Raw genomic sequence first — 72,089 nt, 5'->3', positions numbered from 1 at the left:
AAGCTTCGTGCAACACAGCGTGCCCACACACTCCCGGTCACTTACACACACGGCCAGGTGGACACCAGAACATGCGTGCCTTGTCGCGTACAGACACACACACACACACACACACACACACACACACACACACACACAGTGAGAGGGAGTCACAGTCTCTGGGTCACACATCCAGGACCATCCTGACAGTCCACACACATGTATCCAGTTACACACACGTTATGGTTATGGATGCGCTGCCCGTGCTACCTTTCTCTCTCTCTCTCTCTCTCTCTCTGTTTCTCATACACACACGCACACTCACACCTAGACAGTCAGTGGGCAAACAAGCAGTTTCACAAGTACTTACGCACACACACGCGCAGGGCACCAGCCCCGACCCCACGGCGGTCCCACGCCGGAGACGCGTCCTGCACCACCGGCCACCCACCCGCACGCACCCCCCTCCCCCGGCCGCCACGCAGCCCACCCCCCTGCGGCCGGGCGCGCTCTCCGGAGGTCCCCCTCCCCCGCCGCGCCCCCACCCGCACCCCGGGGGCCCCCCCGGGGTCCCGGCCCCGCGCGCCCGCCCCACCTACCCGCCGCCCTAGGCGAGGCAGCCAGGCGCCCGGCGCGGCGGAGCGGCCACCCCCAGCCGCGGAGCCGAGCTTCTGCCGCCGCCGCCGCCGCCGCGCTCCCAGCCGCTTCCTGCGCCCTCCCCGCCGCCCCCTCGGGTGCCGGCTCCAGCCCGCGCGCAGGAAGGCCGGCGGGCGGGCTCGCGGCGCGGGCGCGGGCGCGGGGCTGCGGCGGCGGGGACCCCGACCCGGCTCACCTGGGCGCGCCGCGCATCGTCCTCCTCCCGGGCCGGTGGGGCCGCACCGCGCGGGCTCCACGCCCCCCGCCCCGGCGGTGGCGCCCCCGCCCCTCCTCCCCCACGGCGCGGCGACGGCGACTGCGGCGGGGCGCACGGGAGAGTGGGCGCCGGGGCGGCCGCCGGGACCCCGCCCCTCCGTGCCGGCTGCAGGGGCCTCCCCCGCAGGAGCACTGCCCCGGGCCCGCGCCGGCTCCTGCGTGACCTTGGGCAAGTTGGTTAACCTCTCTGAGCGCCCGTTTCTCCGCTGGGAAGATGATAACTACAACCACTGAAGGCGCTGGTGGTGCCCCGTGCCAGGGGAAATCCTGCCCCTGTAAAGCTTACTTCCTTCTCATGCCTCTGACTCTGCCCGGGGCACGGTTAGTTTGGGAGCAGGGCTCCGAGCGAGCTCCCTCGTCCCTGAGACAGAGGGCTCCCAAGTTTTCCGGAGGCAGCGTTTCGGTAGCCTGAAATCTTCGTAAGGCATCCTGCCAATGTTTGTCAGTCGGCCCTTTGGCTCTTCGCTTCCCTGAGCTGGAGGTAGCCTGTTCTAGCTCCATCCACTGGTGACCTCGAGCACGTGATCAGACAGGGGCCAAACCTCTGTGCTCCCATCTGTAAAATGGGCACCAGAAATTCACGAGCTGGGTTGAGACTTACCAAAGTTCCTGTCTGAGTGCACCTTGGCTGTTGTCATGATCTGTGAGGAACCGGGATGGAAGGCAAAACGTTCTTCTTCAGCTTATCTGACAAAGGCCTCAGATCCCAGGGACAAAACAATCCAAGAGTTAAACAAGTCATGAGGAGAAGGCGAAAAGAGGGTCTACCTTTGGCGAGACAGGTGAGGGGACGTCCCGGGGGGCGTAATTCACCCACAGAAGGACCACTGTGGCTGCAGCCTGACCAGAGAAGCTGTGACAGTAATTAACCTCCTCCAGCAAATAAATCTTCCAAGATGCTCTTAAAAATTACTACCTTACAATGGTGAGCCCAACCCAAGTGAACTGGAAATTTAAATTAACCAACCCATTCATGCCAGAAACTCTGAGCTTTCTCGGCCTGTCTCTCTGTGGTTACTCCTCTCATTTCTCCCTTCTCTTCCAGGCCCTGTCTGGCTTCCTCATGGTCCAAATCTCTTGCCCATCTTAACTCAAATACTTTCTCTCTCTTCCTTCTCCCTTTTTCCATCTCAGTCTGTACATCTCTTCTTTATCCTCTTTGTGCCCTGTCTCTGTCTCCACACCTCTTGCTCTCAGCCCTTCCCACCCATTCCTTCTCTCCCTCGCGTGTATATGTCTTGAATCCTAATTCATCTTATGTCACAATTGGAAAGTGGCAAAGCTGTAAGTTATTTGTCTAATGATAATAAGATCCAAGCTTCAATGTATCACTATGCCACTTCCCTAAACCAAATACTCTTGATAAATGACACCATGATCCTGATACTCATGAGAGCACGGAGCCTGAGTCACCTCGGACACCTCTACCTTTGTTCCCCTTCTCCCCACTCTCCACTCAACCATTTGCCAGTTCCCAGAGAGTCTGTCCCCACTCTGCCACAGACATCTGTCCTTTCCTGCCTGTTCCCACTGGACTGAGCCGTGTTTTTTTTCTGGAATCATGAAAGGGGTCTTCTGCCTGGTCTCTGCCCTCCAGCCCACCCTCCTTCTTCAGGCAGGTCCCAACGATGTCACTCTCCAGCACTAAAACCTAATGCCCATGGAAGACAGATATCCCAAAGACAAGTTATCCCAAAGATAACCACATCCTAATCCCCAGGACAGGTCATATTTACCCCATATAGCAGAAGGGGCTTTACAGTTATGGTTAAGGTAAAGGCCTTGAGATGGGAGTTTATCCCTGACTGTACAGGTGGGCCCTTTTTTTTTTTTTAAGCGTTTATTTATTTTTGAGACAGAGAGAGACAGAGCATGAATGGGGGAGGGGCAGAGAGAGAGGGAGACACAGAATCGGAAGCAGGCTCCAGGCTCTGAGCCATCAGCCCAGAGCCCGACGCAGGGCTCGAACTCACGGACCGCGAGATCATGACCTGAGCTGAAGTCGGACGCTCAACCGACTGAGCCACCCAGGCGCCCCCAGGGGGGCCCTTAAAAGTGTCCATAAAAGTAGAAGCGAGAAGCACAAGAGAGGCACACATCCCAGTGACGCGGTGTGAGAAGGACTTGCCCAGCCCTTACCAGCCTTGAAGGTAGAAGGAAGCATCATCCCAAGACCAGGAACGCGGATGGCCTCTAGACGCTGGGAAAGGCAAGGAAACAGATTCATCCCCTTTAAGTGTCCAGAAAGGAAGGCGGTCCTGCAGCCACCTTGATTTTAGCGCAACGAGATTCGTGTCAGACTTCAGAGCTAGAGACCTGTACAATGATAATAAATTCCTGTTGTTTTCAGCCACTGAGTTGTCTGTTGCATTAGCAATGGCTAACGAATTACAGTGCATCTCTTTTATTTATGAAGGTACGCGCCAATGCCTTGTCTTGTTATTAACAGCAATCCTCCTTTCGGCCACCTTGTCCACCCAAAACCCTGTACGCCAAGGGGTCTGTTCCCCGCACACCTTCTTTTCTTCTCTCATCAGTACTGGTGCTCACGACGTGCTCTCCGGAGCGTCCTCCTCCCGACACTGCCAGCCCTAACACTTTTCAGGGCGCGTGGGTTCCGTGGCGCTGTTCCTGATCTCTCCCTTCTTGGGTTCTCCGGAACTTCGTCTTTTACCAGAAGTATCCCACCTCACGTGGTGCTTCATGATGAGAGAGACGGGAACACGCGGAGGAGAGGACTGCAAGCACGCAGGTCGAAACTGCTCCTGGCTGTCTATTCAGCACTGTGCAAACCGTTTTCATCTCTCGGCTGTAGCAGTTACCACCACACTGTGCTGTTTGCAAGTTTTCTGTGGGTCTCCACGGCACCTTGGGCGGTGTGTGCCTCCAGTGTGGCAACCAGGTCCTACCTCCCTTTCTTTGTCCCAGCCCCTAGCCCCATGCCAGACACACAGCAGGGACTCAATAACTGCTTCTGAATGAATGGATAAAGAAAGCAAGTGCAGTGTCTGGTTATGTTGAGCGGACAGAGCTATTCTCTACTTAGTTGGGGTGATCGATAGAAACACCTGTTAGCAGTCTTAAATATGGTGCATTGATGCATAGCCTGTAACATAGACTTTTCTTTCCTTCGTTTTATGTTTACTTGTTTCTGTTTTGCTTTTGCTCTTGCTGAAGAAGTTCTCATAATAAAAGGGCTACTCTTTTTTTTTTTTTTTTTTTTAATCGGCTCCATTTAAAGAGGGCTACTATTTCAGGTAAAATCATTATAAACCCAGGAACTCTTTTTTTTTTTAATTTTTTAAAGTTTATGTATTTATTCTGAGAGAGAGTGAGAGAGCACGCATGAGCAGGGGAGGGACAGAGAGAGGGAGAGAATCCCAGGAGGCTCCTCATGGACAGTGCATAGCCCGATGCAAGGCTCGAACTCATGAACCACAAGATCATGACCTGAGCCAAGATCAAGAGTTGAATCCTTAACTGACTGAGCCACCTGGGTGTCCTTAAAGTCTTTGGCACAACAATTCTGCTTCTTAAAATGTGTCCTAAGGGTAATAAGCCTCTGTACACAGAGATTTACCTAAGAGGATGTTCACTGCAAGATCTTTCAGAAGAGTAAAAAAATTGAAAATAGCCCAAATGTCTAGCAATAGGGGATTAGCTAAATGTATTATCTCTACCATGAGATACCATCCAAGTATGAAACATGATTTTGTCAATTGATATTTATTATACAGAAAGATTTTTACAAATATTTTTATATTCTACATTATGCTTATCTGTATTTTCTAACTACCATACCGTAAGCATATATTTAAAAGTTAGGCTCAATTATTTATTTTTAGTTTTTTTTAATGTTTATTTATTTTTGAGAGAGAAAGACAGAGAGAGACAGAGTGTGAGGGGGGTGGGGCAGAGAGAGAGGCAGACACAGAATCCGAAGCAGGCTCCAGGCTCTGAGCTGCCAGCACAGAGCCTGACGTGGGGCTTGAACTCACGACCCATGAGATCATGACATGAGCCACCCAGGTGCCCCTAGGCTCAATTATTTTTAACACTAGCTTTACCTCCAAAAAGAAAGTTACATAAAACTTCAGTATTTTTCCAAGTTCCAAGAAAACCTATCCAGAGATGAGACTCAATTCTCTGATTACAACAAAAGAAAAGTCACAAAAGACTTGAAACGTAATCTGGGCCTGTCTTCATTCCATTCATTCATTCATTCTAGAAACATTTATTGTACCATCTCAATTGCCTTCGGTAGCAATCAACAGAAAAAGACTCTCACTAACTTAAGCAAAAGGGAAATTATTGGACTACTATTCAAAGACTCACAGAATCTCTGCAATGCTAGGAGACAGGCTTGGAGAAGCAGTTACCCAGAGAGCTCCAGAAGACCACACAGCAGAAAATAAAGCATCTGGTTCACTGAGAAACTCCATCGGGATCGGGCACCATTCCTCCCGACACAATGAATGGCCTCCGTCAGTTCTTCATCCTTGGGCCACTCACCCAAGTTCAGAGTCACTGGAATATACACCAGACTGGCCAAGCCTAACTTTGCGTGTCCTCATTCACCTATTCTGAATCAGACATTAAAAAGAGGGAGAGCACTGGGTCCCTGGACCAAGACTACACGCGATGGGAGAGATTTTATTTCCCCATTAAATTTGGGGTGCCATTAGGAAGGTAAAGTGGAGACCGGTGGCATGAAAATAATAAATGGCCGCCACAAGCCCCTGTAATGTGCCAGACGTCGGGCAGTTCCAGCTTCCAGGCCCGACTCCTCTGCCAGGAACCCTCCCGTGTGAATAGCTGGGAGGAGCTGCCAGGCCACAAACAAAAAACGCAACTCAGAGGAGATGAAGAAGTCTTTGATTCCATTATTATATTTATGAACTTGAAACATGTTATGTTTTTCTTTTGTTAATTTCTTCTAGTGCACGGAAACAAATATGTACTATTTTTCTCTTCTGGTTGTCCACACTTTGCTTGTCTGGTACAAATGTTCTATTACGTACTTACCACAAAACAGCCTGCCATGGAATGAATACCTTATCAGCACCACACTCTGGGGGTTCTCTTAAAAGTCCCAAAGCTTGTTTCAGGTCTGTTTTACTTTGAGTGTCTTCTACACAGAATGAAGCTGTGTGTGTGTGACAGAGAGAGAGACAGAGACAGAGAGGAAAAGACAGAGAAATCTCCTTTGTTCAGAGAAGATGGAAATGAAATTCCAAACCCAAATTGCTGAAATAAATCAGTGCTTCCCTTGCTCTCGCAAACTTGAAGCCGGCATACCTTCCATCCACTTAATTGCTGCTAAAAATTTAAACAGTTGAACAAAGGGTTTCAACACAGCTGCAAAGGAACGGAAACCAAACTGTGAATACCTTTCCTATAATGAAGCCAGGGTGGCTGGCTTCATTTTCACAAACTCCGCGGAATAAATTAGACCCTAGAACAAGACACTGTGGCATCCACGGGCACGTGGAGTCCTCAGTTTACCTTATAGACAACCACTCTGTGTTGGGAAGCAACTTCTAACAAAACCTCCTCCAAATGAAGCTGCCAACAGAGAAACTTCTGCAATTTGTTGTTTGTTAAAGGTCAAGTCTCCCAGTGAGGCCATGTTTCTTCTTATTTTGGACCACGCCCTGGAGGGCATGGTCATCTCCCACTCCCCAGTCCTAGACCTGACCAGCCGTCTAGTAGCTCAGACTCCCCCTTCCTGAACTCTGCAGCCCCAGCTCACCACACCCTCCTTTCCTGATGTGCTCTCATCACGCTGGGCTTCAGAATTTCCATCACACACAGCTCCTTCTGGCCCAGGACTCGTGCTTACTGTTTCATAGAGCTGAAATGCTTCTCCTCTGGTTCAGCCTAAATATCTCTCTTACAGAGTGGTTTCCTTTTGACCACTTATCCCCATTCCCACCATTTTCTGTCTTAGCCCTGTTTATGTCACTTACAGCCCTATCTCCCTCTGTAACTGATGCATTGATGCTATTTTTTTTTTACCTACTTACTTTCTGCCTCCCCAGTAAAGCATTATCTGCTAGAGACAAGAGACTCCGCACTTCAGAAAGAACCTGGCTTAGAGTGGACCCTCACTCTGTAAGAGATGAAAGAATGGAACTGTGAACCCGGCAGCTGGATTTGCGTTCAGAGCTCCCGTGCTTTCCAAGGGGTGGGAGTTGCCTAGGAACGAAGGGCCCTTGGGGGCCAAAGGAACCCACATCCTGGAGGGTGAAAGGATGATCGCTCACTTCTATGGGGAGGATGTGGCTTCGGGAGAAACAAACCCGGGTGCAGGAGGCATCCTGGATCAGAACAGGTGGTTCAGATGCAGTGACATCATATGTCTGCAGCCAAAAGCTGGATGAGGAGTCACAGAAGGAGGAGAAAAGCGTCAGGCTGCCTCTGACTGGGAAGGAGGTGCCCGGAAGTCACTCTTTTCTAAAGGGAATTAACAGGATTAGGCAAGAGAATATGAGACCACGTAAATTCAAGATACGGTGTACTTAATAACTTGCTATGTGGCAAAGTCTTTATGAACCAGCTGTTTGAACACTGAAAAGCCAACTGCCTGGAGCAGCAGAGAATAGAGGGTGATAAGGGGTGACCCAAGCAGAGTTATCGCGTCCTGATAAGAGGCTGTGGCCCTTTTTTGTGTTTAGCTGTTCTTTGTCCTCTAGTCTTCCTGATATTGTTGGGGTTAACCTGTTTACATTTGAAAAAGCCATTAACTAATTCATGTCTCATTATCAATAAGAATCAAGTAAATGAATAGTCTATCGGGAAGGCAAAACTAGAAAATACAGCCTTCCAAGAAGAGCCAAATCAATGAGACAGATATCACGAACGTGACCTGCCAGGCAAAACTCTGGCACGGTTGAAATTTTACAATTTATTTTGGAATGTATATGTAGTAAGATTTGCTGGGGTGTTTTTTTGTTTGTTTGTTTTTTTGGGTTTTTTTGGTGTGGAGTTCTGCATGTTTGGGCAATGGTATAGAATTATACGACCACCACCATATTCAGGATATGGCAAAACTAAGTTTTCACATAGGCAAAGGTTTTGGGGGGAGGGGTAGGTTTTAAATATTCTATTTAATGGGACATGTTTTACTAGTTTTGACTAACTTGGACAAGTCTCTTCCTCCTCCCCAATGCCCATCCTCCCCCACCCTATACCGGTTTGTCCCATGCATAAACCTGGAACCTTCTGTCCGGTAACTATAAGAAGATGAAGCTCTAAAGAGGGCAGAAGCTTGCAGCAAGAAGAAAAATGGGCAGATTTGGAATGGCCTCTCACCCCACCAGATTCCTGGGACTGGTTTGAGCTGTAGACAAAAGGAGTCAGAAGCAGAAACTAGCAGAAATTCAGAAAGGATTCGGGAGAGGCTGAGCATAAGTCGAGGCTCTGTGTTCAGCACCCAACGAAGAAAGCTGGGCTCAGACCCAGGGAGGAGGCCATGTCCTTGTACCCGGAGAGGCAGGTCGTTCAGAGCCCCACCCCCAGCACAGGCTCTAGTGGTTTCATGAGGGTTAGTGGCAGCAAGGACCCATCACCAAGCAGCATCATGGGCAATGCAGATGATCAGAGCAGACAGGGACACGCTAAGTATGGCTGCCCTGTTTGGGTTGGGGGTTGCATGTGTGTATCCCCTAGGAGGCTCCCGCAGATAATAAGAGGCACTTACAATAGGATGATTAGCGGACGATTTGCACCATCATTTCACCTTTAGAGAAGGCCATCTGGGTAGCCAAGGGGTTGGCAAATATCTGTCCCACCAGCGTTTTACCAGTTTTCTTTGTGGCAGGCCCTGTGCTCCACCATGGGGGATATGAAAAATAAGAAGATAGATCCCTTTTTTAAAGCGCTCAGAGCCAACTAGAGGAGATAGGGCTAGACAGAGATTATTCCAATATATCGCGAAAGTTCATAAAGCAAGCATACACGGCAAATGGAGCTCATGGCTTTTGTTATTGTTGTCACAGTTTTACTATTACATAACAAATATTTATTGAGGGCATACTATTTGCTAGTCACTGGGCTGACAAAGGTTCAGGAACTTAGTACTGATATGACATGACATGGCTAAAAAAGGGCCAGAGTTGGGGCGCCTGGGTGGCTCAGTCGGCTAAGCGTCCGACTTCAGCTCAGGTCACGATCTCACAGTCCGTGGGTTCGAGCCCCGCGTCGGGCTCTGTGCACACAGCTCAGAGCCTGGAGCCTGTTTCAGATTCTGTGGCTCCCTCTCTCTCTGACCCTCCCCCGTTCATGCTCTATCTCTCTCTGTCTCAAAAATAAATAAACGTTAAAAAAAAAAAAAATTTTAAAAAAAGGGCCAGAGCCGAGATTAGAACTCGGGCTGACTTTAAAGGCTTTGCTGTGAGCAACCATGAAATAAAAATCATAACGATAACAACAATAATGTCTAAACAGCATTCATGGTTGATGACATTACATGTATTGGGCACTTCACTATCTCAGGCTATTTCAAGAGCTACCATGCAGAGGAAAACAATAAAACAGGCCAGATTTCTGATGCACGAGAAACCAGAACAGGGGCCAGGATATTAGAGAGAAACAATTCAGCATGGCGTAAGACTGTCTTAACATTCGGAGCCGTCTAGCACTGGAGGTACCAAGGCACAGGCTGGGGGCCAACCGCCAGGAATGCTGAAGCAAGAACCCCTGTCCCAGGTGCGAGGTTCAACATCACCTCTGCTACTCTCCCAACTCGCTGATTCCCTGATGCCGAGATTTGAAAGTTCAGTCTCTTTTGCCAGCTCCTTCTCTGGCTAACACTTAAATGTCAAAGCCCTTCCTCTTCTTTCACTTTCTACGGGCCCCCAGACTGTTTCATCCACAATACTTGCTTTAATTATCATTTGTAAGCTGACAAGTCCCAAGTTTTGCACGTCAGCCCAGAATTCTTTTCCGAGCTCCAGACCTACCGCTTGGACGTAGGACGGTTGACCTTGGGAGGACTTGGTCTAACTTGGTTTGGCTGACCGCGGGAGAAACCTCTGTACACGAAGAAAGAAAAAGAGCTAAATTAGGTCAAGTAAGATCTGAGTAAACTTACAGAAATGGTAACGGTGTTTGATGGTGTTTAAACACAGAAAGATTTGAACTTGAGTGACACAGGCTTGTTTCCTTGACCACCTGGAAAAGAAGTGTAACCACGAATATCATTCGGACCTTCCGGGACAATATTTATAATGTCATGATGATTTAAGTGTTGTTTTCATAATGATTGATCCAGGCATGAGCAGGTGGTCCAATCTGGGCCAAGGGTACACAGAGAGACTTTGCTAGGAGTTTGGGAAGAAAGTATTTTTGCTCTCCTGTGTCAGGTCTCAGAAAGTACATCTCTCTCCCTCTCCGGGCAGTGAGATATAAGGATACACTAGCATGAAATACTACAGCCATCTCTGCCATCACAGGAAGACCCAGTCTGGTGGCAAAACAGCGCATGAGAAGGATGAGCGAGAATCTCTGAGAAATAGGACGAAAGTCCAGCTGGATCAAACTGTACCTGAAGCCATAGATAACCCTTGAGCTATTTAGTTATGTAAAGCAATATATATTTTGTTCGCCTGCCCAATTCATCTACTTCTATGAATAGTAAAACCCTAATTTTATTCAGTGGTGCACCGATTCCAAATAAATAACTACATTCCAGCCTCCCAGCACATAGAGCTCTGGCCAATGAAATTTAAACAGATGTGCTATAGGGAGCTTTCAGGAAAACTCCTTCAAGTTTCTTGACATGCCTAGGGCATGACCCATTTCTTTTGCTCCGACTCCTTCATGCTGTGTGGTCAGAGGGGCTGCAGCAGCAGGCGTTTTGAAACCTTGAAAATAGAAGCCAAGAGGAAGGAGAAATCTAGCAAAGCCTGAGTCCCTAACGAACGTGGAGCTCACACAGCAAAGATTGACTGTGTATCCTTAGGCTTCTTGTACCTGAGAAAATAAGTGATAAAAGTGTGTGAGCTACCATTAATTTGTCTTTTCCATTATATTTAGTAAACCGATCCCTAACCAATACAGCTGGTTTTGCTGCGATGTGCAAAATTAAACAGTCCTGAAAGAGGAACGTTAACAAAAAATTCTCTTCTCTGGAGACAACCGGTTCTTGGGTGGTAAAAAGATAGATGGGTGACTATCACGTTTCCTGTAAGCACTTCATTCTTTCATTTTTTAAAACTTTGATGTAAAAAGTGCCTCATGAAGACAATGCGATTACGCACGGAGAAGCCCAGAATAAGGAGTAAAACATCAAACTATAGAGGATTGATGTTATACAAGAATCCCAATGGTTCTGTCTCTAAGAGAAATTTTAAATTATGGAAGAAATCACTAGAAAGCATTGTGTATATGTGTATACACACACACATACACACACACACACACACATATCCAAACATGGTCTCATAGACTATTAAATGATATGAGAAAATATTCACAAAATATTGTTAAGAGAAAAAATGGGGTGCCTGGGTGGCTCAGTCTGTTGAGGATCCGACTCTTGATTTTGGCTCAGGTCGTGATCCCAGGGTCACGAGATCGAGCCCGGCCATGGGCTCTGCACTGAACATGAGCCTGTTTGGGTTATCTCTCTCTCCTTCCCTCTGCCCTTCTTCCTGCTCACTCAGGAGCTCTGGAGCTCTCTCTCTGTCTCTAAACAGCAACAATAACACAAACAACAACAGTGACAACAAAAACAAAAACCTGGAATGCCTAGCAGCACGTTTTATAGCTTTCCAATTGTAGGAACGCCCGTGGCACAGGATGAAAAATCTATGAAGAATTTCCCAAAATAACAGTGGTCTTCTCCCAGTAGCAGAATCGTAGTTCTTACTTGCTTTTTTGATTTATACCCCTCAGTATCTGTCCAATTTTCTATACGCGGTATGTGTTCCTTGCTAATCAGAAAAAAGCAACGTACTTCCTTTCAAATGTTTTAAAGATATTTTTTAATTGAAAAGAGTGCTGGACACTGATACTATAGCTCTTTGGGAACACCAGCTGGCATCTGCCGTGTTGAGGGAGACGAGAGCAAGAGACGTGACCACAAGTGGGCTCGGAACCATGGGAAATGAATGGGGCAGCCTGGCTCCAGAGGCAAACTGAATTGTCCTCACAGTCGTGCTGAGGGCTGCACTCTCAGGGCTTAGAGCAGCAGATGTGGCCTGAGACAAACTTGCTGAAGCAGAGAGCACACTCTAAATATATGTGCCCGCAGGGACACCGTAACTTGCCTCCACGGAGGGGCAGGTCCCCCCAGGCAGGCAGGTTTGACTCTGCCTTCCTCCATCCTCTACCCAGAGACGGACTGGGTAAGTAGAGTCAGAGACTAGAGGAGCACGTGATGCGCACCCGCTCAGGGCGAGTGTCCTTCTGAACACGCAGGTGGTAACAAAGCCTGGCTTTGTGTGTTTTATAGCTTCAGTATCTTTCTGATCCAAAAGGCGGCCTGGGTCATAAAGTACCTGGAGGAGAGAAAACAGAAGAAGGGTACAAAGTTGATGTAGATAGTCTCTCATTTGGCACCAGGAAATATTATAAACTCTAGATTAAGAGCACAAAGTCAAAGGGGCCCCTTTGAAGTGAGTTAGTCAATTAGCTTTCTAAAACAAAGCAAACTTATGATCTTCCGGGAAAAACGAAGCAAATGATTTTTTTTTTTTTTAAGGGAAACACTGATTTCACGAATAACCTGGAAATTCGATGGCCCTTCTCTAAGCTTCATTCTACGGCCTAAAAAACGGGATAATTGGACAAGATCAATGTCCTCAAGCTTTTGGAAAGTTACACAGTACAATTACGAAAACAGCAGGATTCCCATAGAAGAGTGACACTAGTTCATTGAGAAATTGGTTCTCCTGTTGGCATTTGTTCCACGTAGTTTAAAACAGAAACGCTTGACAAGGCAGAGAGCTGCAGTTTGCAGGGTCTCCAAGCCGCTTTCGCTCGGGTCCTCACAGTATCTGTGCCACACCTTCTCCAAAGCTCACACAGCTTGCCACTCTGCCACACTGCCCTTTGCTTTGCCCTGGGACCCATCAGGTGCTAACATTCCTCCACCTCCTATCCTCTGCCTCCTCCTTTTTCTAATGATAATGGAAATGATAACAATGACAATATGAGAAAACTTAAGCTACTCATCTGACAAGCTAGGGACCATACCCATAATGTTCCTGGGCATTAAAAAAAAAATAAGTAAACCCTTTTAAATTTCTGAGCAGGTTAGAGTAGGATGGGCTCTTCATTCATCTCTGACTCCTCAGTACCTGGGACAGCATCGGGCACGTAGAACATTCTAAGAATAGTGAATGAACTCATGAATTCTTCCAGTGCCCCAAAGGTAAAGATACGTCACACCCTGCTATACCAAAAATCTCCTCCTTGAGGACCCTCATTCGTGGGTCCAATAAATACATAAAAACGCTTCTGTCCTCCATTTCATAAAATGACTGTATGTCCTAGAGTTAGCATGAGATGATAACAGTGAATTTCATTGCCCTCATTTGCTCTCAGTTTTCATGTACCATTCCTGAAATGAACATCTCACTGTGCTACATGTGATTCTAGTGTCTAAAGTGATGCACTTTTCATATAACATGCTGTCTAAATACAAACAAGCAACACCATCTGACATTCAACTAAAGAAGCAACAATCCATTCTAAGCTAGAGAAGAAATCAGCTGAGTTGGGTTTGTTCTGAGATGACAGTCTGCTTTCCAATGTTGTCCTTTATAAGGAAATTTATTGACACTGCAGTGTTGGCCGTTAGGTTATTTTCACCTTTATACTAACTTGGGGACCAAGTCTAAGATGCCACTACACTGTGAAAACCAACAGATTCCCAAGCAGTCTTAAAATTTGTCTGGAACCACAAAAGACCCCAAATAGCCAAAGCAATCTTGAAAAAGGAAAGTTAAGATGAAGGCATCACAATTCTGGACTTCAAGGTATATTACAAAGTTGTAGCAATCAAAACAGTATGGTACGGGCACGAAAATAAACACATAGATCAATGTTACAGAATAGAAAATCCAGAAATAAACCCAGAATTATATGGTCAACTAATCTTCGACAAAGCAAGAAAAAATATCCAGTGGGAAAAAGATAGTCTCTTCAACAAATGGTATTGGGAAAACTGGACAGCTACATGCAGAAGAATCAAAGTGGACCCCTTTCTTACACCATACACAAAGATAAATTCGAAATGGATTAAAGACCTAGATGTGAGACCTGAAACCATAAAGCCCTAGAAGAGAACACAGGTAATAACTTCTTTGACATTGGCCATAGCAACTTCTTTCTAGATAAGTCTCCTGAGGCAAGGGAAATAAAAGTAAAAATAAACTGTTGGGACTTCATCAAAATGAAAAGCTTCCGTGCAGTGAAGGAAGCAACCAACAAAATTCAATGGCAACCTACAAAATGGGAGAAGATATTTGTGAATGACCTATCGGATAAAAGAACATATCCACAGATTCTGGAAAGAAGGACGTCAGTGTGTGAGCGTACGTGTGCATATGTGTGTTGCCATAACAAGATGCAGCTTTAAGCACAATGGAAACTCACCTTCCATCACAGAGCTTCCCGTTTGCCGCTCCCCTTTGCCTTACTTAGTTGAGGAAATAGATTGTGTAGTAAGTACTTGTAGAGGTCCCTGCTCCAGGGGAATGACTTTTTCTCTTAAATCAGGTATATGTTCTTTTCAAAGAGAAAATGAGATCAGAAACTGGAGGCAAAGATAGTTGAGGAGAAGTACAATGGCTACCATCGTACTACCATTGAGTGAGAGACAGCCATGGAGATATATACATGGCGTCTATATCTTGGGAAGTACTTGTGTATTTTAGTATTCACAGGAATTAAAGCAATGCAGAGCATCCAAATCATAAGCTATATGACCCTGGACAAGCTATTTTCTCTGCACGGGCTTCATCTCAAAAATGGGCATAACCCATTTTACCTAATGCGTAGGATTGCAGTAAAGACTGGATGAGATGACACATGTAGGTGCCAGGCCCCGTTATCAGGTATGCAAAACTGACTCCATAATGAGCTATTATCCTCACTCTTCGCTCATTAAAGAAGGAAGAAAATTACACAGTCTCTCCCAGGTTTGATCTTTCAGCACAGAACCATCCAATAGAAATATCCAAGTCACATACGTAATTTTAAATTTTCTAAGAGCCACATTTTAAAAATTAAAAACAGGTGAAATCCATTTTAATCATATGTTTTATTTAATTATTGCATACAACATATTATCACTCTAGCACGGAATCAATATAAAAATCATTAATGAGCTATTTTTCCCTCTTCTACTCACTCTTCGAAGTTGAAGTGTTATACTTACAGTATACGTCAATTCAAACTGGCTGCATTTCGTGTACTCAGTGTAGCTGTTGACCGCCATGTTGAGCCAGTGTTGACCATGTTGACACATGTTGACCAGTGTAGCCATGTGGAGCAAAGTCCTAGAATAACAATGAGTTTAGTTTTAAACTTCATTTGCTTTGACTGAAGGCCATCGAAAAAGTAATGTCTCCAAAGCACTTAAAAGTTAAGCATTGAGACCTTGGGTGAGAAACTGGGCTAAAAATGGAAATGAAAGACCTATTGTCATCATTAATACCATGAGCATGGATGGCCACCACCAAGCCTGCAGTTTTTCCTAGGGGACCATCCGCTGGCTTAAGCCAGTATATCCACAAAGGAATTATAGGAAAATACATTCCCTTAAATGAATGATTGCTATGATTACATGGATTTTCCCATGGGCTTATGAGAGAGCAAGAGAAATTACGCAATGCTTAGGATCCTGACTAAAGCCCGGTGACTTAATGGTTATTGTTACTATTTATCATAACAATAATTAAAAGTTAATGAACAAGCAAAATGGTAATAATCATTAAATGTATGTAAACATAGTTTTATGTTAGTACTTGAACCAGAGAGCCACTGACAATGAATTGTGAAGCAAAAGAGGAAGATCATGGTGTGTGTGTGTGTGTGTGTGTGTGTGTGTGTGTGTGTCTGTCTGTCTACTTGTCTGTGTTTGACCAGAGGGGCCATGAGACCTGATAAGGAAAGACTGACTTAGCTATTGACCCAAGAATCCAAAAAGAAGGGTGCCTGGGTGGTTCAGTCGGTTAAGCATCCGACTTCGGCTCAGGTCCTGATCTCACGGTTCCTGGGTTCAAGCCCCGCGTCAAGGTCTGTGATGACAGCTCAGAGCCTGGAACCTGCTTTGGATTTTGTGTCTCCCTCTCTCTCTGCCCCTCCCCCACTTGCGCTCTGTGACGGCAGCTAGAATTGCAGGGCAGGAATTGTTAAAGTATCGGAACTGTCCCCTGTGATGCTTCGGTTGATCTATCCCAGCCAGCCCGTCGAATGAGCTTTCTCACAGCCCATAGGAAGGAGTCCACTGAAATTAAATCCTCTGCAGGGCTGCTCTGCAGTGGCAGCTGCCTCTTCTCGTGGCATCCATCCATGACGTCTAGATAGCGAGAATGAGGATGTAAAATGGTTCCACCTTTGAATCGATGTATTTAGTCTTTTGATGAGTAAAATGGCAAGATGAAGAGCTCAGACCTGAATTATCCCAGACCTGGGCTTCGATGCTGGTTCTACCACCTGACCTGGAACCGAACCTCTCCAAATCTTCACTCCCCTGTAAAATGAAAACGTCGAGGTACCTCACTCACAGGAGTGTTGCTGGCTTGAGTGAGGAGGGACACTCAAGCCTCTAGCCTCACTGCCAGGGTCTCGTTATTATTGTTGTTTGTTCTAAACTCTCTCCCGGCAGATTTTACTTTGCTCAAGGCACGTTTTTAATTTGGCGGATCATAACCAAGAATAAGCATTTGGGTGATTCTATACGTCTTGCTTTATGTTATGCATTTAATTATTCTGGGTAGCTGGGGGAAAAATTAATAAAAATGCCATCAAGGAAGGCAATTTTTTTGAAATGTTGTTACCATATTCAAACATAAAAATAGAAATGAGAAAAACCATATTCTGGCTTCATGAGGAGAATCTTTAAGGTAGCACTGTGATCCCACCGAGCCACAATAGAATCTTCTGGGGACGGGAATTTAGTGGAAGGAATATAAGTTTTGAGCCTCATTCAAGGGAGTTTAGCTATTAAAATATGAACGCATGGCCTCAACTGTCTCAGGGTTTCTGGCCCTGAGAACTTCTCCAGCCTCCACTCTATGAACCTCAGAATTCTCATCTGTAAAGTAAGAGCGTTGTACTAAGATCCCCGCTTTCCTTCACACATTTTAGGATTCTGCGTCTATAGTAGAATTGAATTTTTGCAGATCCTATTAATGAGCGTGTGACAAAATGAAAATTTCGAGCTTTTGAGGGTCCTCTCCCTGGAAGAGAGATCAACGTTATCACTCTCGGGATCACAGGGTGCAGGATCAAGAGGAAATGACTTGGGTGAGGGTAACAAAAAGCACACAAAGATTTAGGCAGAGAGAGGTCGGGGCGGGGGCACCTGCAGTTTGAGAAGTGGCAGGGAGAAAGCAAGAAAAGAGGGAATTGGAAGGTCCCTAGGGATTACGTTTCTCGTTCATGTTGTTGAGACACATCTACAAAGGATTTGGTTTATTTTTAGATGGTTGTAGATGGCTGGTCCTGTTTTGATGAAACACCAGTCCTAGACCAACCAGGTGGGCAGAGACATTCTCAGCACTCCCATTGGTTACAATCTAACCATCACGTGGTCAGGCTTACGCCTTTTCAGATTGATACACCTGCTCTGATGCCATGCATACTCTAAGGTAGTGTCTCATACGAGATGATTGAATATATCCCAACGGTGGCAATTTGACCCCTTTCACCTGGGAAAATCCAAGACCACAAATGTTTAGGAATTTCCTTTTCTTAGGTAGTTCAGAATTTTCTTTGCCTAGACCCACACCCATCCTTTGTACATGGACATCGGTGATGGGAAGACTGTCGTTTTTACTTTTCTGAGGTTTTAATGTCTTTCTCATCTTTTCCTCGTGCATTCCAACCATTCTTCATGCTTTCGAATTGAACCAGGAAAATAATTGGCCATTGATGAGAGATTTCCTCCCACTCTTTCCTCTCATCCTTTGTTGGGCTAACTCCAGGACAATTTTCGAACACAATTTAGGCATTGTCTCTCCGAAAGCTTCCTTGACCTCTCTCTTTAAACACAAAACCCCTTGCACAAAAGTATCACATCACTCACCACGCCGTATTGAAAGGATTCATTTAGCGGCCCCTTCTCCTCCCTGGTAAGCACTAGATCTCGTTCTCTTCCTTTCCCTCACTGCCTGGCACAGCTTCTGGTCCTGAGCAAGTTCCAACAAGGGTGTGTCACCCTCAGCCACCTGATGAACCAGGAATTTTGGAGCAGCTCTTGAAAACTCCCTCCTGGTCCATTTTTCTTTGCTGAAGACCAAAGAGGAGGGGAAAATAGGGAAGTCCCTCTCTAGGTTCCCATGGAAACTGAAATAAATGCAGCAGCAATTAGAGGAGAAATGAATACACTAAAAATATCATTTGACAAAGTAAAAGGATGTCACTTCTTCAAGTATTCACATTATACCTGCTGCCCTTTCTTTCCTTTAGGAGAATGTTTAGCACAGTTTATAAAACGATGGCTCTTTTGTTGCTCACAAAGCTTACTTCCTCTGTCCTAATAGTACAATTCATGTGTATATCATTACGGACTGAATGTTCATGGCCCCCTAACATGCACATGTGGAAATCCTAACCCCCGATGTGATGGCATCGGGAAATGGGGCCTTTGGGGAGATAGGTCGTGAGGGTGAAGCCGTTATGAAGGGGACTTGCGGCCTTATAAGAAGACATGAGAAAGATGATTTCTCTTTCAGCAGCATGAGGATCAATGAGACGATGGTAGTCTGAAACCTAGGAAGAAGACGCTCACCAGATACGAGATCTGCCAGCACCTTGACCTTTGATGCCCCAGCCTCCAGAATCGTGAGAAACCAATGGTTGCTGTTGAAGAATACTAGTCTATAGTATTCTGTCACAGCAGCCCGGACTGACTAAGAAATGAACACGTGTCATTCCACAGTCTGGATGTGTCTATGGCCCTCTCCCTTCCTTTTATTCACTCAGTCATTTCTCACTGAGTGCCAACAGCAACATGCCAGACGACCATGACTGAGAGACGCAGAGAAGTCCTTCCCTCACAGAGTTCACAGTCTAGCAGAAGAAACAGATGACTTAAAAAGTAAGCAAACGAATAAATACAGCCTCACCAACTGTGCAGGTGACCTTCAGGAATGAACAAGGTACTCCGATAGAGAGTAATGGAGGGACAGTTGGGATGAGCAGGTGCAAAGAGCCTGAGGCAGAGAGAGTTGGGGGTTTGAGGGACGGAGAGAAGGCTTGTGTGGCTGTAGCAGAGTTGGACAGGTTGAGAGGAATTTAGGTTTTGTTCAAAGCACAATGAGAAGTCATCAAAGCCTGAACAAGGGCGTGTTGGTGATACGTTTTATTGATCATGGTGGTTGCTGCCTACAGAACAGTTTTGAGAGGGTAAGTACAAAACTGTGGAAGCCAGGTCTGAGGGTTCCCAGAAGTTGGCAAGAAATGCTGGTGTTTTAATTTTTTTTTAATGTTTATTTATTTATTTTGAGAGGCAGTACAGGCGGGGGAGGGCCAGAGAGAATCCTACAGGCCCTGCACTGACAGCAAGGAGCCGGATGCGGGGCTCGAACCCACGAACCATGAGGTCGTGACCTGAGCCGAAACCAAGAGCTGGACACTTAACCGACTGAGCCACCCAGGCACCCCGGTGGTGTTTTAGACAAGGATGATGGAAGTGAGACAGGAAGAAGTTGGATGCCCTTGACGAATATCTTGCAAGTAGGCACTTTAGGACTTCTTGTGTCCTTTCTCTGCTCAAAACCCTTTGATGGCTCTTCTTATCCCTCGGAGTGTCAGCAAAGCTCTTGCGGAATCTGCCCCTTCCCCCACAGCTCTGTTCTCATGTCCTGCCTGTCCACGCTGACCTCTTTGCTGTTCCTTGAAAATACAAGCCATGCATTCGGCTCTTCTGCCTGAAATGATTTCCCCCAGGATGTTCAGACGTCCTCACAGTTCACCCTCTCAGCTTTTCTTCTCTTTGCTCAACTGTCTCAACAAAGCCCTCCATGACCATATTCTTTAAAATTGCATGCCCCCTGCCACCTGCAGCTTCCCTTATTACCCTTCCTGCCTTATTGCGTCTCTTGGCACTTTCCACCTTCTATCATGTTGTGTCATTTCATTTTTTATTTTGTTCATTATCTGACCCCCTTATGCTAGAACGGCATGGAGCTCCCATGAGATTCGCCACAGTATGGAACAAAGTCTACACATGGTAAGGACTCAATACATTTTGTTTTGTGGGAAGTCAGGGAAAGAATCAAGGATAGGCAGCCATGAACAACTGGGTTCTGCTTTTCTTTTAATTAAAAAAATTTTTTTTTAATGCTTATTCATTTTTGAGAGACAGAGAGAGACAGAGCATGAGCAGGAAATGGGCAGAGAGGGGGAGACACAGAATCTGAAGCAGGCTCCAGGCTCTGAGCTGTCAGCACAGAGCCCGATGTGGGGCTCAAACTCACGGACTATGAGACCATGACCTGAGCTGAAGTCGGACGCTCAAACGACTCAGCCATGCAGGAGCCCCTGATTTTTTTTTTTTAATGTTTATTTATTTTTGAGAGAGAGAAAGAGAGCAAGAGCAGGAGTGGGGGAGGGGGGGAGGGACAGAGAGAGAGGGAGACACAGAATCCAAAGCAGACTCTAGGCTCCGAGCTGTCGGCACAGAGCCCAACGCGGGGCTCGAACTCACAGACCTCGAGATCATGACTGGAGCCAAAGTCAGATGCTTAACCCACAGAGCCACCCAGGTGCCCCCAATTGGGTGCTGCTTTTTAACAGAGTGGAAAAACCTGGAGGGAAGCTATTTTGATTCTACGGTAGAATTAAAACAGCTCAGGTCCATTTTATTCTAGGACAAAGTCAGTGTTAATAAAATGGGAACGAACTTTGTTTGTTTGTTTGTTTGTTTGTTTTTGAGATGAGAAACATTGATCTTGAGGAAACGGTGAAAGCCCAGAGTAGAACAGCTAAAGGGAGTGTGGATGCTCCCTCTGTGTCCCTGTCTCCCTCCCCCGCCTGCTCCCTTCCTCACCCTGAAGCGACCTCCTTCTCCCTCCCGGTGAGTCCTACCTCCCCTGCTTTGTTGTCTCTGGCACTTCCTGCATTGGCTTCCAGTTGGCGCCTCCAACCACTCATAATCTGGCTCCTGAGTCCCTTGCAAACAAAAACAGTGTCTTCATCACGGAATAAAATCCTTCCATTAATTTTCCTGAACTCACCCTTCCAAGCCGCTCACCGTCTTACAACTATACGCACCATCCCCTGGGCTAATAAATCTAGACCACACACAAATCCCTTTCTACCTACCTGTTCAGGCCTTTCTCTCTTTTACAGGCCCACTTCCTTCCTCTCCATTATCTTTTGTAATCAACCATGGGATTCAGGCTGCAGTGACAGGCAGGGAATAATAGTTAGTGGCTTTCCTAGGGACCAGGAAGGCTGCTTAGAAAGTCTTTGGTGAATGACATAAACACCAGCATTTCACTGCAGAGCTACGCGCTCATAAAAATGCATTCTTAATTGCTCCCTTAACACTTTCATCCTGATGCTAAGCATCCTGCTCCTTGTTGGCCTTTTGGAAGAGAACTCTTTTAATTTTTTGTTTGAATGACATCCTGTTGCAGAGAGGATTAAATGGGGTAATACGTGCAAAGCAATTAGGACATTGCCTGCCATCTAACAGATGCGCCATAAATGTTAACTATTCTGAGCTATCAAAGCCCTTTCCCTCCGCCTGTTGTCAGTTTGGGTCTCATCCAAAAGGAGTCCCCCACAAAAGCATCCTCAAAACAGAGGGGAAGCCTTCCCCTTGCTGAAAGATTTCACACCTTAGAGCCTGGTAGTCTTCATCTGTTTTCAGCCAGGCAACTGATACAGGGGTTGAAGTTGGGTTTTTTGTTTTGTTTTGTTTTTTAAATATGAAAAATTTAAGTTTAACAAAACCAGCTGGTTATTAAACCAAAAACCACAGATCTTAGTGTTTGCTGTGGTTTCTCCACTACAGACATACAGTGATGGGTAGAAAGTGAGAACTCAAGCCTGAAAAAGACCTTAAACATCCTTACCCAATTTTTCATGTTCTTTTCCTTATAGGAAATGAAGGTACAGAGGGAGAAAAGTAATTTGCCTAAGGCCGTGTTGGTGAGTTTGCGACTGAGCCAAGATGAAACCAAGGTTTCTGACCTGCCGTCCGGTGCCCTTCAGATTTCCTTCCCTCGCTGGCAGGGGGTTCCTCCGTGGAGCTGTAGTCAGATCTCATTCCACACAGGGACAGAGAGAGGGGAGCCTCAGGCTGTGGGGAATCGCAGACCCTGACATCCCCCCCCACTCACGCTAACCTCTCAGGCACAAAGAAAGGCCAGAGACCAGCGCAAACTTCCTTGTTGGTCACGGGCACCTTGGATTAATCCAGAGTTGACCTAAACTGAATGCTAATTTGCAGAAGCAAGAGCAAACCAAGGATGCGGTAGGAATGGGCAAGGGAAGTTGGCATGCATCTTCCGCACTGTGCTTCTTTAAGGCCAGGACCGTGTTTTTCTGATCTTGCGTTTCTCAATAAGTATTTGTTGAACGAATGATAAATTCTCAGCCTTGCTCTAGCATTACCCTTAAACAATATGTTAAACGTATCCTAAATCCCTGTCGGAGCATCAGATACCATTGCATTAATCTGACAGTGCAAGAACGAGGCAAAATTAAGATCTGAAAAATAAAGCTGGCCCAAAACTATGCTCCAGATAAATGTGCCTAGTGGACTCATTTTCCAGCTCATTTGTCTTATGTAATGCAATTTTCTAGTTCTGTGTTTGTCTTAAAAGTCTCCTTATTTTGACAATTTTTAGACAGAGTGTTCATAGTGCCTCCATGATTGAAGACAGATAGTAATCAAATGATTACCCAAATAAATGCATAACTACAATTGCAGTAAATCACACGGAATAGGGAACTCTGAGCAAGAAAAGTTGGATTTCTAAAGGTGAAGCTTTCAGAACATGGAAGGAATGGTCTGTTGCAACTCTTCTCCACATTTGAGTTTTGAGTTCAGATTTAGCTGCCTCCATTTTTTAAGTTTATTTCTTTATTTTGAAAGAGACAGCACGAGTGGGAGAGGCACGGAGAGGGAAGGAGATAGAATCCCAAGCAGGCTCTGCACACCAACGGGGAGCCTGACACGGGGCTCGAACTCACAAACCGTGAGATCATGACCTGATCTGAAGCCAAGAGTCAGACACTTAACCAACCGAGCCACCCAGGCGCCCCTAGCTGCCTCCACTTGAAAACCCAAGCAAGAAGTTATCCTATAGACTCCACAGTTAAGCTGATTGCTTTAAGTGCCATTTTTTTAAGGGGCTCTGCTTTGCTTCAGAGCAGGAGCAGAAATAGACAAAAGGAAACTAGATTTCATTTCTTCATCAAATATTTACGGAGTCCCTGCTAGGTGTCAGGCACTTTGCTAGAGCTTAAGATACAATGAATAATGACACAGATTTGGTTGCTGATCTCTTGATGTTTACAGTCTTATAAGAGAGGTGGATGGTAATTACATGATTATACAAAGAAAGACATAAACACAAGTTATAAGTGCCAAGAAACACAGGAACTTATGAGAAAGCGTCCTTTAATTCCAATTAAGGTTCTTAAAAGGCTTTTGTAATGATTGAAATTCAAACTGAGTTTTTTAGAAACCACTGTATTGAGGTATGATTGACATGTAAAAAGCTATGCGTATTTAATATGTATAACTCGACGAATTTGGTGATAAACCTATATCTGTGAGACAATCACCACCATTTAGATAATAGACATGTGCATCACCTCCCAAAGTTTCCTCCTGCTCTCTTTATTATTATTATTGTTATTACAGTGTGTGTGTGTGTGTGTGTGTGTGTGTAAGAGCACTTGACATAGTATCTGTGCTCTTAGCAAATTTTAAATATATAGTACACTACATTGTTAGCTGTAGGCATGATGTCGCATAGTAGATCTCTAAAACTTGTTTATCTTGCATAAATAAAACTTTGTACCCTCTAACTATCGCCTCTGCGTTTCTCCCCCTTACACCATCCCTGAGCTACCACCATTCTATCCCTTGCTTCTAGGAGTTTGATTATTCTAGATTCCACATGTAAATGAAATTATACAGCATTTGGCTTTCTGTGTCTGGCTTATTTTGCTTAGCATAATATTCTCCAGCTCCATCCATGTTGTTACAAATGGCAAGATTTCCTTTTTTTTTTTTTTTTATGGTTAAAACATAGCCACATATGAAAGAAAGAAGTTGGACCCTTATCTTATACACTCACAAAACACAAAAATCAACTCAAAATGGATTAAAGTCTTAAATGCAAGACCTGAAACCATAAAACTCCTAGAAGAAAACATTTCTGGTCTTGTTCCGGGCAATGTTTTTTTTTTCGGTTTTTGTTTTTGTTTTTTCTTGGCTATGACTCCGAAAACACAGGCAAAAATAAACACATGGGACTACATCAAACTAAAAAGCTTCCACAAAGAAAAGGAAACCACTAGCCAAGTGAAATGTCAACTTCTAGATGGGAGAAAGTAATTGCAAACTATAAATCTGAACACGAGTTGATAGCCGAAGTGGATAGGGGAATCCAACAACTCAATAGCAAGAAAACAAACAGCCTGATTTAAAAATGGGCAGAGGAAATGAATAGACAATTCCCCCAAAAAGACATACGAATGGCCAGCAGACACAGGTAGATATGCTCAGTCAGGGAGATGCAAATCAAAACCACAATGAGATATCACCCCCCACCTGTCAGAATGGCTAAAATCAACACAAGAAACAAGCGTTGGATTTGGGATGAGCACTGGGTGTTGTATGGAAACCAATTTGACAATACATTTCATATATTGAAAAAAAAAAGAAACAAGTGTTGGAGAGGACGCAGAGAAAAGGGAACCCTTCCACATGTTGGTGGGATTATAATTTGGCATAGACGTCATGGAAAACAACCTGGAGTGTCCTCAAAAAATTAAAAATAGAAGTAGCTAGTTGAGATTTGAAGAAGGGGTAAGAGTTACCAAAGCAGAGAGGAGTGCAGCACAGGTATAGATAGATACTGGATAAACACTGCCATCAGACCAGTGTTTGTCCCTGGAAAATTACTTGACCTGATGATCAAACTGTAAATTACAGGGAACTGAGATTCCAGAGTCATGGGTTAAATTGTAGGGCCAGGGGACCAATCTGGCCCTGATGCTTACTTTTGTACAGTTTATGGGATAAGACTGGTTTTTTACTTTTCAAAGGCTAAAAGAAATCAAAAGAAGAAAGGTAGTTTGTGACGTATGAAAATTGTACCAAATGTAAATTTCAGTATCCATAAATAGTTTCATGGGAACATGTCCATGTTCATGGGAACACCCATTTGTTGATGCAGGTTTGAGTCATTCATTGCAACGAAAGACCGTAGGACTGGCAAAACCTGAATATTTGTTATCTCAACCTTTGCAAAAGATGTTCACCAATCCCTGGATTATAAGAAAGTGTTTGTTTTGTTTTGTTTTGTTTTTTTGAGAAGACGTAATTGTCAATATTGAGGTTGCCACTTGAGGGAAGGATTTATATGTTTAAAATAGTAGTCTCATATTAGTTCCAGGAAAAGTCCCTTCAATTGGCCTGCTCTCTGGCCCCGGATGTCCCTCAGAGATAACTTCACTTCCTTATAATAAACCGCTCTGTCCCTACTATGAGGAGGCAGTCACCTGCAGGGGTGGGGGGATTGGAGTGGCTGTGGCAGTGGCCTATCTGAAAAGAAGAACTGCCCTTGAGCCTTGTCACCTGTCACGTCAGAAGCAGACGGCCAGCGTCTGGTGACACTAAGGCTGCCAGGGCCCGTGACTCTCACTTAGGGTATAAAGGAAGTTCCATTACTTGGAATGTTAACATTCCCGGTACCCCCACTGTCAGGGTCAGTGACTCCCAGGCAGAGGGTGTGAACAAGGCACAACATACATGCTTGGCTGCCTTTTGCTCCGTGCACATCCGACAGCTTGCAGAAACAGGGCCAAGAAGTTTAAAACAGAAAATAATCCTGCTCCCGCTCCTCCCTTTGGGAGGAACCATACGAGGAAGGGAAGAATATTCCAGGCAGAAGCATGTTTGAAGGCTCCCAAGCGAGAAGGAGTTCCAGGTGGTGGAGAACAGAAAGGAGACTGGTGTGCCTGGGGCTCAAAAAGCAGAGGTCAGAGTGTAGGAGACGAGGTCAGAGAGAAGCTGGCGGCAGGTCAGCCAGGCCTTCTGAGGATATGACCCCGCGTGACTTGCTAGGTCCTCAAAAGGGTCGCGTCTTCTGCCTGGTCCTCTTGGAAGCCAGTCGTCACGCTGTGAGGAAGCAGGGAGCCTGCGTGGAAAAGCTAGGTGAGATGTTCCTGCAAACAGCCCCACAGTGACCCCAGTCACTGGCTAGTGTTACCCTCCAGACGGAGGCAGGAGCCAGCCTTGACATGATTCCAGCCACAGCTACCAGTCCCTTCAAGCTTTTGTATTCCCACCCGAAGTCCCAGACACTGTGACGCAGGAGCAAGCTCCCCCTGACTCCCTGACCCCCAGAGTCCGTAAGCATAATAAAATGGCGGGAGGTGTTTATACCACTAATTTGTCAGGCATCGAGGCATCAGACTCTACAGTGATAGGGAACCGGAACAAGAGACTAAAAATCCTGGTTTCCTCAAATCCATTCTTGTCAATTGCCTTCCTTTTTTTTTTTTTTTTAATTTTTTTTTTTAACTTTTATTTATTTTTGAGACAGAGAGAGACAGAGCATGAATGGGGGAGGGTCAGAGAGAGAGGGAGACACAGAATCCGAAACAGGCTCCAGGCTCTGAGCTGTCAGCACAGAGCCCGACGCAGGGCTCGAAATCACGGACCGCGAGATCTCACGGACCGCGAGATCACGACCTGAGCCGAAGTCGGACGCTTAACCCACTGAGCCACCCAGGTGCCCCACCTTCCTTTTTAACTTCGCAGAATATCTAGCAGCAATCGTTTTCCCTTTGGTGTAGAACCTAACCACCTAGGATGACGTGGGACTCTTTACAGACCTTACTTAAGGCTTGTCCTACCAGTTCTGTTGCCAGGACCTCAACCCCCAAGTTCAACTCTTTCACAGAGCCCACCAACACACAGTATGTGTTTCCACTATGTGTATGTTTCCAATATGCATACGTCTCCAAAACCAGTATGTGTTTCCAACGCCCTCTCAGGCACTGAACAGAATTTGGGATTTTACCTTCCTTCTCCTCAAAGTGGCAGTTGATTTAAGGCGGGGGGGGGGGGGGGGAGTAGAAAACCGGTAAGCCAAGATCACTGTTGGTAGCGACGGAAGATGAATAGAAATGAACGTTACATGTTTTACCTCGCCGCAGGACAACTTGGACAAAACGAGCACCTGCTCACAGAGTGTCACCTTTCTCACAAACCTCAGGTGTGATTCACCCACTATTCAGTCTGCACACACATTCAATCAGAACCTTGCTCGCTTACTCATCAGAACCTGTTTTCTTAGGAACAGATCCTTCCCGGGATTGCAAGAAGTTTGACATCAACTGTCAGGTTTCCCCAAGGGCTGGCTGTGAATTGTTCCGTGGGTATCTTTCTTGCCCACCACGTGCCTGTCCATCCTTCTTGCACGGACAGCACCAGGGGGAGGCTCTTAGCGAACAGGTAGGAGGAAAGTGAAAACGAACCGTCTTTCTGCTCTGGTTCTTTCTTGACCCCTGGCTTTGCAGCCTCTTCATTTACAAAGAGGAACAAGAAAGTAGCGGGATCCCTAGTGACCGATGGTTTCCCACTCAAAGGGAGTGATGGCCTTCAAAGGGGAGAGCAATTTGCTCTGCTTTTGCCAGCCTTTTCTGCTGCTCTTTTAAACACTGTTTGATTTAAATATAATAGTGAGCCTTCTGGATCAAATACTTTTCATTTCCAAGAGGAGATCAATTCCAATTTACTCCTGAAATTTGGCTTTCGTGAAAGAGCCTACTTTTCGGTCTCAGGGGTTTCTGACTTTTGTAGCAGATTTCGCTGAGCTGCTGACGACTGAGGGGGAGTGTACGTGCAAGCCGTGGATGGAAAGCCTAAAGAGCCACACTAAAGGAAGGAGAATCCAGGGGACTGTGCCAGGAATATTTCTGAGCACTTACCAGGTGCCAAGCCACGGTGATCAACACACTGCCCACAAAAGATTCTGTCTTATTCCCCCAACAGCTTCATGAAGTCCAGGGTAAAATTTTGTCACCATTTTGCAGATGAAGAAACTGGCGACTTGGAGAGCTCAAGTGACCTTCACGTAGTCACACAACGGGGCGGAGGCAAAGCTGGGATCCAGCCCAGGTCAAACACTCCAAAGCCAGCACTGATCAGAATCCACAGTGGACTCTGATGTGAAGCCAAGTTTGGGAACCAGGGAGGAAAGGCCTCCAGGTTTCATTCACTTCTTAATCGGGAAGCAGATCAGCCACACACACAACACGGTTTTGCAGGATGTCTGATCTCGGTTGGGGAATGCTAATCACTTCCCACAATGTTTGTAAGTTTTCTTCTTGACTGTTTGGATATGGTTGTTTTTTAAAAACCCTTTAAAAAGTGCATAGCACCTAAAAATACCGCCAGTAAACTATGTAACGTGGCTTCTAATTTGAACTCGCTTGGAATGGAAAGCATGGTAATCATACCAAAGGAGAGGCCGCCCAGTTTGGAGCTGGAAGGTCCGGGTTGTGATCCCCGCTCCGCCCAGATTTGCTGGGTGACACTGGGCAAAGAAGGCTACCCCCACTCCCACTTTGCCTCCTCTCCATGGGGCTGCCAGTCAAGGGCCCTTAACCTTTCAGCACCTAGGTGTGCCTCCATGACCCGTATCAGGGCAATGAGATCCTCTAGGAAAGTTCCAAGCATGGAATTCAAGAACAGAAGCATAGTAAACCCCACAAAAAGACTGGGCTCCAGACCTTTCTCCTCAGAGGCCCAGACCTGCTCTTTCTAAGGTCTGGTATGTCCACTTCCCTTGGAATCTGTGACTGACTCCAGATCCTCCCAATAAATTCCTCATTGGCATATATTAGGCAGAATGGGTTTCTGTTGTTTAAAACCAAAAACGCTAACACAGTGCTTCTTAGAAGGAAACAAATCAAAACCACAGCCTAGACTTTCCTAAACTCTCTTCAAGCTACTAACCCTGGCCACCTCATGGTCTTTTTATTACTATCTTCTTAGGACCTTCCAATCCAGTCTGAAAAGGAAGAAAAAAAAATCGGGCAGTTTGGCATTTTCCTTAGAAGTTTCCAAAGTGAGTATCTGGGAAAGTTTGCCAGAAATGTCCAGTCCTTCTATTTACTATGAAATCTAACTGGGGTCAAGTCTGAGGGGATTAGAATGCATTTGGGGGCTAGAGAAATCAGAATTCAAAACTAGCCCTGCCACTTAAAAGTGCTTAACCTTGTGCGAGTTGCTCTGAGTCTGCTTCCTATCTGTAACACGAGTGTGGCAAAATGATTTATCAAGACGTTACATAGTGTTCTGTTCACACTCTTACCTTCCATAACTCCCCATGAATATATGCATGTGTGCAAATGCACGTGCATTAACACAAATGCACATGCACAAACCCTCACACACAAGTATATACACAGAACTCCAAGAGCAAGAACTCTAAAAATTTCAGGCTCTTTTGTGACTCTTTGACTTAGAGCCAAAAAAAGATACCTGAAAATAAGATATCTGTTCCTGGGCCTGGAACTTCTGGAGTGATTTGTACTGGGGGGTTGGGAGGGTGGGGTACTAGAAGAAGGACAGTCCTCAAGACAGGGAAGAGGACAAGGTCTTTGGGTTCCATAAAGTAGGTACTTTGGCCCTGATTCCCAGACTCATCTCCACCGAAGGACTAGGACCACAGAAGGAATGTTCAGAGGGTAAGTCTGGTCTCAGCAAAGATTCTGCTCCAAGCTTAGCATGTAAGGCACTGAACTGCCCATATCAAGGATCCATGCAAGTGTGGATAAAATAGGCATGAGTGGCTACCATGGGGCACTGGGACCAGAAGATTTGTATGTGACTCTAGAAAGGGAGGAAAACTCCCGCAAAATCATGGGGATTGAATTTCCTGTCTTCCTGTTAAGATGAATCAAATTTCCTTTGATCAAAAGAGAAAAAATTGGCGTTTCTTGTCATCTATATGTTGTGTGTGTGTGTATACATATAGATATGTGTGTGTGTGTGTATATATATATATATATACATATATAATAGTGTATATATAATAATATAAATATATATACTATATATATATAATAGTATGTAATATATATTCTATATAATATTATATACATCTAGACTCCAGTGATGGCTTACAAGAATGAAATTATGGAATACACAACATTTACCACTTGCTTTTTTTTTCAACTAACAGTGTATTTTGGAGGCTCCTGGGTGGCTCATAGTTTAAGCATCCGACTTCTGCTCAGGTCATGATCTCACGGTTCATGGGTTCAAGCCCTGTGTCGGGCTCTGTGCTGACAGCTCAGAGCCTGGAGCCTGCCTCAGATTCTGTGTCTCCTTCTCTCTCTCTTCCCCTCCCCAGCTCACACTCTGTTTCTTTCTCTCTCAAAAACAAATAAACATGAAAAAATTTTAAAAAATGTATTATGGATCCTCTCCGTGGCAATACATATAAATATGTCTAATTACTATTTAACAGAAATAGTACATGCTACTGGTTAAACAAATTTCATATGTGGAAGATGTAAACTACAAAATAACACTGTCCCACCCGGCTGCGGAAGTAACCACTGTTCATCATTTCATGTTTCTGTCTGAATAATTTCAGCGTATACGCGCATATCTTATGTCTGCTTTGAACTAACCTTAACTGCTCGGGTATTGTGGTCCCCGTCTCTTCCCCACACGTCGCTATGTGAACTATCTATCACCCAGAACACCCTCCAGTCTGAGTTCTAATCTGTTCCCTAAACAGAAGAGCAGTGAGACACAGGGACCCTAGGAAAAATTTCTACTTCTAAACAAGCCTGATATTTGGTCTTCTAAATATTTTTGGAAGCCATAAGTAGCAGACAGTGATTAATACAAGAATATGCAGGCTACTGAACAAAACATACATAGTTCGGAGTGTTACCTGGTGTAAAAAAACTGTCCATAAGTGGCTTTCTTTAACCAACCTCATCTACTTATTCTCAGGAACGGTGATTCCCAGGGTCCGACTCTCATGCTTACAAGCCTGTAATGGAAAAGACTTCCTAGTCTGTTTACCTAACACCTCCCTCTCTTAGCATGACATCTCTGAGAGTCCCAGTTAAACAGGCTGAACACAGTTCAGGAAACTAAATCGCTACTAATGACCAACCAATGGAATTCTCAGAAAACTCTATAGTAAAAACGATTTTGATTACACAGCCAGTCTTCTCTGCATTTCCTACCGCAATTCTTGTCCGTGGAAGAATCTTGATGGTGTGAAGAGGTCAGCTCACGAACAAACTGCATTAAACCCCACTTGACGTTACAGTGGCTTGTTTGGTGATACGATCCCCGGTATTGTCTTCAAAAGGACACACAAATGTCATGGAGGAGAGGGTGCACTTCTTCAGGTAACGCGGAGTCAACCAAACCTTTCAAGTGGAAATGGCACACGTTGGCCTGCCCCTTGGGAAGGTGGCTTTAGCAGCTTCAGGAAGAGGTATTAAAGTCATGAGAAGCTAGACGTGATGCCCAAACCCAAGGTCCAGTCAAGACACGATGAAGGCCTGAACCAGGAAGTCCTAGTAGAAGGAAGTAGGCTAGGCAGATCCAGGAAAAGGAACGTCGAATTTGGAACATCTACTAGATAATCCCCATTGCAGGTATAAAGGGAGCAAGAAAAATAATCCACCATGAAAATCAAAACTATAGTACGAAAAGTCTTAAAGGCAAAGAGGGAGATTATGTGAGAGATGTCGCTGATCTAAAGGGACACACAGGGAACTTTCCACAGTTTTAGTTCCCAGGGTCACAAGATTCCTTTGTATCCAAACTTGTTTTACTCAACAGAGAAGCTGACAATTTAACTCGTCAGCTGAGCCCAGAGGGACTCCCAGGGCTTATGCTACTAAACTTCATCTCCTTACAAATATCCAAATGATGCCAGGGACAAAGGCTTCCCCTTCTGAAAGGAAACCTAAGAGCCAGCTTTCTCCCTCTGCCTTCCAGATGGCATTACACATGTCAATTCGAAATGTTCAGGAAGTGCTTTCCTCTTTGTAACCAAGAGAAGTATTTTCTTTCTTTGGAGACTGCTCCCACTTTCTTTCCCTCCTAAAATGGAATCTGATGTGTTTTTCCCAAATTATCCATGATTGGTCCCTTGCACTGTTTGTGCTCTTGATTGATACTCTGCAGTGGGCAGATAAGGATGGGGCCCAGTGACGTACATTTCCCGCTCGGTTTCCTTAGCAATGCCCCAGCAGGCTTCCCGCTCCCCTACAAACCTGCTTCTGACTCAGCCTGTTTTCGGCCTACGGACCAGGCTCTGCCAGAACATCACTTTAAAAATAATAATATTTTTTTTTTCTTCAAGGCACTTTACGGTTTATAAAGATCTATCATAGTCTTCATTTCATTTTACCTCCATAGCACAATCTTACAGAGAAGATATTATTAATATCACCATTTTACAAGGAAAGAAATCAAGGCTCACAAAAGTTTAATGACCTGTCCAGATTGCATAGCAATAAGTTAACAGAAGGGGATGAGGTTTGGAAACAGGGCTCATGGAGTTTGTTCATCTTGGGCAACAGTGGCCACCAAGTCATAGCCAGACTTTCTTGTGAAGTCTGAAAACCTCAGATATGGGTTATTCCAGCCCAGAATGCAATAGGGTCAGTTAATCTTTGACAAAGGTGGCAAGAATATTCAATTGAAAAGACAGTTTCTTCAACAAATGGTGTTGGGAAAACTGGACAGCACCATGCAAAAGAATGAAACTGGACCACTGTCTTATACAATACAAAAATAAATTCCAAATGGATTAAGGACCTAACTGTGAGAACCGAAGCTAAAAATTTTAGGAAAGAACATCGACAGTAACTTCTCTGATTGGCCATAGCAACATTTTTCTAGATATGCCTCTTGAAGCAAGAGATATAAAAGCAAAAATAAACTGTTGGGACAACATCAAAAGGAAAAGTTTCTCCACAGCAAAGGAAACAATCAATAAAACAAAAAAAACAACCTACTGGGGGCACCTGGGTGGCTTAGTGGGTTGAGCATCTGACTTCAGCCCAGGTCATAATCTCATAGTTCATAAGTTCAAGCCCCAGTCAGGCTCTGGCTGACAGATCAGAGCCTGGAGCCTGCTCTCTCTCTGCCCCTCCCCCACTTGCACTTCCTATCTCTCTCTCAAAAATAAATAAATGTTAAAAAAAAAAATAAAAGACCACCTACTGAATGAAAGAAAATATTCGCAAATGACATATCTGATAAAAAGCTAGTATCCAAAATACAGAACTTATGTAACTCAACACACAAAAAACAAGTAACCCAAATAATCCAACTGAAAATGGGCAAAGTACATGAACAGACATTTCTCCAACATCTCCCATCTCCATTCAGATGGCCAACAGACACATGAAAAGATGCTCAACATTCATCATCAGGGAAATGCAAATCAAAATATTGAGATATCACCTCACACCTGTCAGAATGGCTAACATAAAAAAAAACACAAGAAACAACACTTAATAATAATTAAGTGCTGATGAGGATGGAGAGAAAAGGAACACTCATGCACTGTTGTACCACTCAGCCATGAAAAGATGAATGAAATCTTGCCATTTACAACAACTTGGATGAAGCCAAAGAGTATAATGCTAAACAAAATAAATCAAGCAGGGAAAGACCAATACCATATAACTTCACTCGTGTGTGAAATTAAGAAACATTTTAAGAAATAAAATAAATGAAAAGAGCGAAAAAAGAAAAGAGGTCCCAACAAATGGGCTCTTAACTATAGGGAACAGGTTACCAAAGGGGTGATGGGTGGGGGGATGGGTGAGATAGGTAATGGAGATTAAGAGTATACTTATCACGATGAGCACCGAGTAAAGCATAGAATTGTTGAATCACTATATTGTACACCTGAAACTAATATAAGCCTATATGTTAACTATATTGGAATTAAATTTTAAAACTTCATTAAAAGCATAGGGGGTAGATCTTCTCTCTGAATTAAGACATGTTCAAGATTCATTGACAAAGTCTAGTTCATGACAGTAAGGATAAAAGGCTTCTTAATTCAGTCAGCATCTTGTGCCTCAGGCAGGATTAGTGGCCAGAATACAAGAGTTTCTAGAGCGTTCATCAGAAAATAGCTGCACTATGGACTCATCACCGGTGTGCCCCCACAGTTGGTCAATGTATACATTTAATTTTGTTTTAACTCTTGGCTCCCACTGTTACGAAAATTTGTCAGGTAGAACACTGAGTTGAGTGGTTTACCAAAAGAGTATAGAGTCGGTAGAACTTGTATGGAATAATTGGTACAGCTTGATAGTCAGTTGGCATCAGAGAAAGGATGCACGTTTACTGGCCTGTGGCCGTGTGTGTATAAAAGAAGCTGGAGAAAGCAATGAAGTGCTCTCCTCAAGGGGTTCCACAACGCTGATGGGAGTTGAGGTTATGCCGTATGCAAATATTAATGCGTCTACAGAATCTCTGAGACGCCAGTGCATGGGTTTAGTACGTGCATTGCAACTATTGCTGACTTGTCAAGATCTTTTTGAATCGCTTCATACCTGAGGGAAGCTCTAAATTTCTGTGGCTGAATGTGAACCACACATTCAAAAGCCTGAGAACTGCTATTTTTCTCTTCCTGGCAAGACTAAAATTAATATTTACGGTATTTGATTTTTAAAAGTCTTTGAAATGTTACTGGGAAAAAATTAAAATCCATTGAGTTAAACTCTCCGACCAAATTTCGATCCCCTTGCATCACCTGACCCATGGAGGGGAGTCTCACTACCTCCCAAGATAGTCTGATTTTCCTACCACGCACTATCTTATTTCTTCAGATAACCTGCATTTAATTGATGGGTTCCACAACTTGGGGTGAATTACTTAACATTCTGGAGTGGCAATATTCCAATCTATGAATAAGGGAGAATGAAAACAATAATACCCACATGATGACTGTGATAAGGACGAATTAAAATAATGCATATATTTTTCTTATTACACAGTGGTTGGCACATGGTAGCTGTTCAATTAAGCACGACCACCATGCATATTCTACACCTTGTTCTTACCTCACTTAGTCTTATAGTCTTGTGAAATAGATCAGCAAGTTCATCCACATGTAAGCCTTCTCATAAATTTGACAATGTTCCCACTGATACCCACCTCTTCTCTTACAGCTACTGATCTTGAGTAACATTGCAAAGTAAGTACAAACCATTCCTGTCCCCACAAAGTTAATTGAAAGATTATGAAGCGCTCACCATTGGCATCCGGGAGAATAAGCCTTGGCTCCTAACTAAGCTTACAAGAGATTTGTAAAGAGGTAACATGATATAACCTTGGAGAGAATACTCAAGCAGGATTTCAGAAACATGGGTTGTATTTGCTCTTTGCCTTTGGGTAAGTCATTTGAGTCTTTCAATATCTTCAATTGCAGAAGCGAGGAAATGAGATTATTGTCACAACACTCTTGTGGGAAATTAAGGAGATTCATATGCAAAAATGCTATGAGGAGAACAGTGCTCAGCACATAATAGGCCTTCACCTGGTATTGGTTGATTGTAATTTTTAGACCCTAAATTTTGACGCTCAGTTAGTATTCTCAGTCTAGATAGTCGCCTTTCTGTTCGTGGTTGTGATGCTGTGTTTAACTAGTCTCCCTGCTTCTAGCCAGTCCCTGGAAGTCTGGTTCTAATCATGTGCTCAGAATCCAGTAGCAGAATATAAAGAGAATAATAATTATGAATTGAAATATATGGGAAGTGGTCAAAACAGTGTTTAGAGGAAAGTTCATAGCTTTATTTGACTTCATTTCAAAAAACCAAAAGACAATTCACAAAGTTCTCACCTCATTCTATAAGGCAAAGAAATTTATTTAACAAAGAACTACAAGAGAATAGGAAACTGCACATGTGATAAAATAAGCAATAAATTAGTGAAATAGTAAAGAAAGCAAACAGAAATGACTCATATAACCAAAGATTATTTGTTGAAATGTCTAATAAACAGCAAATTTAGTTGCAAAACTGATAAAAATGTAGAAATGAAGCAGGCAATAGAGCACGTAGGAAAAAAATGTATCAGTAAACCTTTTGCATGGTTAAATACTAATTATTTTAAATTCTGTGTAGAAAAAAAAAAAACCTGCTTTCTCAAAAAGAAAGGAAATATCACTCACTGGGTGTTGACTGTGTAACCTGTTACAGTACTGAGTGTTTTACACTCATTTCCTACTTCTGTAGGTATGATAATAACCCCATGAGGTAAATATTTATCCTCCTTTTACAGGCAAAACTGAAGCTTAGGGAGATGAAGCTATATGTCCAAGGTCACCCGGCTACTCAGAGATGCAGCTGGAATGCAAATGCAGATCTGCAAGGCCTATACTATTTATACTTTTCCATGTTTTCATCCTAAAAATGTAAACCATCAAAATAGTCACCGTAAGGAAGAATAAATTTGAATATCCAGTATCTAAATATATTGAAAAATTGTTCACATACCACACACATAACTAAATATACTTGTTTAGATCAAAACTTCTCCAAACTTTCAGGGGCCCTTGGGTGGCTCAGTGGGTTAAGCATTCGACTTCGGCTCAGGTCATGGTCTTGCAGTTTGTGAGTTCCAGCCCCACATCAGGCTCTATGCTGACAGCACAGCTCATTCTCCAAAAAAGAAAATAATGGCAAAGTACCTAAATTACAATAAAAAGAAAGTGTTTTTAATCCTAATTGTCATTAAGACATACACACACACACACACACACACACACACACACATCCTAAGGGTCAGCTTGCCTTTTATAGACAAAAATTTTTTTAATAAAAAAAAGTAAGCAAATTGAATAAAGTGATGAGTTATTACATGCTAGAAGACACGAGCAGAACACAGCCATACTAGACTACAACAAAAGGAAAATATGTTCTACTTAATATTTTTATTTTAAAAACTTCTTCACAACAAAGTCACATCAAGAGAAGCAATAACCTGTTTGCCAGAGTCTAAGCCCCATTCTTGATTTTTCGAAGGTTTTAGAACAGTCTAGGGCAACATGACAACACGAGGAGCTCCACAGACCTGCTCCCCAGTGAAACTGGTGAGTTATGTACAAAAACAAAAACAACCACTTAAAATATCTGGAGATAGTCCCAAGGAAACACAGCAAATGAAAAAACCATGTACAAAAGAATATCTGCCAAAGTTTGGTAGTAATAACAAGTCTGTAGTGTTTCAACTTATGCCTACTCCTTTCCCCTCCATCCCAAGTCAGTGAGACCAGTGTAGACAGAAACATAGTGCTCCCTCTCCCTCAGAGACCAGTTGGGGCTATCTCCCCTGGAGGAGCAGGATGTCCGCAACTTCCATACTGCCTCTCTCTACCTGTTGGTGAGGCTAAATTCCCAGCAAGTTCCAGTGAGAAGTGAGGGCCCCTTTCCTCCACCCAGACTTCACTGGTGGGATAAAGATTCCACCTTGCGTGTGTAGCCCCTGAGAATACTGCAGCTCCATTAGTCCTCGCCCTGCCTCATAAGGTGAGGGCTCCACGCCAGAAAGGCAAGTTAAGAAAATGGAGGCCACTACCACCTAGAGCTCAGCTCCGGAAGTGAGAATGTTACTCAGAGATAAATGGTTTAAGAGTCCCACCCTCAGCTCCACAGCCCTCTCAGAGATTTTGCTTGGAGGGCGAGAATCAGGCCATAAAGTAGATAGATCTTAATCTCTTCCCAAAGGAACTGACTTCCCTTGGAATAGACTGAAAAGTTCAAACCCAAAGATACTCAAGAACAGTGGAGGTTCTGACTAAAGGCAACTGGGACAAGATTAGTAGATTCACCGGATTTGTAGGCTAAATTCTAAGCTGGCTAGTTGGTCCAGGAGACCCAGGGAGAGGCACAACTGGAAGGGGACATTTGGGGTCAGAACAAATCTCAGACACTGATCTCAGGAGCTGTCCCTTCAAAGGAGCCTGAATTGGATGGTTTAGTTTATGGTGCAGTTTTCTCTCCAGGGTGTTTTTGAAGACAATAGAGTAATCAGCTTGCAGGTTAATGGAGTTTAACCGTTGGGTGTGGACAGGGAAAAAGAGAATGAAGGACAACCAGGCTAAAATCTCTATCAGCCCAAGATGCCTACAGGCATACACAAGGCTACACCCCCTAAAGAACAACTTTAGAGACTTAACAGTACATGGGAGGGAAACAGACTTCACTAAAATAGTCCAGCCTGCCGCTAAGCAAATAGCAATGAAAAACAACAAGCAGGGCGGGCAGTACTGAGTTGTTACAATACATTATCTAAAATACCCCATTTCCAAAAGAATTGCAAAGACATGAACAGAAAGAGGAAAATATGACACATATACTGGGGGAAAGCAGGCAAAATAAACTGTAAGAGCAACCAAATGTCAGATGTGACAGACTAAGCCTTCAAAGTGGCCTTGACAAATATGTTCAAAGAACTAAAGGAAATCATGGTCAAAGTAAAGGAAGGCATGATGTGAATGTTGCATCAACTAGAGAATATTAGTGAGGAGATAGTAATGATTTTAAAAAAGAACCAAATGGAGAGGTGCCTGGGTGGCTCAGTCGGTTAAGCGTCTGACTTCAGCTCAGGCCATGATCTCACAGTCTGTGAGTTCGAACCCCAAGTTGGGCTCTGTGTTGACAGCTCAAAGATAAACATTAAAAAAACAAAACAAAACAAAAAAACCTTAAAAAAAAAAAAAGAACCAAATGGAAATTCGGGGATTGAAAATACAACAATGGAAATGAAAAATTCACTACAGAAGTTTAGCAGTAGATTAAAGAGAGACCTATAGAGGTTATATAATCCAAAGAAGAGAGAGAAAAAAGAATGAAGAAAAATGAGCGGAGTCAATGGTATTTCTGTACATTTGCAATGATCTACCGACAAATAAAATTAGGAAAAAAAATTTCAGTTAGAATAGCATCAAAAAATAAAATATTTAGGAATAAGTTGAATAAAAGACATGCACACTTATAACTGAAAACTCTAAAACAATATTGAAAGAAATTTTAGAAGTTTTAAATGAATGGCAAGCATCTCATGTTTGTTACCAGAAGATTTAATATTTTAAAATGGCAATGCTCCTTAGTTTATCTATAAGTACAACACAATCCCAGTCAGAATCCCACCTGCCTTCTTTGTGGAAATTTGCAAACTGATCATAAAATTTATATGGAGTTGCAGTGAACCCAGAATATTCACAATCATATTGAAAAAGAACAAAGTAAGAGGACTCACACTTCCTGATTTTAAAACTTACTACAAAGCAATGATAATCAAGACAGTATAGTACTGACATAAGGATAGACATATAGATCCATAGAATAAAATTGAAAGCTAGAAATAAAACACATGTCTGTGGTCAACTGATGTTGGACAAGGTTGCCAGGAGCATTCACTGCAGGAAAGCATAGCCTTTTGTGTATTTGTTTGTTTTTGTTTTTGTTTGCTTTTCTTTGAGTGTAGTTGATACACAACATTATATTACTTTCAGGTGTAGAGCACAGTGATTCGACACTTTTTTTTTAAAATGGTGCTGGGACAACTGAATAGCCTCATGCAAAAGAATGAAGTTGGACCCTTACCTCACACCACACACAAAATTTAACTCAAAATGGATACAAGGACTAAATCTAAGAGCTAAAACTATCAAACTCTTAGAAGAAAACAAAGAAGTAAAGCTTTACATTTAGAAATAGACTTTTTTTTTAATGTTTATTTATTTTTGAGAGTGACAGAGACAGAATGCGAGTGGGTTAGGGGCAGAGAGAGAGAAGGGGACACAGAAGCTGAAGCAGGCTCCAGGCTCCGAGCTGTAAGTACAGAGCCTGACGCAGGGCCCGAGCTCACAAACTGTGAGATCATGACCTGAGCCAAAGTCAGACTCTCAACCGAGTGAGCCATCCAGGTGCCCCAGAAATAGACTGTTAAATACGACACCAGAATCACGAGCCACAGAAGAAAAAATAGGTAAATTGGACTTCATCAAGATTAAAAACTTTTGTGCTGCAAAGGACACTATCAAGAAAGTGAAGACAGCCCAAAGAATGGGAGAAAATATTGCAAATCATGTATTTGATTGGGAACTTGTACCTATAATAAATAAAGAAATCTTCTCACTCAATAATAATAAGAGAAATAACCCAATTTTTTTTAAACGTTTATTTATTTTTGAGACAGAGAGAGACAGAGCATGAACAGGGGAGGGGTAGAGAGAGAGGGAGACACAGAATCTGAAACAGGCTCCAGCCTCTGAGCTGTCAGCACAGAGTGGGGCTCGAACTCACGGACGCGAGATCACGACCTGAGCCGAAGTCGGATGCTTAACGGACTGAGCCACCCAGGTGCCCCAAGAAATAATCCAATTTAAAAATGGGCAAGACACTTGAGCAGACATTTCCCTATGGAGGATATCCAGGTGGCCAATAAGCACATGAAAAGACACTTGAGGGCATGAATGAGCAGCGAAATGCAAATCAAAACCACAATGAGATTCTACTTCACCCTCCTAAAATGTCCACAACCAAAAAGTCAGATAACAACAAGTATTGGTGAGGATGTGCTGAAATCGGAACCTTTACGTTCTGGTGGGAATGTGAAATGGTGCAGCCATGTTGAGAAGCAGTCGGGCAGTTTCTCAATCAATCTTAGAGTAACCTTGTGAGTTACCTTGTGAGTTATCTTACCAGCCATTCTACTCCTCGATCCCAGGAGAATGAAAACACATGTGCATACAAAAGCTTGTATATAAAATGGAGAGCATCATTATTCATAATAGCCAAACGGTGGACACCAAAAAGTGGAAGCAACCCAGATGTCCACCAACTGGTAAACAGATAAACAAAATGCAGTATAGCCATACAAAGAATATTATCAGGCTATTAAAAAAGCATGGAATAGGGGCACCTGGGTGGCTCAGTCGGTTAAGTGGCCGACTTCGGCTCAGGTCATGATCTCACGGTCCGTGAGCTCGAGCCCCGCATCGGGCTCTGTGCTGACAGCTCAGAGGCTGGAGCCTGTTTCAGATTCTGTGTCTCCCTCTCTCTGACCCTCCCCTGTTCATGCTCTGTCTCTCCCTGTCTCAAAAATAAATTAAAACATTAAAAAAAAATTAAAAAAAAAAAAAAGCATGGAATACTGGTACATGTTACAACATGGGTGAACCTTGAAAACATGCCGAGCCAGTCAATCACAAAAGACGACATACGATAGGATATTTTTATATGAAATTTCCCGAATAGGCACATGTATACAGACAGAAAGTAGCTTAATGGTTGCCCACGGCTGGGGTGCATGGGGAGTACAGGAGATGATGATAGCCAAAGGGTATGGAGTGTCTTTTTGAGGTGATGACATTGTTCTAAAATTAGCCGTGATGATGGCTGCACATATGTGTGAATATATTAAAAACCATCTGTATTAATTTGCTGGGGCAGCCATAACAAAACACCACAGACTGGGAGACTTCAACAACAGAAATCTATTACCTGACGGTCTGGAGGCTGGGAGTCCACAACAGGGTGCTGGCAGGGCTCGGTTCCTCTGAAGCCTCTCCCCTTGGCTTGCAGACGGCCACCCCCTTGCTGCTTTGTCTTCGTTTGATCATCTCTGCGCATCTCTGGTTTCTCTTTCCCTTTGCACAAGCGCGGCAGCCCTCTGGGATGAGGACCCCACCCCCGTGGCCTCATTTTAACCTAATAACCTCTCCGAGGGCTTTATCCCTGAGTATCTCCGACATGCGAATTTTGAGCATAACGCCATCAACTTGTGCACTTTAAAGGGATGAATGAGGGGCACCTGGGTGGCTCAGTCAGTTAAGCATCCGACTTCGGCTCAGGTCATGATCTCACGGTCCATGAGTTCGAGCCCCGCGTCGGGCTCTGTGCTGACCACTCAGAGCCTGGAGCCTGTTTCAGATTCTGTGTCTCCCTCTCTCTCTCTGACCTTCCCCCATTCATGCTCTGTCTCTCTCTGTCTCTCTCAAAAATAAATAAACGTTAAAAAATAAAAATAAAAAAAAAAAAATAAAGGGGTGAATGATGTAATCTGTGAATCATATGTCAATAACGCTGTGGAAAAAATAATATGAGTGCTTTTAACATAAGGGGGAGAAAAAAGCTTTTACTAAAAACCAAGAATAAACTTATTAGAGAAACAACAGTCATTCTCCTTAAAAACAAAACTCTGATGCTATGGGACATTTGGAAAGAAGGATATACGCATGGCAGATGGCATAAGAGAAGAAAAGGACCGTGATAAACTCTGGTAGGAATAGGACACTGCACAGGAGAAGGGGTGGACTGACCACGACACTACAGCCTGCGTCGCAACCCTGTGCGGTGCGTCACATGAAGTCACCAAATTGATTCACTGACTTGTCCAGTTTTTGGAGCAGCCACTAGATGCTACACATTCTTTTTGGTGTGTGCCATATGTTAGCAAACAAGACAAAGATCCTTGCTTTCATGGAGCTCATCCTCCAGCAGGAGGCGGGGTACAGACAACAAACTGGGGCACAGTCAGGAAGTACATTCAGGATGTTAGAAGGGGATATGTGCTCTCGAAAAACTAAAAGGTTTAACAGAATGAGGGACCTGCTGAGGAGGGGCAGGAGGGGCAGGTTGAGGAGAAGGTGAGTGTGTTGGCCACACAAGTATTTAAGAGCGTGTTGCATTCTGATGCAACAGCCCACGGAGAGGCCGCTGGGTAAGAGTCTAGTTAAGGTGCCTGACAAACAGCAAGAAGACCAACTTGGCTGGAAAGATGCAGACAAAGGGTAGAGTGGTTTGAGACCAGAGCAGAAGGCGATGAAAGCCAGATCATGCAGGGCTTGGAAGGGCATTGTAAAGACCTGGGCTCTTACTTTAAAATGAGGAACGAATGAGGTGCCTGGGTGGCTCAATTCGCTAAGCGTTCAACTTCAGCTCAGGTCATGATCTCGCGGTTCGTGAGTTCGAGCCCCGCATCAGGCTCCGTGCTGATGGCTCAGAACCTGGAGCCTGATTCAGATTTTGTGTCTCCCTCTCTTTCTGCCCCTCCCCTGCTCACTCTCTGTCTCTCTCTCTCCTTCTCAAAAATAAATAAACACTAAGAAAGAAAGAAACAAAGAATTTGAAGGGTGTCTGGGTTAAGCCTGCTTGGGATTCTGTGACTCCCTCTCTCTCTGCCACTCCCCTGCTCACCCTCTGTCTCTCTCTCCTTCTCAAAAATAAATAAACATAAATAAATAAATAAATAAATAAATAAATAAATAAATTGAGGGGTGTCTGGGTTAAGCGTCCGACTTCAGCTCAGTTCATGCTCTCATAGTTCATAGGGCTCTGTGCTGACAGCTTGGAGCCTGCTTTGGATTCTGTGACTCTCTCTCTGCCTCTCCCCTGCTCATGCTCTGTCTCTCTGTTTCTCAAAAAATGAATCAATGTTAAAAAAATTTTTTTAAATGAGGAACCATTAGCAAGGTAGGGAGCAGAGAAGTGACGAGATCTTCCTTGCACATCACAAGGAGCCCTTTGGTTGTTCTATTGAGACTGGAATGCAGGTAGGCAAGAGTAGAGACCAGGGGACTTTCGGGGGTTATTGCATGCAACAGCAATGAAGACTGGACGTGTGTTGTGTTTTTAAAACAGTGGTATACGCTGTGCAAATGGAGAGGATGAGGGGAACAAAGCAGAAACAGGGCCGGTAGAAGAGAGTTGAATCACCACCTTCTATCACAAGGAGTCAAGTACATAATACCTAACATTAAAACAGAAAGAAAAGCAGTAAAAACACAGCATTTGGGAATACTAAGTTGATTAAAGTAGGAAATAGCTTAGAATGGTTTGAAATGATTGCAGTTAGGGAAAGAAAGTGAGAAGAGGGATAAGGGATAATTTTTTCTTCTGAGCCTTCCACTAGGTTAGTTTAAGCATGTGAATGTATTACTCTAATAATTTGTTTACAAAAGACTGGAGCAAGGTTGGCATGTAACTTCATCATCAGTGATGGGTTGAGAGATTATTCAATTGCAATAAGCTACAAAGGAGGAAAGGAACGCTAGCTGCTGGGAAAGCCTATGTAAAATATCGTTATTTGCAGATGGCAGAATGCCTACTTAAAACAAAAGTCGAGTAAAATATTTCAGTAAAGTGATCAGATAAAGAGGCATTTAAAAAAAAAAAAAAAACTTGTTGGCCAGTATAACATCTTGTTTAATAAATGTTTTTCTTAAGTGGACTAGAATTTTGTTCAATACTAGTTCAATGCTAAATTCAGCATTCAACTATAGTTAATGACTAATGTCTTAGAGACTTGCTCTTTTTAATTCTTCTGTTTTTTTTTTTTAACGTTTATTTATATTTGAGACAGAGAGAGACAGAGCATGAACGGGGGAGGGGCAGAGAGAGAGGGAGACACAGAATCAGAAGCAGGTTCCAGACTCTGAGCCATCAGCCCAGAGCCCGACGCGGGGCTCGAACTCACAGACCGCGAGATCGTGACCTGAGCTGAAGTCGGACGCTTAACCGACTGAGCTACCCAGGCGCCCCTCTTCTGTTTTTTTTAAAAAAATTTTATGTTTATTTATTTTTGAGAGGGAGAGAGAGAGAGAGAGAGAGAGAGAGAACGAGTGGGGGAGGGGAAGAGAGAGAGGGAGACACAGAATCCCAAGCAGGCTCCAGGCTCTGAGCTGTCAGCACAGAGCCCGATGCCGGGCTTGAACTTTTGAACAGTGAGATCATGACCTGAGCTGGAGTCGGATGCTCAACTGACTGAGTCACCCAGACACCCCTTTCTTTTCAATTCTTAAAAAGAATTCAGGGCACCTGGGTGGCTCAGTCGATTAAGGGTCCGACTTCAACTGAGGTCATGATCTCGCCGTCTGTGAGTTTGAGCCCCACTTTGGGCTCTGCGCTGACAGCTCAAAGCCTAGAGCCTGCTTCAGATTCTGTCTTCTCTCTCTGCCCCTCCCCTGCTCATGCTCTGTGTCTCTCTCTCTCAAAAATAAATAAAAGTTAAAAAAAAAATTAAAAAAAAACCTAAATGACCAATCAGCTTTTTTTTTGTGGTTGAATATTATTAACTGCTCTGAGCTCCTTTGGGAAGAGAAAAACATTTCATTGTTTTCTCCTGGATATTTTTGGCTTAGAAGCAATTGCCAAGCAGAAGAATAAAACAGTTCAAGCCCAGGCTATGCTCCAGTCAAAAGCCAAGGGCTGGTCACTACAGATGGCTTTTAATATTCACTTGCTCTGTTCTTGAAAGGGGAGTAGAAAGTGGTTTCCTCCTGAGTTGAAGTCAGCAAGGCATCCATCCATCCATCCATCCATCCACTTATTCAAACTCCTTATGACCAAGAGCAAGTTGGACCTTGAGATTTAAGGAGAAAGACTTTCCCCCAGCTCTCAGTGGCCTTGTGTGAACAACACATGGAAAGGACAAGTACAGAAGACGGTAAGAATTAAGAGAGGGGTGTGCCCGGGGTGCTTGTGGAGACAGGCTCAGTGTTAGCAGGGGTGGAAAATGTTGGGTAGAGGGAGTGATAGAGAGGCAGGAGAGGAAGTGGATCGTATTGGTTGAGTGAATCTGATAGGACAGGTAAGTAACAAAAAGAAGGGAGATGTCAAAGTATAGTGCTTTGGAGGAACTTAGAGAAAGAGTGTGTGTTGTTCAGTGATTCTAACCTCGAATGGCCACAGGAGCCAGCGGTAATAGGAGCAAACCCGGTGAGCCGAGTCCTGGGAGAGGCAAGGGGGATTAGAGCAGACTGTCGCAAACTGAGGAGGACACACTATACTCAAAGGGCCCGCCCCTCTACAGCTCCAGTGGTTGGCACCAGGCAGGACCTAGTGTTCCTACGCCTTCTAATTTTCCAGCAGAAATCCAGATTTCTATTGGGGGGGGGGGGGGGGATGTGTGTAAGAAGTTAACCTGTAGTGAATTCAAATGCCTTAAAATGAGAATAAGAAAGTCTACTGTGCCCTCTTCTCCCCTCCAAAAGTTTGTGCCTGATTTCAAGCTGAGAGCTGTTAGTTTGCTCCCAGGGTAGAGCGGTTGAGTTGTCCTGACAACTACAAACAAACCACATAAGCGATCCGTAGCCTCAGTTTCCACCTCTAATAACAGCATTGGATTTAATTTAAATCACAGGATTTTTTTTGAGAGCTAAATGAGGCCATTAAGGTACAGCTCTACCCTACTTAAGGACGCCGCTTCGTCATAAAGTTAGCTTTGAGATGTTTTTATTCCAATATACTGCAGATGCATAGAAACCACTACAGCACATCGCATGCGACGAACCTCTACAGTAAACTCTGTACACGCACGTATCTGTTCTCTGCCAATGAGGACTCCAGAGCAGGCTGCCTAAAAGGTATTCATCAAGGTGTGTGGTTGACTCTGCTGTTGATTTCCTTTTCGCCATTGATGTTGCATTCTGGCCAGTAGTGTTGTCCCGTAACAGCTGTTACCGAGATCGGGCAGGTGGATAGGGCTGGACCTCCTAGGGGTCACAAAGGAAAAGTGTTGTCATTCTGCATGCTGAAATGCAAGGCTCAGCAGCTCCCCGAGGCCTCCCAGACACGGGGGCAGCTCAGAGGATGAAGAGGCCGTATGGGGAAAGTCCCCACAGCCCAGGAAGATCAACCAGAAACTGAACTGAGGGAAATTGGTGGGCACTGTGATTCAAGGCACACAGCGATCTCAGGAAATTTGAAAAGAACGTGCCCCCACGGATCTTAATTTAGCCAGCAATTCCGTTTCCAGGAATTCCTACTTGAAGCCAAATGGGATTTGGGTTAAGTGTTTAGTACAGACTTTGGTCCCCAAAAGTGAGCTTTTATTATTATTTACTTGATATGGCTAGATTATAGGTATATGTTAGAAGGTCGTAAAATGTGAGTCTGAAAATGTAAATCGCCAGAGACCAGATCACAAAAGGTCTTAGAGGCTACGCTAGGGAGCTCAGAACTTCTCCAAAGAGTTTGGCAGTGCACTGAAGGATCTTAAGGAGAGTATTCATCACCTATATTAAATGTGGCATATCAAAGGTGGCTTACTACTTTAACCCAAATACAGAATGATTGACGTGAAGCTGAAATACGTTCAGCGGATTTTTCAGTTCTTTTCCAATGTGACAGTGTGCACAGGAACGCGATCTTTAGAATCTGCCTTTAATTAATAGATTATGTCTGTCCCAGGGGAGAAATGAGACTTAAGTTCCATATGCTCTCCCCAATGACACTGCTTCTAAACTTTGCATCGGTGGCCACTCTAAGACAGCATTAGCAGAAAACAAGGACCAAGAGACCTCATCGGAAAAATGACATCTCCATATTTTTGAACTTCAATCCAGTTAGTAGACACCAGAAGTGAATCAAAGGGTGTATTAGTTCTGCTTCCTGCTCTCTGAAAGGCAGGGCAGACAGAAAGTGGGAGCTGGGAAAGAAGGAAGCCGCACTTTGCTGACAGCAATAGCTTCTAGATAAGGTCTACTCTACAAATACTGAATGGTTGGTTTCCAGAAGAGGGCAAAATCAATGTTTTTTAATCCTTGATGTTGAAAAGATCTCCACACTTTTGCCTTGCTTTCTCTCATTGTTTCAGGATGACGGCGCGGGAATGAGTTGAGAAGAAATGACTGTGTGAGGTCATCTCCCTGGCAGTTTCTAAACTTTCTTTCCCCAGAACCACAACAGTAACGGGGAACTAACACTGATTGAACACCTGCTAACCTGTTGTCTGCTGGGCATTTTCTTTACACTGAACTACGAAAATTGTCCAGTCTTTTCCTACCCATCTCTTCCCTATGCTGTCCTGTTGGGGTGCATTCTGACTGGTACCTAACACATTAAGCAGTTCACCTTAAGACACACTGCTGAACTTATTGAGGGAACATAAATTGAACTGGACAAGATTGGGTGGGGCTCCTACACAGAAAGCACCAGAACCTCACATTCTGTCCCTTTTGCTTCTGAGTAACTGCAGGTGAATCTGCTGGAAGGCGTCTAGGGAAATTAATATAATGTTTCAACTTATTAAAATCTTTGAGAGGGTTTCTCCCTCTGCATCTATTTTAGATGGGTCATCATTGGGTATCATGTGTCAAATAAAGATTTCCTAATATTCTTTCAAATAAAATGGTCTCTGCTCTCTAAAGTTACCCAAGACCCCAACAGGCCACGACCACTGGAGGATTTAGTTTTGATAACCTAGGATACTATACACACGTTAGTAATTATTATTGAGTTAAGGATTATCATTTAAGACACATTGTTTTCTTACAATTGGAATTCTTACAATTGGAATTGTAGGAATTTGAGAGGTAGAGAAGGAAATAGGAGTATTAATAAAGAGAAAGAAGCCAGTTGGCCATCTTCCATTCAATGGGATTAACTCACCTTGTGATAGAAGCTGATAATGGTCTACTTCTTACCCATTATCACTTCTTCCTTCATAATAGAAACCTGACCTTGTTGGGGACCGTCACTGTGCCCTGAAGCAAAACTACTTTTTGCCAGCCTCACCCTAAGGTGGGGATGGTGAGGTAAGTTCTAGATAAGGCTTTCAGGAGGGGTGCTAATCTAGTTAGGAGGCCTTTTTGCTTTGTTCCCCTTTCTCCTTCTTCCTGCCTAGAATATAGCTTTGATGCCTGGAGCTGGCGGTGGCCATGCTGCCCCTTGAAGATGGAAATCACATGTTAATGATGACAGAACACAAAGATAAAAGAAGGCTTGAACAGTTTATATCACAGAACCACCATAACAACTATAGAAAGTCACCCTCCAGACTGCCTAAGTGAGAGAGCAAAATAAATTTTCATGCTGTTAAGCCACGTTAATTCAAGTTTCTGTTATTAGCTCCAAATGCAGTTCCCGACTGATTCATCTTATGTGTTGTAAAGTAAGGAAAGCAAAGGAAAAATTTCGATCAAGATGTGAAGAAAAAAAGAGAGAGAACATAACATTTAAATTCCATAGTTTTCAGGGCACTATCTGTGGGGAGGCAATTATAGGGTGGGGGCCATGGGATAACTGTGATGTCCAAGTTGGCTAGGAGGGGGATTTCTTGTAAGAGGAAGGATGCAAGAATTCAGCAGTTTTCACCTGTGGCTTTCAAACACTTTGCCCTTTATAGCGATTATAAGCTTGCATTATTTATCAGCATTGAATTTGCCTAGTCTATAGGAGAAATGACTGGTCCTTGGAAAGTGTTTGCCATGGGGGACCAGGGAGACGTCTGAATCTACTTCATGAAAAATGAAACGAGACAGTATAACAAGTTCAAGTTCATTCAAGTCAACATCAATGCCACTTTCTCCAGAAGAAGCAGGAAAAGAGACCAGCAGAGAGGAAGATAATAAAAAGCTCTTGGCTCTGCTTTCCTAATTATCCCTAATCCACTAAAGAGCTGGAAACATGTTACAAATGTTAATTAATTAAGCCCCCTACCAGTCAAGTGATGAAGCTGGGAAAAGGCCTCTCTGCTAAAAGTATGAACTGTGACAGAACAGGGTGGGCTGGAAGTGGACATCTAGCCAAACAGGAAGTGTTTGAAGTTCTGTAGGGTCAGCTAGAATGATGAGAACCAATACTAGGACCACAAGAACAAGGAGAGCACAGAGTTAAGAAGTTCCAGAATCAGTCTGTGTGAAACCATGAAGAGACCTTCTTCATTCATTCAGAAGACCTTCTTCATTCATTCATGAAGAGATCTCTTCTTCACCCTATGCCCCACCCAGTTTCTAACTTCAGCCTTACAGAAGAATAACCATACTGAACCCTACTCTCAGGATCCCTTATCTTCTAGAATTCTGAGTTTTACCTCACCTCTTTCAACCACCCTCAGCACAAACACCTGCCAAAAATTACCATTTCATGGTATCGTCCTGTTGCCATGCTTCCCACACCGTGTACTGCTTAATCACGCTGTGTGAGACATCTGAACCAACCACAATGTTTTGGCTGCAAATAAAAGAAAATTCAACTCAGTGTAGCTTAAACTGTAGAGGGAGTTTATTATTTCTGCTTTATTTAACTGAAGAGTTCAAAGGAATGTCAACTTCAGACGTTGATTTAAGATTAGGGTTCTGGCTCCATTTCTATGCAGTTCTTTTGGTGTTATTCTCATTCGTTTGCTCTTTCCTTGGACTGATTTCTATCATAGTAACAAAATGCTACAGCATTTCCTTGTGACACCTCTATATATCACAGCCTCCGAAGACAGAGAGTGCCTCTTCTCCCCGATGTCAAACAAATGCCTTGAGAATCATCCCTAACAGATAAAATTAGGTTAGGTACTCGCTCTTTAAAAATGTTCAATCTGGCCCGAGAAATGGTGTATGAGTCAGCCTAAGATAAGCTGTGCTGTGGTAACAAATGACTCCAAGACCTCAGTGGCTTACCAAGAAAAAAAAAAAAAAGGCTTATTTGTCGTTAACTTTCCTGTTGGTAGCTGTGGATCAGCTGAGACTTCATCCATACCCTCTTTATTGGAGGACTAAGACTGAAGGAACAGTCAATTTCTAGGGCATATCAATCTTGTGGCAGGGGGGAAATGTTGACAGTAGACCCATGTGCTAGCTCTTCAACCTTCCCCTTGGAAATGGAACATATAACTTCAACCCCCATTTTAGGGGACAAAGCAAGTCATTGCCTCGGACTGTTATCAGTAGAGTAAGAAATAAAGTCCTTCCATGAGAACATCCAGATGTGATATGCTTGACATATTTTGAAAATGATACAATCTACTACAAATGCTATGTGCTGATTGGCTTAAGCTAGGTTGTTTTCTCTCAACCAATTACCAGGAAAGGGAGATAAGATTATATTGGGGGGTTTATATGGGTCAAAGCTTACTCCTCAAAGTGGTAATGGGATCACTCACGCTTAGACCACATGGTCTACTTCACCTACAAATAAGTAGGACATCCTCATTTTACAGGTGAAAAAGTTGAAGCTTGCCACGATTATACCCGTTTAGGATCATAAAGCTAGAATAAAAAGCCATTTCACCTAAACTGATATTTAATCCTTTCCATTGTACTAAAAACTTTGAGTTTCATACTACTGTCTCTAAAATCACTGTCCTTACTTAACTCATTCATTTGACTAACAAACTCAATTAATATGAGCTGGAATCATATCAGGAATTCATAATACTTCCCAGACAGTCACCATCTATAATTCATAGTTTCCAAATTTGAAAAAAAAAAACACTAGAATTTGGAGACAAAGTCCAGAAGACACACTTCATCTAGGAAAACAGGCATCCTCAAACACTGCAGCTCAGAAAATACAGTGTACAACCTTCTACAAGATCAGTGTGACAGTATCAAGTCTTACAATGTGCACATAGATTGATCCAACAATTCCACATGTAGGAACTTGTCTCATGGAAATAACCACAGTTGAGGGCAAAAGTTAAAAAATAAATAAATAAAAGTAAACTACAGGATGTTCAATGCAGCAAAATTCTTAAACTAAGAATCCTAAATATTGAATCTCATTATCCAACATATGGGATATATTATGTAAACCACGGAATATGCAGTCAATAAAATACTATGTAGCTATTAAAGAATCTCATGTCTGAATATTGAACCACACAGAGATTTTTTGTAACAAAGGTGAATTATCAAACGATGCATGAAATTTGTTTTTTATATTATCGGAACTATAGAAGATTTGTTCTTTTCTTTGTTTATGTTTTCATTTAAATTTTCTACATCAAATGTGTATGACTGTTATACTGAGACGATAAACAATGAAATTTTCTTTTTTAATGAATTGCCTTCCAAAACTAAAGAGAAGCCAATGGAAACAGATGAGATTACCATCTGCAGAATAAGCTCTAAGAACGTATTGCTGATTAGACTAGGTGTCTCTCTCTCATACATGATGGAGGAGACTAAAATATAACTCAAGCAACATAACCCATGATAGGTAGTTCCATGATAATTCAAGAAAAGGTCTAGAAAAATGAGAGACTGTGATTAAGGATGGTCAGCGTGTCTCTAGTACTGCCCATTGGAAAGGGTTGTAATTTTAACCCCCCTCAGCAGAGAGTGAGGCAGAATTTTACCCAGAGGGAAGACAATTCGTCCAAATGTTCCAGCTTGGTGCTTAAAAATACCAGCTTCCTCTCATTTAATCCTATACTGACCCAGCTACCTCCTGTTTGATTTTTTTTCTTTCATCAAGAAGCAATGCCCCATGTCAATGGCATGTTACTTTTCCTGTTAGAATTTCCATCAAACAAGGATAGGTAAAAATTGTACTCTATACCGCCAGTTTCAGGGGGCAGTTTAATCAAAGCCATTGTGTTTGTCGAGGTCATTTCAACCCAGGGTGAGTTAATCCCATTGAATGGAAAATGGCCAACTGGCTTCTTTCTCTTTATTAATACTTCTACTTCCTTCTCTACCTCTCAAATGCCTAGTGCAATCCGATGTTTTGGCCAGTGTTTCCCAAAATGTTAAGCTTTAGTTTCTTAAAACTTATGAGTAGGTTTCTTAAAACTTATGAGCCTATGCTCAGCAACTTACTTAAAATATTTGATTTAGCACTATAGAAAGGAAAATCAGGAGTGTGCCTCCTCCGTAGTCTGACCATACTGCCACCTACAGAGGATAAACCTCCTTTGGTACAGCCACCCTTTCGGACACCTCTTGCATTACCTACATCACTGTGCCTTGATTCACACTCACCCTTCTCTGCCCTGTGTCCAAATCTTCTCAACCACTGATTCTCTTCCCCCAGATTCCTCCGTTCTAGAATTCTATAAAGGAAGACCGTGTTAAGCAAGAATGCAAACTCTAGGAAGACTTTATTTTGTTTATTTCTGTACCTCCATGGCCTGTTGAAAAGCATCTTCCAATAGCAAGTAATGCAAATTGCACAAATTAGTGTAACTTGTCTTATTCCTAGCCTCTCCCCTCCCCTCGCGGAGAGCAGAGGCGAGCAACATTCGTCTGAATCTCTCATGGAATTGCACAACACCCTTTATCCTTTTTTATGCTAATAATTTTCAAACGTAGTCCTAAGTAGACATTAATAAATAGCTCCAGTCTGAATAACCTGGTTTTAATTTTAATCGGTATTTCCATACCCAACAGTGACAGTCTTGAGTGATCCAAAAACACATTCATACATGGACCAAGGGTAAAGTTAATACATTTATTGAAGTATATGTCCTTGAACATTATTTTCAAAAGGCTCAGAAGCTTATTTATACAATTTCTTTTTTAAAAAATGGAGTATGGTTGGCATACAATGTTGTATTGGTGTCAGCTGTACAACACAGTGATTCAACCTGCACTCTTTTTTTCAAGAAAAGTTTAAAAATATGGCAGAGAGAAGCTCTAAGATTGTGCGAGGTGCTAGCACAAACTTATCAAAATGTTTTTAAGAAAAAGATAGAGTGAATAAAAAAGTAAATCTATGCCTCCAGGTACCTCTAGATCATTAAGCTTCAAAGGAAGCACTGACCCAAGGCCATTCCGGGTATATCTTTGACAAATGCTACTGTTCTACAACACAGAGACTTAGTTTTGAAAATTTAATACACTACTGGAGATCAGTGAGGGGTAATAGAACGTCATAGTTGAGAATACCATACACAATTTGAGCTGGGACAAGGAAGACAAGAAGCGTAAGGCAAAAATGGTCAACAAGGAGGAGTATCCTAGGCCAGGGAAGGAGCTGGTTCCTCAGAAGTGGACAGCAGGCCGCGAACATGCAGGACCTTCTGGGGTCTTCATTTCACAAGTCCAGAAAGGCCTCGTCTTTGGCCACCCAGTAGGCAAATAGCAAGGGCACAGTGAAGGCCCACGAAGATGGCGTCCCCATCTTGAATGCTGAGGTGAGGCGGTTTCCTCACCTACTGCCCTAGAGCCCCTCGGTCCTTGGCTCTGGTCATCTCTTTCCTTTCTTAGCCGTCTCTCATGAATCTGGAAGACAAGTTTTTCTATCGTTCTTCCTTTCTTCTCTCTCTTCATTGCTGGAAAGTGAATCTCATCACAAATCAATCCTGAACCAGAGAGATATTCCCAGAAACTCGATGAAGTCAGCCCAGGAGGTTTCTGGAAGCCAGTCACGGCACATGAATCTCTAAATTACTGGCATTAACCAGATGTCTCCTAAATCTCCTCACCTCACTGCTTTCCCACATGGGCAAATCCACTCAGAGCCAACTCCTTTCCTTAGCACATTTCTTGACACCCACTATTCTTAGAGTTGCTTGATCTAAGACATAGTGAGTTATCGGTCCACTGCACAAGAAGAGGTAGCATTTAATGAGGGGAAGGAAAGTGGAGTGGGCAGTAGTGAGCCAGAACGAAATCATGAAGCCCAAAATTGGCCTGCCGTCCACTTCTGAGGACACAAAATTGGATGTGGCTGGAGGGAAGCAGGAAGGAAAGAATGCAGAAGGCAGGGAAGCAAGCATCACCATAGGCTTCAAGGTGGGGAAGTATTAGAACAGCTCCCTGAGAATACAGCTGATGACTTTTGCTTTGTCTTAGTGTACAGGACATCAGGTGCTAGACAAGGACAGGTCCCCTTCAAAAGGTTCAAGATGCTGCAGTTGGAGGGGCGCCCAGATGGCTCAGTCCATTAAGCGTCAGACTCTTTGGTTCGGGTCACGTTCTCATGGTTCGTCGGTTCGAGCCCAGCATCGAGTTCTGCGCCGACAGTGTTGAGACTGCTTGAAATTCTCTCTCTCTCCCTTTCTCTGCCTTTCCTCCACTCAGACTGTGTCTGTCTCTCCCTCTCAAAACAAACAAACAAACAAACAAACAAACAAACAAAAGCTTTAAAAAAAAAAGGGGGCGGGGGCTACTGTAGTGGAAATAAACCAGCACCATTTTGTAAGTCCCCCTGAGTACGCCAGGTGCTGTACCTGCATGATCTCACCCTTACAACGGAAGTGCAAGGACTGTTATTTGCATATGTAATTCGCTCCCATGGTTCTTGAATAAAATAATACAAAATGGGCCCCGTTGACCTCATTCCCACCTCGCCCCTTATAGGTAACGGCTTTGGTGTATCCCTGTTTATCTGCCTGGCTTTATAGTTTTCGCAGACAAAAAAAATAAATGACAAAATATATTCTTCTTTCCCCCCCAGGGGTGGTAGGGTTACCCACACACAAGGAAACCAAAGCTCAGAGAAGTTGATTTTTGAGCTGATTTTCGGCTGGTAAGTCAAGAACCCACCTACTTCTAGGGTTTGTTGGCTAAAGGACCCAGCGTGAGGGTTGAGGGCCAAGAGACCGGGCTGAAAGAGACTCCAGATTCTGAATTCAAAGTGTCTGGTTGAGTTAGCAGATTTAAAGGTTTAAAAAAAGTGTTGCACCTTTGTCCTATAGTTCTAAGAGATCAAGGATCAAAGGTACCCCTAATCCCTGGAGCTGGATATTGTCATGGACCATTCAATGAGGGTCCTTTTGTAAGCTCCCAAGAGGGAAAGATTGGGGTATCTGTGCTTAGGGTAAGGTTGTCAGATAAAATGCAAGATTCCCAGTTAAGTTTGGACTTCAGACAAACAAGAAGTTTTTAATACAATTGTATCCCGTACAATATTTAAAAGCATGTCTTGTTGTGGTGGTGGTGGTTGTCGTTTGTTCCATCTCACAGCCTTAGCGTAGGGAAGGGATGGACCTTGGGCCCTTATGTCTAAACACAACAGGCCATAGGTCTGAGGGACTAAAGGGGCTTCCGGGAGTTGGGGATGAGCTACGACTTATTCCCGAATACTAAAAAATTCTTGATGTAGAAATCTTGTGTTCTAGATTTCGTAGGCCTCAAGAATAGAGAAGACCACCTTGGTTATTTGGGGGGAGTATAGCTTTTCAGAAGTTTCCTCAGCAGGGCATGAGAGTTACAAGGGCGCCTCCTCTCACCGGGGCACCATTGGCAAGTCTTTGAATCTCCCGCTGCCGTTAGTTTAGCAGACATAAGACGACACCTTCATGTTGCTTTAGTTTTCATTTTCTTGCTTATTTTAGAAGACAACATTCTCTTATGTATTTCTTGACTATTCGCGTTCTCCTTCATGTAAAAATATCCCTTTTATCCAGTCGTGTTAAATTTGAAAGCTTATCATAGATTGTTATGCCTATTAGACTATTGTCTGTCACATTTGATAGAAACATTGTCTATCTTGCCTCTTATCCTTTAGATTTTTAATTTACGGATATCTCGATGTTTATGTACAGGATTCTATTTTTTCCTCTGCATTTGCTTCTTTTACTTCAAAGCCATAGAAAGTTGCCACCTCCCTACGGATCTCATAAATTTCTTATTTTCCACTTGTCTTCCTACGTTTGAAAATATTAGTTGACTCTTAAATATGATGGTTCTTTTTTTTTTTTTAATTTTTTTTAACGTTTATTTTTTGAGAGAGAGAGATAGAGCACAAGCAGGGGAGGGGCAGAGAGAGAGAGAGAGACACAGAATCTGAAGCAGGCTCCAGGCTCTGAGCTGTCAGCACAGAGCCTGACGTGGGGCTCAAACCCACAAACCGTGAGATCATGACCCGAGCCGAAGTCTGGCGCTTAACCGACTGAGCCACCCAGGCGCCCCTTAAAAATGATGGTTCTTAAAGAGTGGTTTCAGAATCCCCTGCGCCAGAGTACCTGTTTCATTTATTTGACTGTTTGTGATGCCCAGAACAGACCTTATTAATCAAAACTGCCCTAGAAGGGTCATGAAAATATGTGCTTTTAACCACCCTCTACGTGATTCTTCTGCCCCTGAGGCTTAAAAATCATTTCTTTAAGCCATATGGGATTTAGTATGCATTTCTGCATACTAAATTAGATTAGGAATAATCTAAGCCCAGAGGAAATGTGTTAGGAAGATCAAAAAGAGTTTACAGAATAAAAGTGAAACCTGATGAGCTTGGCTTGGAGAGGGAATAAGCAGGCAGCTCCGGGGAGCTTAGTAGGAGAAACCACTTGTCACACATAAAAGGACCAGAGCAGTGAAACGAAGAAGCACTCACTATCTTTCTCTTCACTCCTTCCTCACCCACCCGAATGTAAGCTCCACGAGGGCAGGGGTCTGTGCCTGGCACAGAGTAGGTGTCCCATGAAGATACCTTTTCCCTGTTCCTCCATTCATGGTCCCTTTAGATAGACTCCAATTGTCCTGACTCAGATGACTGCTACCCCTTGACCAGAAAAGGGCAAAGAACCTTGATTTATAGTCCTCCCCCCGCCCCCCCGCCACCGCACACATACAAGAGGAGAGGTTATTCCCTAAAACAAAGTTAAAATTGGTTATCACAGGAGGGAGAAATAGATCCTGGGTGATTTTAAAGTAATTTTGCAGTGTATCATGGTATGAGATATGATTCTAAGGTAAATTTTTTCCCCAAATGGTTCTCCAATTATTCCCAACAACAGCATTTATTTATTCAGCAATCTTTCCCATCTTCCTTCTTTGGGGTCTTTTTATGCTGTTACATAAAAAACAAAAACAGAACAAAACAAACAAAAAACACGTTGTTACACCCAGCCACATCCACATGGAAGTTTGTATTTTATTCCCTAGATCTCTAACGCTGTGTTTGTAACACTAAGTGTACAGCTATTTAAGACAAGATTTTCCCATCACCTTTTAGAAGCCATAAACCAAATAGGCTGCTTCTTTCCTACTTACATGGTTCCACTCCCTGTAAATACGCTTCTAGTTTTAATGATACCGTTTTTCGCGATGTTAACATTTTGCATTTCCCTCTAGGACTAAACGGCACGTTCACTTAGCACCGAACTCCCCTCTGTTTTTCCTGCAAGTACGCTCTAACCAGAAATTGATCATCACATAAAATACGTTTTCTTCTTTGAGCATCTTTTTCTTTAAGTTTACTTATTTATTTTGAGAGAGAGAGAGAGAGCGCGCGCACAAGAGAGCATGAGCAGAGGAGGGGCAGAGAGAGACAGAGTGAGAGAGAATCCCAAGCAGGCTCCACGCTGCCAGCACAGAGCCAGATGGGAGGCTCAGTCCCACAACTGCGAGATCATGACCTGAGCCAAAATCAAGAGTCAGACACTTAACCCACTGAGCCACCCAGGGGCGCCTCTTTGAACGTCTTAACAAAGGTGATCTCAACCTTCTTCAGTTGAGTTTATTTTAGGAGATGTAAAACCATGGGCAACCAAACAGAAGGAAGCGAACAATACAGACGTTTAATTTCTCAAGTTTCTTTAGTGTTCAAGGGAGCCCCTTCTGCTTAATATCCAACTAATTTTGCCTGAGCTCCTATACTATATTTCACTTATGTATTATAAAATATCTTTTATTGGGAGACTCCTCCACCTTATCACTCCTGCGAATCTTTAGGGAATATTTCTGCATTGTAACAAATCTACCTTGGTCCTCATTTACTAGCTCTCACTCTGGGCCACTGCTTGGGTCCTCTGCTGGTCACCTCTCGCCATCACACAACTGTTTTGCAAGCTCTCGCTATGCGAGTTTCTTAGAAGAAACAACCCCAGGGATGTGGCCCATGTCTCAGGGTAGCCCATGCCGAGAGGACACAGGTCCTGTCTTGATTCTCTGTAGTCCAGGGCATGCCAGCTCTGATGTCTGATAAAACACTACTGAAATCTTGAAAGGGATGCAAGGGAAGAAAGAACATTTTAAACTAGATATCGGATAGCACGATTCCTAGGATCCGTAGATGTAGGATTGTTTTCCCTTCCCTCCTACACGCTATAGTTCAAGGGCTGGCTCAGTCCCCCGAGAGAGCCTTGTTCGATTTTTCTCTGTACAGCTTGAGTCCAAGCTCTTACCCCCTTCAGCCCCAGAGAAAGGAGGAAACAGAGCTACCTCTTTCCCTAATCCAAGGCTCGATTCATTTCTCCACCAGGTTGTATCACAATGAGAATGCACCCCTCCCGCCATGCCGAGATCTAAACCAGGCAACTCCAGTGGTAAAAAGCATAATTCTCCACGTGTGTTTTTCTAGTCATAAGGGATGTGTGGAGGGCGCTGAACACTTCAGTCCACAGCGGACTGAACCACACTGGCTACCACCCATGTTTACAACTCCTGCTGAAGGAACCATGAGGCCTGCCCCCTGCCTGTCGGTGGGGATCTGGTCTGTGGCATCCCAACAGCGATATTCAAGCCAACCTATTCCCCAGGGAAGAATGGTGATTAGCTGGGATAGTCTAAATGAAACCTACACGAAAACTAAAATCAAATGTCTCTGTGAGGACGCAGTCCTTTGAAAGATGCTCCCAGGTTGCGTTACTGACAGAGCACTTTATATCCCAATCTGAAGCCTTTGACAGGGTTTGGATTATTTCACGGACAGGGCTTCCCTGAGTACAACGAGCGGGTCTCGCAGGTAGGATTAAAACGCTTCATCAAAGTGCTGAGGCCAAGGGCACAGCTCAAGGAGGAACAACAGGGCTCGAATTCTCCGGTGACTTACCGAGAATGACGTAAGGAGGAAGTCAGTGAGCAACAGGCTGGAAGTTCAGGCCGGCAGACGGTACCCTCAGCAGCACGACTCGTTCGAAGAAACAAATGGAACACTGCTGTCAGCGAAGGCAGGTATCTATCCTCTTTGTTGTAGAGAGACTTGTCCCTGGGCCACAGAAGACTCAGTCCCAAATGATTCAGAATGCCACAGAGCTACCAATCGCTAGTGCCGAGGAGGACTGTGCTCGATTACCTTCTGGTCTTGGTTCACCCGTGGTCGGGGTGCTGAAAACAAAGTAGCAGCAGCAAGTGCTTGCCCTGTGGGAGAGGCCTGCAGGAGGCCCAGGAGGCCTGGAGGCCTGGAGGCCAGGGCCCCCACGCCAGGTCTTCACCGTTTAGAAGCCGGGTGGCCGTCGCTCTGGACAAGCCATTTCACCTTTCTGTACGCTAACTGGAAGACCGCACAGTCAACTGAACATCGGGCTGTGGTTTAATCATTCGCAAACATAGACGACTGGGGGTTCTGACAGAAGTGAGCTCATGACTAGGGTGGATACGGACGGCAGGAGAAAGAACCATGGATTCCACCTTACAAATGAGCAGGTCCTGCCTGCCAGGTAATGCAAGCTCCGTGCGCGTCCCAATTTTTCCTTTTCACACTCTTTGCAACAGTTTCAATGAACTCCGGTGTAACTCCTTTGACACAACTACACTGGAGGATGGATCTTCCTCAAGGTGTAGCCAGGCCTGCCCTCTAGCGGTCAGAAAATTGCAATGTCTCTTATTATTAAATTGGTTTTGAACTTGGTGATAGTTTTCCATGGTTGGGTCACCACTGCTGTCATATTAGCCGTGGCATAGAACGTCGCGTTAAAAGGGACTTTAACATTCCTCTGGTCTCTTTTCATAACTCAGTCCTTCCAAAAAGGTACCTGACTCTTTAACACCTGAGTTCCACATAAAGAAAGAGGAGTGAGGGGCGCCTGGGTGGCTTGGTCGGTTAATCGTCCGACTTCGGCTCAGGTCATGATCTCACGGTCGGTGAGTTCGAGCCCCGCGTCGGGCTCTGTGCTGACAGCTCAGAGCCTGGAGCCTGCTTCGGATTCTGTGTCTCCCTCTCTCTCTGCCCCTCCCCTGTTCATGCTCTGTCTCTCTCTGTCTCAAAAATAAATAAACGTTAAAAAAATTTAAAAAAAAAAAAAAAAAGAAAGAAAGAGGAGTGAAAACAAGGCCACAGAGGCTTCTTCCCACATTTGATGAAATAGTAATTTTTAAAAAATAATTCAGCAGGGGTGCCTGGGTGGCTCAGTCTGTTTGTGTGCGACTTTGGCTCAGGTCATGATCTCGCGGTCTGTGAGTTCGAGCCCCGTGTCAGGCTCTGTGCTGACAGCTCAGAGCCTGGAGCCTGCTTTCGGATTCTGTGTCTCCCTCTCTCTCTCTGCCCCTCCCCTGCTCACACTGTCTCTTTCAAAAATAAACAACATCAAAAAAAATTTTTTTAAATAATTCAGCAGTAGTATCCAGAGAGGAAAGAGATACTACCTGAACCATAATCTTTTAGGTTTGGCAGCCATGAAAAGAAAGAGATTCCACTGTGAGTGAGGATACCTAGCTCACAAAGCCACCGGCATCTCCCCAAAGCAGAGTTAGTCACCAAAATACTGGGAACTCAGAATAATATTCTATGTTTGAAAAATGAATAGAAAGCTGCACTCAGCTCTCAGGCTGGAGGGAAGACAAAACAGTCCCAGGTGAAGTGGGAAGGGCGGAGGAGAATTCATGGCACCATTTCAGAGGAGCTATCAACAAGCTGTTCCTCATTACAGGTGAGCCAAAAGAGAGGCATTAGTACAGAAATTACGCAGATCTACTCCAACAAGAGCGAGCCATGTATCAGGCAAGAAAGAGACAAAACAAACAAACAAAACACTCTTCAGGAGGAAAATAAAACCCGAAGGAGAGATGCTGATTTCCTTTGAATGGTTCATTATGGAGAAGAATTCATTACAAATATGAATTCAATAAAACAAGCCCTTAAGGAAACATGATAAAACAATTGATTAAGTGGAAAGAAGAGATTGCAGAGCTAAGGAAAATAACTGAGCAAGGAAGCCACATTGTCACAGATCTGATGAATTATCAGTGGTGAAGGAGAGAAAAATGGGGTTGAAAATGGCCTGGAGGGATGGCCGGGGTCATGGTAGAAAGTGCAGGGTGAAAAGGCGGCGGAATTAAAGTGAAGACAGAAGATACAGAGAAAGAAAAATTGTCCAACTTGGGGACAATTGGTATCCTTAGAATATCAAGAAAAACAAAAAAGAATTTAAAGATACAAGCCAGGAAGAATTTCCTGGAAGGAAGAACTGTATTCACAGATAAAAAGGGCACACCTACCTTAGACCAAAACAAAGTGATACAGAATGATCGAAATTGAGGTATTTCTTGGTTAAACTATTAAATGCTAAGGATAACGAAAACAATCCTCCAGACATTCAAGGAGACAAAAGCGAGTCAGCCACATGAGAAGAAGTCAGGTGGGTTCAAGGCTTCTCCATGGCAATTCCAATGCCCAGAGACCATGGAGCAATGACCACAAACTTGGAAGAGAAACAGTGTGACTCAAGAATATTATTCCAAGTCAGGTGTTATCCAGTATGGAAATAGAAGATGAATATTTTCTGCCATGAAGAGTTCAGGATATATAATATTCACGAACTCATTTTAAAGGTTTTTTAAAATTTATTTCCTTAGAGAGAGAGAGAGAGAGAGAGAGAGACAGAGAGAGAGAGCTGAGGAGGGGCAGAGAGAGAGGGAGAGAACGAATCCCAAGCAGGCTCCACACCGCCAGTGAGGAGCCCGATGCGGGTCTCAAACTCACAAACCATGAGATCATGACCAAATCTAGAGCCCAACATTTAACTGAGCCACCCGGGTGCCTCTCATGAACTCATTTTAAAACAAAAACAAAAACAAACTAAACTATTTGACAGAGAATCCCAGTTGAATGTGAGGTGAATAATATAAAGATCTCATGAATGAAAAAACTACGAAAAAAAAGAACTAGTATGAAATACTGCTACGATCTGAATGTTTGTGTCCTCTCCCAAATTCCATGTGTTAAAATCCTAAGTCCCAATGTGATGGTATGAGCAGGTGGGGCCTTTGGGAGGTGATGAGTCCCCTATAAGAGGCCCCTTCTGCCATGTGAGGACATAAGAAAAAGATCGTTGTCTAAGTAGTGGGTTCTCACTAGCCACCACATTTTCCAAAGCTATGATCTTGGACTTCCCAGCCTCCAGAACTGTGAGAAATTAATATTTGTTGTTTATAAGCCACCCAGTTTAAGATATTTTTGTTACAACATCCCAAACTGACTAGGATAATACACACCAGGTTTATATAATTTCACAGCTATGGCTAATCATATGTGGGAATAAAGGCAGAATAAAAGGATATATGCTACCATAAGCCCTAACAAAATAAAAAAAAAAAAATAAGCAAAATCTGGAGAAGTGAGGTATAGAAGGAAGAATCAGTATAGTAATTCTCTTATTTTTTTGTAGTGGGGCGTTAGCAAAATACAATCTCAGACCAACTCCAGCCCAGCTTTTATAAATAAAGATTTATTGGAAGACAGCCACACTCCGTTCATTTACCTATCATCTCTGGCTGCTTTTTTGCTGCAATGCTAAAGTGTAATAGTTGGGACCAAGATCTCTGGGTTCGTAAGTGCTAAAGTGTTTACTATCTGACCCTTCACAGAAAATAGTTGTTGGCCTGTTACATAACACTGAGACAATATCCACATATTTAAGTTATATAAATATGTATGTTATCTCTAAGATGTTATATGTGGATTAAAAAATGAGTATGCTTTTTAAATTGCTTTAATAAAATTTTTTCACTGTAATGGGATCTTTATTGAGGACATTTTTCATCTAACCTATTTATGCATATACATGCCCATGTCTAAAATAATGCTCGTTGAATGTTAATACTTGTTACTTCTGAGTGGTAAGATCTGGAGTAAGTTTTTGCTTTTTTATGTTTGTGTAGTTCCTGATTGTTCTGTAATGAGCATGTATAATGTTTTAAAAAAAAAACAGTAAAATGAATAATTATGATGAGGGACCATAAGGCAGGCTGAGGGCAAAGTACAAGCTAGCACCCCCACCCCCCACCCCCAGGTGGGATACGTGTGATATTCCTCAGGCACTCCTGGCTGCCCAAGAACAAAGGAAAGGGAAGAAAACAAATGGTTCACTGAGAGAGATCACAGTCCTGCAGGACACGAGTCTCCATCAGTCTACAAATATCTTAGTAAATTACAAGAAAAAGGCAATCCTATCAATAGCCTAATCTCCAGAAACCTACAGTTTCCTGGAGCCCCAACATCACCTTCCCCTCCATAGTGATATGGAACAAAGGCCAAGAAGGAAATGGCAGGTAAAATTAAATTTCCTTATAACCTGCAGCCCATTGACAAGTGCTTGTGGCAAATACAGAGTAGAACATTTCTGCAGGAATCCCCTACCGTCCTAATGCTAATGCCTTACTAGAGGAAAAACAACCTTAGCTTGACAACAGCAAGGCCTCAGGTATCTTAGGCATTCTTTTTAGCACATCAAAGTCCTTCTGGAGGCCTCCAGTTTGCCTTTACCCCCGCCCCACCTCCCCAACTCCTTAGTAAATAACCAGTCACTCCTCACAACCCCAGGGCAGCTCTTTCTGCCCACAGGTTCTGTCCCCGAGCTTTAATAAAATCACCTTTTTGCACCAAACATGTCTTTAGGAATTCTTTGTTGCCCGTGGGCTCCGAACCCCCACCATTCCAAAACCTCATTGATTACACTGAAAAATTACTTTAAAAATATTCCATCTCCAACCCAGCTTCGCTGAGAAGACTGAACCTATTGACTGAGAATTTCTTTCTTCCCTCCTTAATTTCTTTATTCCCTCCATAATTGCCACAAGAGTAGGTATGTACCTCCCTGTCTTCTTGAAGGTCACACGTCTGGCAGTCAGCCAGCCAGTGCTTGGCGAGAGACTACCCAGTAAGTATTTGTCAAATGAATGAATGAACGGATTGGCAAAATATGTGTACTGGCGGCTCCCTTGAGGTTATTTATTAGAAAACGAAAAAGGATGCGCTGAACTGTGTCCCCCCACATCCATCTGTTGAATCACATAAACGATTAAGTAAAATGAGGCCATTGGGATGGGATCTGATCCAATCTGACTAGTGTCCTTATACGAAGGGGAACTTTGGACACACGGCGGCACCAGGAATGCGCTCACACAGGAAAGACTGCGTAAGGTCATCTTGCAAAAGGTGACCATTCACAAGCCAAGGAGAGAGGCCTCAGAAGAAACCCAAATGGCCAACCCCTCCATCTTTGTCTTCCAGCCTCCAAAACTGGGAGAAAATACATTTCTGCTGTTCTGTCCACCCAGCCTGTGGTGTTTTGTTATGAAAGCCTTAGAAAACCAATACAGCTCTTTATGAATTAGAAAGCAGTAAATGAGGGACGCCTGGGTGGCTCAGTCGGTTAAGCGTCCGACTTCGGCTCAGGTCATGATCTCATGGTTTGTGGGTTCGAGCCCCACGTCGGGCTCTGTGCTGACAGCTCGGAGCCTGGAGCCTGCTTCGGATTCTGTGTCTGTCTGTCTCTCTCTGTCCCTCCTCTGCTTACTCTCTGTCTCCCTCTGTCTCTCAAAAATGAATAAACGTTAAAAAAAGTTTTAGAAAGTAGTAAATGCAAACAACAGCTTAATATGCGGAAGAAAAATGGTTAGGCACTAATGAGAGATCAAGACGGCAAGTGTGTTCAAGCTACGTAGCTGAAGCAACAGAATTTAAGAAGCTGAATTCTGAGGTCAGAAAGGCAGGGACGACTTCACAAATTGTGGGCCCCAGGCCAAATGAAAATGTGGGGCCCCCTGTCCAAAGAGATGAAAACAGTGCCAGTAAAGACACTACAATATAAAGCTTTCTCTTTCTTCCACGGCCTTCCTCTCCTCTTGTCATGATGTTTTACAGCTGCTCTTTGATGTCGATCTCAGAAAAATTTTAATGTAATATTAGCATGAACTTTCCCGTTGTCTTTATATTGTGCAATGTTGCTCTAAAGGGCAAACGTGAGAGCATGTAACTCGATGAAGAATCACTGAAATGACTTGATTTGTATCCTGTAGCTCACACAGGGACATGTATTTCCTTCTCACCAGAGCAGCGAAAATGCTGCAAAAAACTAGTGCGGCTGTTTTTATTTCACATGTTGATATGTGCCCATTCTGGCAACGCTCTACCTTCGCCTTACTGACAGGTGAGGAAGGGCTGCAAGGAAAGGAACTGTGGGCTGCCTCACCTTTCCCTTTGCTTCTGTGTCACAATTTTCAGCCGAAGTGTTGGCTATTACACAGAAGCAATATGACTAAGAAAGAATATGCCGGGGATCCTTGGTCAAGAATGTGATTGTCCCCTTTGTGTATTCAAAGCGAGTTCTGATTGGAACACGGGCACAGCTTCTCGGGGACTGAGGTCACACACTTGCCTTGTACTCATTTCGAGTCTCACCTAACTTCCATTTGTCGTGGGTGCAGCTGAGTCCTGTCCTCAGGGGGCATCGTTAATGCTTCACGTAAATGAGGCCAAAAGGAACAGCAGCGGACGTCCGAGTTACATGTATCTCCCTGCTCACATGTATGTGCCTTGTCTAGTTGGCTTTACCTACAAAAGTTTGAAGATAAATGATTGGGGCACTTGGACGTCTCGGTCAGTTAGGCATCTGACTCTTGATTTTGGCTCAGGTCATCATCTTGCAGTTTGTGAGTTTGAACCCTGAGTTGGGTTCTGCACTGACAGCATGGAGCCTGCTTGAGATTCTCCCTCTCTCTCTCTGCCCGTGTCTCTCTCTCTCTCTCTCTCTCTCTCTCTCTCTCTCCACCTTCTCTTGAATAATAAACAGATAAATGTAAGAAAAAGATAAAATTATGAAGAACTTCAAGCTGGCCACGGCAGAGCATTAAAGTACGCAAGGGGTCCTGTGAATGTGAGCTCCTGGTGAACTGTCATTCAAGAGCAAAGACACTGAGGGGGCCCCAGGCTGAGTGCAAGCAAACAAGCATCCGGTAGAGGTCTCTAAAGCCTTCCTGTAAAAAAGTGCCAAGGTGAAGTTCAGTGTCCACGCCTCAAAAGTAGACACAGGAATTAATCATTTCACACTCCTAATGTCCAGTGGGTTTTACGGGTCAGACTGAGAACCTATATAACACAAAACCACCTTTCTAGGGGGACTGTTCTTGAGTTCTCAAAGACTGGCCTGCAAATGTTCTAAAGTAAAAGCTACCTGTTCCCATCAGTCTTGGGTGCACATGTGACTCTTTAATAAGGCAGAGCACAGTCAGGCACCTTGCCAGGACCAGGAAGGGAAGGATGGAGACCACCTGGTACAGTGGGATCCCCCGGCTAGAAGCCTGGAGACCCAGGTCGGGGATCAGGTCCAATAAGAAACGTGTAGCCTTAATAACTCATTTCCAATCGGGCTCATTTCTTTCTTCTGCAAAACAAGTGGGTTGGATTTTGATGATCCCCAAAGGCCCATACTGAGCTAAAAATACCCCAACCAGCAAAACTTTGTGTGACGGAGAAGGGAGAGAGAAAAGAGCGACAGAGTTGCATGGAATAACTTAGCAGTGAATAATAAACTGGGGCCAATTTTAGAAACCAAGGGGCTGGTCCTTACCGGCTCTTTGCAGGTCTTGCAAGTTCCCTGGCCACTTCCGGTCTGACTTCTCCCAGGCCAAGGGTGGACTGGGGCAATGGGTCATGGGCGCCTTTCCCAGCCAGCTGTTTCCTGCCTGCCCACCTGGAGTGATGCTTTGCTCCTGTTACTCTGTTGTCCAACGTTGGCCAATTTGTGATGCTCTGTCAGAAGAAGATCATGGAGGACTTGTGACCTCTCTGTTTTATTTTATTTTATTTTATTTTATTTTATTTTATTTTATTTTATTTTATTTTATTTTTTTAATATACTTTACTGCCAAGGTAGCTAAAAATACAGTGTATAGAGCGTGCTCTTGGTTTCAGGGGTAGATTCCCGTGATTCATCGCTTACATACAACACCCAGTACTCATCCCAACACGTGTCCTCCTCAATGCCCATCACCCATTCTAATGTTTTAATCGCCACTGTTTTTCTGACCAACCCCTTGCTGGCCTCTGATCCCCTTAAGTCTCTGGGAACATCGATGGAAGCAAAGTACTCAACTGACAATAAGGTTTGGAAGAAAGCAAGGTGGGGTTAACACCTGAGATCTAGCTTTGATCCTAAAAACTGGGTGACCTCAAACAGGTGCCTTCTTCCTGTGGTTATCAGTTTTTCCCCTCCCCAGCATCTCTTCTCAGGTGACAGCACCTTGATTTTCTATTGTGGAGGCACCTCTTTTCTATTATGAAATCCTAATATTTCAGTGGGATTGACCCTTCTCCCAGCTCCAGGAGTATGTCTGTACTGGCCTAATCCAATTGGTACATCCCATATCTCTGGCCACAGTGATGGCTCAGGGCCAAGAACAGGAGCAGTTAGAGCCAACAAGAAGGCTTCAGGCCTGTAATAGGGCTTCTGGGGGAGAAATGTTCATTATCTGTTCACTAGATTTGAAGACATAAGCATGTGAGGCTTAGAGTTGTGGCAGCCATCTCCGTGACATGAAACCAGGCCAGTCTGAGGTTGAAATCAACAAATGTATGAGGAAAAGCAGAACAAATAGCAAAGTAGAGACACTGTGTTACATTTTCTGAGCCTCTGGATCAAACTGTACCTGAAGCCAAAAGCCACCCCGAGATCTGAGTCAATTAATTCTTTTTGTTTATTTAAAACGGTTTAAACTGAAGTTTTGGTCACTTGCAAGAACAATAATCCTAACTCCTACACTTCACCTCTCTGGACCCCAGTTCCCTCTACTGCGAAATGGCTATTTTGTGGACGGTAATTAGCATGGGCCAGCACAATAGCATCTTTTCCAGGAGTGGTCATAATTCCAGGGTGGTGCAAAGGGAATACCTCAAACTGCCAGGGACTTGCGGCTTCACCCAGTAAGCATCAGATATCATAGTATTGTGTACATGTTACACAACAACCTTTAATATATGTAATTATACCGTTTGCATACACTATAACCCTGTATTTCTTTTTTTTACGTTTTATTTATTTTTGAGAGAGCGTGAGCAGGGGAGGAGCAGAGAGAGAGGGGGCAGAGGATCTGAAGTGGGCTCCGTGCTAACAATAGTGAGCCCAATGAGGGCTCAGACTCACAAACCATGAGGTCCTGAGCTGAAGTCGGACACTCAACCGACTGAGCCACGCAGGTGCCCCTATAACTCTGTATTTCTAACTAGAGTTATCACATCCATCACTGTGGCCAGAGATATGGCATGTACCAACTGGATTCGGCCAGTATAAACCTATCTGGGAAGCTGGGAGAAGGCTCAATCCCACCGAAAACATTAGGATTTCATGATAGAAAACTGGTGCACCCACAATAGAAGTCAGGGTGCAATAGAAGTCAGGGTGCTGTCACTGTCCCCTGGGAAGAGGTGCTGGGGAGGGAGAGAACTGATTTCTAACTGCTGAGCCCCAGATGCCATATTCAATTGAATACCAGAGGCCTCTCAACTTGGTTGGATCCAACAGCCCTCCCTCCCCACTCCCTCCCTCCCTCCCCACTCCTGTGTTTCCAACCCACTCCTGTGTTTCCAACGTTAATGGCACCACGCCCCAGTTGCTCAAGCCTGAAACCTAGAAGTTGCCCTTCCTTCCTCTCCCTCTGCCCCCTCTGCCTTCAGAGTCTGTTCCATTTTGCAAACCTCGTGATTTGCAAACCTCTTGGCCTTTATTTATTTTCGAGACAGAGAGAGACAGAGCATGAGTATGGGAGGGGCAGAGAGGGGGAGACACAGAATCTGAAACAGGCTCCAGGCTCTGAGCGGTCAGCACAGAGCCCGACGTGGGGCTCGAACTCACGGACCATGAGATCATGACCTGAGCCTAAGTCGGACGCTTAACCCAGCTTAACCCACCAAGCCACCCAGGTGCCCCGTGAGGTTGGTCTTTACATAGCTCTCATAGTTTCATCTTTCTCTCCGACTCTCCCGCCACTTCTGTATTGCAAACGCCCCCCTGCCATGCCCTCGCCCCAACCCCTGCCTCTTGCCCAACTCGCTGACGCAATTTCTAATTGGTCTGATGATGGCTCTTCCCTTTCCGGCTTCTGGTTTCAGCTCCCTCCCCTCATCTCTGTGGGCCTAGAAGGGGGTAACAGCGGCACGGCTACTACCCCTGAGCGACCACGTGATCCTTTGCGGTTCCTCTTTGTAAACAAACCTTCCCTAGATTATTCTCAGGTGAGGGTCCCATCCATTTCTCACTGGGAGCCTAACTCTCACAGGTCTGCCCATGAGCACCTCACTCCCCACGAGGATGACCCCATGATGACTCCTCCTCCCCCCCCCCCCCATTCTGAGTCTGCCGATCTTGGAGATCGGACAGGAGGGAGGAGGACCTGAGAAGCCCATGATGGCAGGGCCAGGTTTGGCTTTGGGGAGACCCTGGTGATTTGTGGGAGAAGAGCTGTTGAAATCTCTCTACCAGAATGCAGGCCTACCTCCTCTTTGTCCTCGGTCTGGGGCCCTGCTTGTCAATGCTGCAGCAAATAGGAAAAATGTCACTGACCATCCCCTCACGGACGGCCTTCTGGTGCAAGATTAGTGAGGCTTCCAAACACACAGAGGCTTCGTTACCATAGATCTTTCTAATGCCAGCTGATGTTTTCCATTTATGAAGTTCTCTTACTAGACCTAGCTTTGCCCTGAATGTTTGTGGGCGGGCAGAACTCGGGTAGCTAGCGGTCACTCTTACCGGGAGAGAAGACAGGTGAGGGAAGCAGAGCAAACACACCCAGTCTGACCCAGCGGGTCGTGAATTTTCCGCATCGGAGGAGAGCGTCGTATTTGTATAACACGTTACAGTTGAACAACGGCCTTTCATCTCCAGCGGCTGGCACACGGCTGAGTGATCAATATCCGTTTCGTAAATGATGCAATGAATGTGTAGCGTCTTTTTCTCCTCTTCAAAATAACCCTAGAAGGTAGGCAGAACAGAGATTCCCAGTCCCACTTCACAGAAAAGGAAACCCGGGTCCAAGTGGGTGGGAGAAGTTTCTGGAGACCGCACAGCTAGCAACTATAACAGCTCAAACCAGAATCTAGGTGGGTCGGTCACCCGAACCGGTCCGCTTCGGGAGGACACTGGCCCGCCGTCAGAGAGGGGAAGGGCTTCTGGAAGGCGTAGGGGCTTGGATCACACCCTGCCTCGACAGGCACTGCTGTAGCCCAGATGGGAGCTGCCACGGGGCGTTGTAGATGGGTAGGCAGAAGTTCAGGCTGCAAAGCAGCTGGGAATTGAGCAAAAGGAAAAAGAGAAAGATCTTCCGGTGCCAAGACTCCAGGGAAACGTTTGTTGACTTTTTGCTTTGTATCGACTATTTCCAACTAGGCGTGGAGCTAACTTTTTGATACAAGGACTCCCCGGGGTGGGTGGGGAGTTCATGACCCCGTTGCCGTGGCTCTCCAAGCAACCGCAAAGCCACAGCAGCTCCAGGCAGATGCCTGGATTACGCGGAAAGCGTGGAGGGAACTACACAGAAAACAGCGAGCACTCCTGGGAAAGCCAAGACAGAACAACAAGAATTTAAAGGGCAAAACAAGAACGGCGAGAGGGGTGGGACCACCGTCGTCAGCGCTGTGCCTTCGGGATGCCAGCGAGGCCTCTCCTGGACTGCTGCCCTGCAAAATTGTTCCCTAGAAAACTGAACTAGGACAGGTCCAGAGGAGCCAGCAGCCTTAGCTCTCAGCCAGATCTCTTAACATGGGTCTCTTGGTGGGATACTCCAAACACATAGATAGGAACATACATACACCCCCTTGCTCATAAGCTGTCCTTGCTCCCTATCACCTGCAGAGTGAAGTCTGGGTGCTTCTCCAAGAGCCCACGGGCCCTACTGAATTTTTCTCTCCACCTGCAACAATTTTCTTGAATTGCATTTGTGCAGATTTCTCCCTCCTTGGCTAACTCCGGTTTATCCTGAGGCTTATGCTTCAATGTTTCTTTTTCCAGGGCACACGCGACTCCACAGTGGACCCAGCGCTCCTTCTACATGCTTCTACAACATCACCGACCTTTAATAATGGCCACACTGCCAACTCTGTCAGGGGCATGCGTGTGGCATCCTCCGTGTATGTCCTGTGGGCAGCAGCGGTCA

The 72,089-nt window shown here is 44.1% G+C and overlaps 1 protein-coding gene across 1 annotated transcript; it reads right to left on the bottom strand.

The window, feature by feature from the left end:
• Nucleotides 1-11,902: 11,902 nt before the first annotated feature.
• On the bottom strand, nt 11,903-71,240 carry LOC122231767. Its single transcript, XM_042960166.1, has 4 exons — nt 70,688-71,240; nt 67,514-67,695; nt 15,281-15,401; nt 11,903-12,395 (listed from the first exon to the last, which is right to left on the bottom strand). Exons 1-4 carry the CDS (start codon nt 70,814-70,816, stop codon nt 12,129-12,131), a joined length of 699 nt encoding a protein of 232 aa, XP_042816100.1. The 5' UTR covers nt 70,817-71,240; the 3' UTR covers nt 11,903-12,128.
• Between the last annotated feature and the right edge of the window lie 849 nt (nt 71,241-72,089).

Source organism: Panthera tigris, chromosome A1, assembly GCF_018350195.1.
Source record: "Panthera tigris isolate Pti1 chromosome A1, P.tigris_Pti1_mat1.1, whole genome shotgun sequence".
NCBI classification, from domain to species: Eukaryota; Metazoa; Chordata; class Mammalia; order Carnivora; family Felidae; genus Panthera; species Panthera tigris.
Note: the sequence above shows the minus strand (reverse complement) of the source record. Positions and strands in the feature narration are given on the sequence as shown.

Bases quoted from the DNA above. Each gene is read 5' to 3' on its own strand.
- LOC122231767 (XM_042960166.1), bottom strand. From the start codon at position 70,816: ATGAAAGGCCGTTGTTCAACTGTAACGTGTTATACAAATACGACGCTC. The intron at 67,696-70,687 runs GTAAGAGTGACC...TTCTTCTGACAG, and splicing joins CTCACCTGTCTTCTCTCCCG to AGCATCACAAATTGGCCAAC. The intron at 15,402-67,513 runs GTAAGGACCAGC...TTGTTATTCTAG, and splicing joins GCAAGACCTGCAAAGAGCCG to GACTTTGCTCCACATGGCTA.